The sequence below is a fragment of the Trichosurus vulpecula genome, chromosome 6 (assembly GCF_011100635.1).
Source record: "Trichosurus vulpecula isolate mTriVul1 chromosome 6, mTriVul1.pri, whole genome shotgun sequence".
Taxonomy (NCBI): domain Eukaryota; kingdom Metazoa; phylum Chordata; class Mammalia; order Diprotodontia; family Phalangeridae; genus Trichosurus; species Trichosurus vulpecula.
The window spans coordinates 195,596,429-195,668,517 of record NC_050578.1 but is presented as its reverse complement, the minus strand read 5'-3'; the positions used below and the strand labels follow the sequence as shown (position 1 = coordinate 195,668,517).

The 72,089-nt window shown below is 38.5% G+C and overlaps 1 non-coding gene across 1 annotated transcript; it reads left to right on the top strand.

Moving 5' to 3' along the window:
* The first annotated feature begins 54,285 nt into the window (after nt 1-54,285).
* LOC118855624 lies at nt 54,286-54,387 on the top strand. The gene has a single exon (XR_005010791.1). It is a non-coding gene; the product is annotated as a U6 spliceosomal RNA (small nuclear RNA).
* Nucleotides 54,388-72,089: the final 17,702 nt, after the last annotated feature.

Here is a 72,089-nt window from a genome sequence, read left to right as displayed (position 1 = left end):
TGGCCAGCCTATACTCTAGAGACCAAGTTTTGTCTTTAGTAGCTCCAGTTGTCAAACTTTTCCTCTGATTAAACTTCATTGTTGGGTCCATAATGAGGGAGGTAGGTGCTTCTTAAGTTATCTAGTTCCAAAATGGTGGTTCATGGTCACAGGGAGAAGGCCCCTGCAAAGATGACACAGGCAGCCTGGGCCAGCCCTTTCTCCTCCCTAACCTGCTTCTCACCCCCAACCCCCATTCACCTAATGAATTGCAATGTAAATCACAAATATGGAAACCATTTAACCCTTTCTAAGCTTTCTATGCTTACATAGGTGTTGTTTGTCTATAAACTTCTTTTATGAAAACTTCCCTCACCCTAGCTTTTAATTGGTGCCTATCATAATGGCAGAAGATCTCTTAACCCAATATCCAGATCTTTGGCACCACAGGTTATTCCAACATAAAATCAGATTGACATTGGTTGATTGTCACAGGAAACAAAACCATCAGCAAGCATATTTTCAATTATGGAGAACAATTATAGTGTATATATATGTGTGTGTGTGTGTGTGTGTATGTGTGTATATATATATATATACATATACATATATATGTGTGTGTATATATATATGTATATATATATGCTACAGCACTTATGTAGAAGCCTACCCATTCTCAGAAGACAGGGTTAAGGGTAGATTCTAAAAGCACAATAAACTCTGTCTACTTGTAATTTGGGTCCTGGGTGCAATTTAAGTCCAAAGCTTTTCCTGAACCTTTAGCTAATCTGTGGTAGGTTTGTGTTAACAGAACCACAGAATCTCAGAGTTGAGACTGCTCAGGCTAGTGAGTCCAATTGATGGTTGAATAAAAATCTCTTTGGCAATATCCCTGATAAGTGGTCATCCAACCCCTGCTTGAAGACCTCTAGGGATGAGACAATCACTACTTCCTAAGACTGACCATTCAGGTTTTTTTATTATTCTGATAGTCACAAAGTTTGGCCTTCTTATAATCCAACCCTTCCTATAGCTTTAAAACTTGCACAAAGATCTCAGAAGTCACTTCCATATCCCCACGCTCACATCCCACAGTCTTGATTTCCTCATCTGTAAGATGGTACTAATATAGTGTATTGTAAATTGTGCAATACTGTACAAATATGAATTATTGTTATTATTATTATAAGGAAGAGGAAGTGGTAGAGGAGGAAAACAAAAACAGCAACAACATGGTGTAGTAGATAGAAAACCCACTTCAGATTTAAATTACCTGAGTCCAAGCATCACTTTTGACACATACTAGCTGTGGACCCTGGGCATGTGACTTAATCTCTCAATGCTTCAAACAACCATCTAAGATTATAAGTTGCAGAAGGGGTGTTGTGAGGCTCCAATGAGGTAATATTCATGAAATATTTAGTACAGTATCTGGCATATAACAGGCACTATATAAATGCTATCTCTCATTATTATCTGCATTGGTAGAAGGTTTTTTTTTTAAAGGAGACAAGGTTTTCCTACACCAATGAAATCTCAGGTTTAGTCCAAAATACTTATTGTTATGTTAGTATACTTGATAAGCATTAAAATTAGATTATTTTAATAATAATTATACTAAATAATTAAAGAAGGGTCACTAAAACCCTTTCTAGCTCTAACATTCTGTGTTCTAAATTTCCCTCCATATCTAACCAATCAATCAACGAGAATCTCTATATGTCATGTGCTGTGTTTGTTGCTAAGGATTCAGAAAGGGAAAATCTGCCCTTAAGTAGAATATATTCTAACAGGAGAGACAGCATGAACATGTAGACATATATACAAAACTGACACAAAGAAACCTTGAAGAACATAGTTCTAGTAGCTAGAGATTCAGAAAAGCTTCATGTTGAAGGTTGAGTGAGCTGAAGGAAATCAGTGATTCCAACAGGTAGAAGAGAGGTGTATATTCTAGGCATGGGAGACAATGGAACAAAGGCATTGAAAAAGGAGGTGGAGGATCCTGAGAGAAATGGCAAGGAGGTCAGTTTGGATAGAACTGCAATGAAGGTAAAAATGTATAAGAATGAATAATAGAAAGGAGTCAGGTTGTGAAAGGCTCTAAACACTAATGAGGAGTTTATACTTGACCCTTGTGGTCACAAGGAGCCCTTAAGTTTATTCAGGAGAGGGGTAATATGGTCTGACCTGCACTGTAGGAAAAGTACTTTGGAGCATGTGTAAAGGATGAATTGGAGAGAGCCTTGAGTCTAGGAGACTAGTTAGAAAGCTGTTGTGATAGTCCAGACAAGAGATGGTAAGGGCAGAAAAATAAGATGATGACTGCACAGGTAGGGAAAAGAGGTCTGATGTAATGGATGTTGCAGAGGTAGAAATGACAAGATTTGGCAACTGATTGAATATCTGGGGTAAGACGGAGGCAGTCAGAATGATACTAGGGTTGAAGACTTAAGTGACTGAAGTGATGATTTCACCCTTGAAGAAAAAATAAATATTTGGAAGAAAAGAACAAATAATAAGTTGTTTCTGACATTTAGATTTCAGGATGTCTAAGGGACATTCAATTTAAAATGTTTAATAGAGAGAGGCTAGGGCTGGATTTATAAATGTAGGCATCTATGTTCTAAGGTCTTTTCAAAATTGCATGTCCCATGTTCTAAGGCTTCTTCCAGCTCTCACGTGTTCTATGTTCTAAGTTTCCTTCCACCTCTAACATTTTCTTTTGCAAGCTCCAAGGCTCCTTCCAGCTCTAATAATTTATGATTATAGAGAAAAACGGAAAAGGAAAAAAGAGTGGACTTCTTTTATTCATTTGGAATGTTCTGACAATGGGCTGGGAAAGCAATAAATTTCACCTTAGAAACCATGATCATATCAGTGTTGAGGAAAAGGACAAAAGTGAAGTCATTTGATAACTTTTAGAAAGTTTGCAGTTGAAGGTTAAATGCCAGGATTGATATTCCTTAACAACCTGTGTTGTGCCAGGAATTGAATAGCTTAGTACGCTTTCACTGAGTCTTAAATGACCGGCTGGAACCAAGAGGAGATTTATTTAAGGCTCTAATCATTTTAAAGCAAGAGAAGGCTTTCAACCAGAAATGTGGCTATTCTTCTCTATCACTGGAGAAAGATGGAGTAAGGAGAAATTCAGGGTCCTCTGGCACTTTGACATTGCTATTATGATTGACATTACAGTGATCAAAGCTGCCTCAGAATTTGCAGATTACTCAGAACTGAAATTCCTCTGCATTGGCCATACCCAATTATCCCCAGACCAGAGGAGGGCACAGCACAAAGGGAATGCGTAAGCAGGAAAGGTGGGATCAAAACAGCAGCCAACACAACCAGATAGCTTATAATTCTTCACAGGCTGGGACTACTCAAGAGGACACTAAGAAACAAGTCTTTCTAAAGACCATAGCCAGAAACTCTCTGTGATAATCATCAAACGAAACCTCATCACAGAAAACCAAATCAGTTGCATTTACTGATTGATTGAACGATTCATCTACTGACTCATTCATCAAAGTAATAGAAGGGTAAAAGCACTAGACTTATAATCCTAAAGTATTTTCAGCTGGCTGAGCCTTTGTTTCTTTAGCTTTAAACTGGGCAACTAGCCCTGTCTCACAGGGTTGTGAGCACCAAATGAAATGTGGAAGCCCTTTGTCACCAGAAAACTTTATAAGTTCTTGTGTGTTGTTGTTGTTGTTGTTGCTGCTACTATAATCATGGTTTTGGTTTTTCCTGCACATCTGACTTTCATGCTAGAAAACAACGGGGGTTTTGTTGTTGAGTCATGTCTGACTCTTTGTGACCCCATATGGGGTTTTGTTAGCAAAAATGATGGAGTAGTTTGCCCTTTCTTTCTCCAGCTCATTTTACAGATTGAGGAACTGAGGCAAAGACAGTTAAGTGACTTTCTTAGGATCACATAGCTAGTAGGTGTCTGAGGCCAGATTTGAATCCACAAAGAGGAGGCTTCCCGATTCCAGGCCCAGGATTCTCTCCACTGTGCCACCTGGATACCCTGTAAATGAGGGGAACATATTAGCAAATTTCCCAAATGTTACTTATCTACAATTGTATTGTTTATTGTATATACTCCTGCCTCCTAGGGGCAGGATAGAGTAAAGGGCAGATGATTACATTTGGGGATCAACCATAGAAGAAACAGGGAGTGTGCTTGCAGCACTCACTACACAGTCAATATTAGGCACATGTTTTGTTGCTGAAAATAAATTTCAGTCTTCATTAAAATCCACTGTCTGCTGATACATTATTGTTCATACTCATCTACTCTGTCCATTGTGGTTTATTTGGGTTTAAATTTACCTGTATCTCATTAGCAAATGAGGAAGGTAGGTATTTTTTAAATCCCTAACATCGTGAGTGCCCCTCCAACACATCTTCTGGGCTCCCATTTAGGGAAACACTGCCTGGAAACCACATTTAAGAAGGGAGAATGACAAATTGAAATATATTCAGAAGAAGGGCAACTGGGATATAATGAGGAGTCTAAATCGATCAATAAGTCTTTATTAAATGCCTATTATGTGCTGTTGTTTGTCCTTCTTTCTAGAAGAGGACCATGACATCAGGAAGGTAATGTCATGACTTGCAAGTGAGTTGGATTTAAGTGAGGGAGAGTTGTACAAAGTCACCAGCCTCACTTTCTCCTCTGGAGCCATCTGGGTCCAATGGAGACCACTGGATGACCATCAGGATGACTGGAGATGGCCCTAGATGCAGTGGGAGACCTTGGCACTTTTAAGTTAAAGCCTTTCCCGGGTCTCAGTTTGACTGAAGAAATGCCCATTCAGTGACTAAGGCTAGGTAAGAATGAGGCAAAGAATGGCCCCTTTTACCTAGGCAAAAAAAAAAAATCAATCTGGAAGGGAAGACTCTCAAGGTTTCTGGCCAAAACAGAAACAATTGCTACTTACATTCATTTTGAGCCATTAGGACACACAAAATGACCAAGTAAAGCTTGGGCTGGGACCTATTGTTTGTGAACAATGAATGAAAGCCAGAGTGAATTGAGTTTAAGGCATGGTCCTTAAAGAAATCTAGCCCATAATCCTCAAGATACCTTGTGAGGTTTCAGCAATCAAAATTTACATTCCTTTGGGTGGAGCACTGGTAAGGATATGATACCCTATGTGGACAGAGTGAGAGGAGGGAGGGAAAAGAGGGAGGGAGAGGAGGGAGGAAAGAAGGAAAAGAAGGAAGGAAGGAAGGCAGGAAAGAAGGAAGGAAGGAAAGAAGGAAGGGAGGGAGGAATGAAGGAAGGAAGGAAAGAAGGAAGGAAGGAAGGAAAGAAGGAAGGAAGGAAGGAAGGAAAGAAGGAAGGGAGGGAATGAGGGAAGGAGGGAGCTCCATTGCCCAACTGAAACTGGCCAGTTGGGTCCCCAGTGGAGCAGTTACAACTACTCACAGATTGTTCTTTGTCTTTTGTTCTTGAAGAGGACCATGACACCAAGAAGGTGATGTCATGACTTGCAAGTGAATTAGATTGAAGGGAGGGAGTGCTGTGCAAAGTCACCAGCCTCACTCTCTGCTCCAGAGCCATCTGATTCCAGTAACAAGATATAGATCAGGACAACTGGAGATGGTTCCCCTCTATTATGTGCTAGGCACTATGCAAAGCACTGGATATCAGGGCCATATAAGGATAAATCAAGGAACTGGGGATATTTAGGATAGAGAAGAAAAGATTTAGGAGAGACGTTATAGTTGTGCTCAAGTGTTTAGAAGGTATTCATACAGAAGTCATATCAGACTGGTTTGAATTCACATCAGAGGGTAAAATTAGGAATTGCAGAGAGGTAAATTTTAGCTCAATGTAAGGACAGTAAAATTGCTTTCTAAAAGTAAACTAGAAATCCTCAGGAGATAGTAAGTTTCCTGTTCCTGAGGGTCATCAAGAGGAGGCTGAATAAGCATTGCTCATGTATGTTGTTAGAGAGGATTCCTCTTCAGATATAGATTGGACAAAATGAACTCTAAGGTGCTTTTGCTCTCTGAGGTTCTGCAATACCCCACTCCAAGATATTGGTTTGCTCACCCGTAGGAAAACATGACCAGTGTAACTTTCTAGTCTTGCCACTTCATTTTCCAGCTGCATGTATTGACACCCAGAGAGGTTATGGGACTTGACAGGTGATGCACATAATCAGTGGAAAAGGCAAGATTCCAAGCATGGCCACCCTAGCTACCTCACTTGTCCACAATATATGAGCATTTGTCATATCATCAGATAGATCAACCAGAAAGTTCAGGTGACCCTTTGAAAACAGGAAAATTATAAGTAATAATACATTTAATGTTCAAAACACTTTTTCCTCCTAGCTCATGAGGTAACTTAAAGGTCTTTATTACCAAATGATAATCTTAAATCACTTGTACACTTGGATGAGCAGGTGGGAGGGGGGCATGCAAAAAAAACCTATAAATTCTTCTGAACTGAAATATTTATAGTCTAGGGAGCTATATTATTTCTGAGTTGTTTTTTTTTATTGAAAAGTCATGTAGTGAATGATAATAAGCATGTGTCACCTTTCTTAAGGACATATGCAGCAGATAGCTCATGATTGGGTCAGACATGTTAATAGGATGGAGGGATTATAATTGAGAAAGTAGGAGCAGGACAGTGTCAAGGGCCCACTATATAGAACCTTCTAGAAATGAGAGAGAGAGAGAGAGAGAGAGAGAGAGAGAGAGAGAGAGAGAGAGAGAGAGAGAGAAAGAGAGTTTGTAAGAGGAGATACACGCCATCATCACAATGGACTGAAGTTTTAGAGGAGGATTGTGTTACTAACATGAACTCAGTTTTCTATCACTCCTAGGAGTGAGCTTCCTACTCCAATGCAGAAGTCCCTGGATTAATATCACCACAGATCACCTGACATTCCTGCTTGAGGCGAAGCACCAGGATTTGAGTTTTTCTCTTCCTCCCCAAAACAGACAAACTGAACAAATCCATCCTCCGATGTATATTGTTGCTGTTCATCCTTCATCGAATAGCTTATGTTCACTTAGGTAATTATGATTTTTGTTGTTGTTTTAGACTAGACATGTGATTTCATCTGTATGGGGAACTCTCAGTGAGAAAATTGCCTCTACCAATGCCGATCAATACCTGATCTATAATATATGGTTTCAGAAAGTTACCTAGAGCAATGAGAAGTTAAATGACTTCTCCAGGGTAACACAACCAGTGCATTCTAGAGGTAAGGATGATAATAATAATTGATTATTATTATATAGTCGTCATATTATAGAATGGTATAGTATACATATTGTTAATTATATGATAAATATGTTATACAATAAGTATTGTTGTTATATATTTCTAGAATTTATATAGTGATTTAAGGTTTACAAAGAGCTTTCCTTATCTTATCTCATTTCACTCTGAGGTTAGCTATCTAGCCATGGTGTCATATTGAATCACATGAACCTTTACATAGTGAGAGCTTAAGGAGTATTGGTTCAATTGAAGAATATTGAAAACAATTATTTTTTTTCCAGTCAAATATAAAAGTCCCCTTCTCCTCACCCTCTCAGCACACACACACACACACACACACACACACACACCCCAGTGTTACAAAAAGGAAGATCAAATTTCTTGATAATAATTTATTTCCTGGCAAGGAGTTACCCATCTCGTTAAGAATGCCTCATTAATGGTTTAGAAATCCTCTCCTTTGAACTCTTCTTACAATTTCCTTAATTAATTGCAGTAATTAACATTATGGACTTAAATGTCTTCACAAATGTCATTGTTCCACATACGTATATTTCTCAGATCAGAGATGGGTGGAGCTCAGCCTGGGTTTGCAAGAAATCAGGAGAGCAGCAATATTCCCATGATTCTTCCAACTCCCCAGTCCTTACCACCATCCCAAACTGAATGGTTTTTTAATCTGGTCACCAATGTGACCATATAGATCAGTAAGTCTAGAACCACCATCATAATCATCATCATAGCACCTTGTTTTTCAATTACCTTACCAAGGGCTACCATGTTCATCTGGCATTTCAGGTCCACAATAACTAGGGCCTGCTCTCCCTCTCTCTCTATCTCAGGAATCAAGTTATCCACTATCCTTCCCTGTTCTGAGAACAAAGTGCTTTTATTCATACCTAACATAGTGCTTGCCACATAGTAGGGATATTAATAAATGCTTCTTTGAATTCAATACCTGTTCATGCTTGGAATGCCCTTTTTTCTTCAATCTGCATATCCCATTTCCCCCCATCATTCAAGGCCCAATCTCACAAAGGTTTCTGTGACCATGCTAAGTCATACTAAAATCATCTTTCTCTATTAACTGCACTTAGGATCATACAATCTAGTAGTCCATTGTGCATTTGGGACAATATTTTTCCAGCTGATCCTCATCTCCTTTTCCCTCTCCCTTCCCTCAGGTTTTCTAACCCTCCAACTCCAACAAAGAGCTGATAAGAAACAGCAAGAGACGTCTTGATTCTGGTGATCTGATTCGGCTTACTTGCCTCACTTTATGATGCTCATAGGATTTAGAAGCTTGGGAAGATTTTGTTCATCTTCTAGAGATTCGCTCCCCTCACCCATCAATTGATATGGCACCTTTAGAAAATGTCAACTTGAGGATGAGTCTGCAGAGTTGTTTTATGTCTAGGTTCCTGGTATAGTGAGGACTCTTGAATAGAAAGTATTTCAAGTGGTTTCTATATGTAACCTGGAGTAGCTACGTGCTCAGTGGATAGATTGTTCGGCCTGGAGTCAGGAAGACTCATCTTCCTGAGTTCAAATTTGGCCTCAGATGCTTACTAGCTGTGTGACCCTGGGCAAGTTACTTAAATAGATTTGCCTCAGTTTCCTCATCTATAAAATGAAGGGGAAAAGGAAATGGCAAACCATTCTAGTATCTTTCCCAAGAAAACACTAAATGGGGTCATGGAGAGTCAGGCATGACTAAAGATAACTGAACAACAACAAAAAATATGTAAGCTTTAAGAAAGAACTGTGGACCAGACTTGAGTTAATTGGATTGCTAGAATGTATTGGTAACTGCCAAAAATTGCCTGCCATAGAAGCAGGTTTTTGTCTAAAATATAGATAGCTCTGAGGTGATGGCTAGTTCAGCTTTTCAAGTATGGTACTTGGCAAAGAAGATAGTATCCTCACAGGATGAAGTCCAAAGGAGTTTGACAATTTAGTTGTTGTCTGAAAAAGGCAAGATGGGGGAGAGGGTCCTAGTAAAGGGGGATCATTGTGACAAATATCCTGATGGACAGTGATGATAGGTGATAAAACGGTGATGATGTGCCCCCAAAGACAAACTTTATAACTGTTATCTAAGCAGGAGCAACTCTTATGACTCTGGGAAAAGGGTCAAAGATTTCCTGCAACCCATTTCTAAAAATGAGGACTATTGGGACTACCTCCACATATCATGAGATGGTTGTATGAGTTGGGGATATGTCTGAGAAGCCATTTCTATGAACTAAGGAGACATCCTTGTTCACCAATTACATAGCTGTCTTATGATCGTCATGAGTTAAGGGGGATTGGGGAAGAAGACTGATAAAGGGAAATGAGGGGCTAAAATTTCCATAAGATGGAGACATTTCCACATTATCATTATCCTGCATAGGCTTCAAGTCAACATCGAATTCTATCACATTCATAAAGTCTTCCCTGATACTCTGAAGTGTTCATTTCACTCATACACTTTGGAGCACATCTACTCTTTTTATGCACCTACAGTCTAATGAATTTCACATCTATCTGTGTGTGTATCTTCTCACCACGATGAGGTAGTAAATTCTATGAGGTCTGCTTTAGAGATTCGCTAGCCCTCCTAATTGTCTGTTCATCTATGGCTAGTTCCAGACTAGGATGAATAATAAATCACTTGAAATGGTCACATTATTTAATTCATACTGCAGATTTCCATTGGATTGGAACCAATTGCTCTATTTTACATAATTATTATTTTAAATAGTGTGAACTCAGATCCATATGACCACATCAAGGAATTCATTATTTGTATTAATTGGGACCCATCTACATATTTAAAAAGCAAGACACCCAATATATGAAGTATTGAAAAACCACCTGGAATGAACCTGTTATTATCCCTACACTGTTATTCCTACATATACAAAATATTTTAGAGTCTATGACTGGTTCCAGAAAGTTAAGAATTAAACCACAAGTTCAAGGTATGAACAAACAATGCCACCATTTTTCTTCCCCGATTCCTTGCTTTTCTTAAGCCATAAAGCCTCTTATCTAAGCTTCTGGCAGAAAAGATGGAGAAATGTGGACTGGATAATAACAGAGTTAGGTAGATGTTGGTTTTGTTGAATGGCTGGATCTAAAGAGTAGTAATTAATTGTATGATATCAACTTGGAAGAATTTCTCTGGTGTTTTCCAAGGACCTGTCCTTGGCCTCATTCTGTTTAGCATTTTTATCAATGACTTAGGGAAGGGAATAATTGTGGTGCTTATCATATTTTCTGATCATGCAAAACTAGGATGGGTAGCGAATACATGGGATGATAGTCAGGTTCCAAAAAATGCCTTGATAGACTAGAATACTAGACTGAATCTAATAAAATTGAATTGAGTATACATGTAAATTCCTAGAAAGCTCTAGCTATCTTGGTGGAGGAGGAAGCTCATGGATATGGAGAAAATTTCCAAGATATAACTCAAAGCCTTGAGGAAATCAACTCCCACACCGCCCCCGCCCCCCTAAATAAACCAACTCAGCTATGGGATGAAATTCTCCTCCTAAACCTTCTTTTTTGACTTATGGCCTTGCAACTCATTACAATACCCAAATATCACAAAGGAGGATGTGGAAGCAGAAATAAAAGGTAACCTCACCAATCACTGCCTTAGAACTTCTGCTATGAAAGAAAAATTCATGAAATATTTTTGGCATATGCCAGAGGAGGGATCTTTCCTATAAAAAAGGGGAAAATTAGAGAGTTTTGTGCTGCCACCCCTAGGAGTTGATCTGAGATGGCCATTATATAGAAAACTGATACAAGACTCAACTTGAGATGCTTACTAGAAAAACTACACCCCACCCCCCAACTTGAACCTCAGTCCTGCTCTACTCTCTGTCTTCAGCCATCTGGATGCTTCAACCAGCTATAAAGAATATCCTTCACTAAACCTTGTTAGGATGCTTAAGTTTTGTGGAGCAATTATTTTTAAATTCTCTGGCCATTGTATTACAATAAACTCACCCATTTAGAAAGTATTCAATGCTAAATGGCAAGGAAACCAAAATAAAACTAATTCAAGGGCAAGGGTCATGCTTCATTTATATTTATAACCCTAGCACCTCTCATGGTAAATTCTACACAGTAAGCATCCATAAGTTTTTGTTGAATTAGAAAACAAATAATAATTGAAGATTGAAATTTACAACTGCCACACAGAATTTCTTTTAGTGCTCCTTTAAAAGAATAGGAAGTGATCATAGAGGAAATATCTGATGTAATTGCCCCCAGAGGAATGAGGAAGGTGGAAATGGAGATTATATGAGATAAAATGTTTATTAACGGAACAAGGAGTTCCTGGTCAACTTTTCCCCATTCAGTAACCCTTGGCTGCAACTCCACATTAATGAAGTTGAAAGCTCACCATAAACAGTCCTTAGAATTAGGGACACAAATCAGAATTAGTAAATGTCATTTCATATCATCAAACATAATTTCCGAAATAATCACACATTCTGACAATGTTCTAAAAAGGGCGCTAGTTTATATGAGTAAATTTTTTCAGCCTGACAACCCCACAGCTGCTTCAGAGGACAATAAGTCCTGAAGATTGCTCCAAATGCCACAAATGGAGAGAACACACCTTGAACATATGCAACTTCCAATATTTATCCCTTTGGCATGATCAATATTTTTTCTTAACTAGCAATGCCAAATATTTCAAGATTAAAACTAGTAGAATAAAACAAATGTAAATTTCACTAAAAGTGATTTATAGAGTGGCAGGAGATGATTCCAGAAAATAATCTCCACTAGATCCTTCAGAGAATTAAGAATTCTGAGCTACTCAGATGGTATTGTCAGTTTGCTTTGATGGTTGGCAACCTCCCAACAATTGTGTTGCTTTGAGATAACACGTTGGCTCTATCCTGAAATCTTATGGATGATAAATTAGAAATAGAAATGTTAAGGGAGCCCTGGATATAAAATGATGCCATTATCATTCTACTATTATTAATAACTCGGCTAAACATAAAATCTGAATCACCGATAACACCTCTGTCCATGTGCTTTGCAAATGACAACCTCATTGCCTGCTTCAGTTATTTCAGGGAAATGCTATATTTTAAGATAATGGTTTGGCAGTCATGTATGTGCTTTTCTTCCATGAGTACTCTTTTCAGGAGTATCAATAATAATGTCACCTTTCTCTCGGTATCTGGGTAGAAGTTTTCTTAGATTTGTTAACTGATATATATTCCCCAAGGAAAAAAATGTCTCTGCCTAGGTCCTGGATTGGGGGAAGGATTGCAAATGTTAGCATTAAGAAAACAGGATCATTGGATTGAGAGGTGGAATTAAAAAATACATAGAAAAAAAGGACAGATAAGTATACAAATAAATAGCAGAGTTTTGTAACTACCTTACTGAATTAAATATGCATGTGTTATGTAATATATATACATGTATTTCATATATTTGTGTGGATATCTATGTAAATATACACATGTACAGATAGATAGATAGATACATGGATGGATAGATGGATAGATAGATAAGTAGATAGATGGATAGATAGATAGATAGATAGATAGATAGATAGATAGATAGATAGATAGATAGAATTATAAATGATAGGTGAAAAGAAGGGGCCCTATTAGAGGTCACCTGATCTAACTTGCATAGTTTACAGATGAAGAAACTGCGGATCAGAAATATTAATTGAATCCCCCCATATCTTCAGCAGTCAAAAGCAACTACATGAAGAGGAGGCCCAGATTGTCTGAGTTATTCATAAAGTAAAGCAAATAGTAATCAAACAGACTGCTAAGATTTCAAATTGAAAAGCCAGGGAGGGAGTCACTATGGTAATTCTCTAATAATGGTCTGGAAGAGAGGAGGGAGAGGAGTAAGGATTGGGGGCAAATCATTCATGTAGGTTGGTAGTTCCTACAGATAGAGGAGTAAGTACCAAGTATTCACACAATGTAAAATATCAGTAACCAGGGAACACGAAACAATTTGAAGTGGCTCATTTTACTGCCTGACAGGTTTTACAGTGTCAAGTAGAATACTTCTTCTATGACAATCTATACATTTAGAACACAGTTCAGTCAAGTAAACTCTCCAGTCCATGGCAGATCCAGAACAAAAAGAAAATATAGAAGCTAATATAATAAAAATGACAATTTTACCTAAATTAATTTATCTGTTCAGTGCCATACCAATCAAACTACCAAAAATTATTTTACAGAGCCAGATAAAATAATAACAAAATTCATCTGGAAGAACAAGAGGTCTAGAATATCTAGGGAATTAATGAAAAGAAATGCTAGGGAAGGTGGCCTAGCCATACCAGATATTACACCATACTACAAAGCAGCAGTCATCAAAACTACCTGGTACTGGCTAAGAGACAGAGTGGTGGATCAGTGGAATAGGATAGGTACACAAGACGCAGTGGTCAACGACTATAGCAATCTACTCTTTGAGAAACCCAAAGAATCCAGCTTCTGGGCTAAGAATTCACTATTTCCCAAAAACTGCTGGGAAAATTGGAAAATGGTAGGGCAGAAACTGGGCATAGACCAATATCTTACACCATATACCAAAATAAAGTCCAAATGGGTTCACGATTTAGGAATAAAGATTGATAGTATAAGCTATTTGGGAGAGCAAGGAATACTTTACCTATCAGATGTATGGAAAAGCAAAGAATTCATGACACAACAAGGAAAGTGCATTTATTAAGCACCTATTATGTTCCATGCCCTGTGCCAAGTACTTTACAAATATTAACATATTTAATTCTTTCAATAATCCTGGGAGTTAAGAGCTATTATTATCCCCATTTTACAGTTGAAGAAACTGAGGCAAATAGGCCCAGGGTTATACAGCTATTATGCTTCTGAAACAGCTTTGAATTCAAGTCTTCCTGACTCCAGGCCCAATGCTCTATCCACTACACAAACTAGCTGTCTTACATGATTGGATATGTGAGGTGAGTTAGAATAAAGACTCAGAGCTTATAGAGGTTTTCAACTTTTGGTTTTGTTTCTTCTTTTCCATGACTCATTCCATTGGTCATAATTCTTCTTTACAACTTGACTATTGTGTAAATAAGTTCAATGTGAAGCTATATGTAGAAGATATATTGGATTACATGCCGTCTTGGGGAGGGGGGGAAGAAAATCTGGAATTCAAAGTTATGTGGAACTGAGTGTTGTGAACTAAAAATAAAAAATCGTAATTATTTAAAAAAAGAAAGTACACAGTCCAAAGTGAAAGGAAGATGCTTCAATTTCTGGATAATTTGAATTGAAGAGAATGCCAACCTAGGTGATGCTTCAGGTCAGAAAATAGATATCATAACTTGAAGGATTAAGACTATCAGCATTTCTCAAATGAAACAAAGAAATACTGACCCACATCTTTATTTGGTCTTCTAGACACAGGCCAAGTAGAACATCTAGTAACATTCCATTCATTTCTTGGTATCATTGAAATACCACTTCAGTGTTTCAAGGATCTAGATTTTGCTAGTTTTGGCACTCCTATCATTTTAGTAAATAGTCTTAGGGAGTTACTCTGTCTGAAGAATTCATCACCTTGTAGCCAACATATTGATGAGTTTTTTCTTAATTTGAACTAGGCTGGTCTTCTAATGACAAATATTCATTTGATTGCCAGACCTGTATTTGAAGGCTTTCCAACATGGTAATAACTGCTACTGGCATAAATTTCAAAAATCTAAGTCATCTCCCAACTACAAGGAGGCACTGGAGTGTGACATGAATGGAAGTCAGTAGGATAACCATCTAAGTATGTAGTGATCTTCCTAGGGCTAGGAAGCTAGATAAATGATGTACATTCAGGAAACCTAGGGAAACTCTTGTTTGCCTAAACCACCCTTTTGACTTGCTTCCTATCTCCAAATTCCTTTAACAGAGGTTATATAATCTTGGACAGACAACAGCAACCACAATAATAACTAGTATTTATAGTGAACCTATTATGGGTCAGATATTTTACTAAAAATGTTACAAATGTTAGCCCATTTGATCCTCATAACAAACCTTGCAGATGGATGCTATTATCCTCATTTTATAGAAGAAACTGAGCCAGAAAGAGGTAAAGACTTCCCATATAGCTAATAAGTTTCTGAGGTCAGATTTGAACTCAGGTCTTGCTAACTCCAGGCTCAGTTCTCTATCCATTAAACCACCTACCTGCTCCTATGGACAAATCACTTCAACTCTCTTGGATCATCATCTATAAAGTGAGAGACTTAGGATGGATGTTCTCTAAGTTTCTTTCCAGTAGTTTATGTTCTCTGAATCAAAGTCACAGCCTTTCATTCTATAATGAGAAGTCAAGCTTAAGGTGGAAACTTCTCTGGAAGAAGGAGTGGACTGACTGAACAGGCATTGAGGCATATGCCTTACACCAGGCCTCGAGGCCACATGTGGCCCTCTAGGTCCCCAAGTGTGGCCCTTTGACTGAATCCAAACTTCACAAAACAAATCCAAAACAAAGCAGAGAGAGAGAGACAGAGAGAGAGAGTGAATGAGTGAAAGAGAGAGAGAGACAGACAGACAGAGAGAGGGTACACCTGAGAGCACTGGGTAAAAGAGAAAGTGTTATGGTAGAGGGAAGAGAGAAGGCTATCAAAGCTGAGATACAGATATCCTTAACAATCTTTAATTATTCGTTTATTCCATAACGCTTTTATTTAGTGGCTACTATATGTTAAGGCACTGTGCTAGATATTGGTGAAACAATGAAGTGGGAAAAAATCCCTACTTTCAAGAATGATTTTCTAATAGGGAAATGTAATGGGAATGCAATCGTTGCCAAGGCAAGGTATTATTAATTTGTATTTAAAACTGTTGCAGAACTAGTGCTGACCCCACACACTTACTCTGAGGTGTTTTTAACCTCTTTTAGGAAGAGAAAATCAAGAATTCTTCCAATTCCCCTCTTTTACTGCAAGACTATATTTTTCTCATGGAAGTTTACTATCAAGACTGGGGGATACATCCTTCTCAGTTGCAGCTTGAGCTCTTTTGCTTTTTGGAACCCAGTGTTCTGTGATCTCTGCTGATTTCTTATGAGGGTGGAATAGTCTTGTGTTGTTCTAATTGCCTTTATTTCATATTCGAGGTTGCTTTTCTTTGTTTCTTGCAAAAATAAATTGTTTGTAAATGATATCATTCTATTTCCTTCTACACGTTTTAGAACTTGTGTTTTTGTTTTTCTGGTAGTGATCTGTGAATTCTCTCAATTATTCCTTTGTTTCCTATGTGCATAAATTCTGGAGATTTATTTTATACTATTGTTCCTATTACATTATTCAGGTTTTTTTTTTCATTTAGCAAGTTTTGGAAATTTTCTCATTCTTAAGTTGTCACTGCATAGTCTGAATTCAAGGTCAATTTATTTGGATTATATTCAGGTTTTCTTTAGACTTGTCTTATGATTCTCTAATGCAAATTTTCCTCCACTTCAAAATTTCAATGTTCCATATCTATTATTTTCTCACAGCTTCTACTTATTTGAAGAGAGTTTCTATTGTGTATTTATTTTTTCTAGTTTAGTATTTGTGGTTTTTAGTTATTCTTTGAGAACTCTAATTTCTGACAAATTAATTCATGATTTTTTTCTTTTATGAAATAATTTTCTCTTTTGAGTCACTCCGGACTTTTGTGATATTATTCCATGACCTGTGTAAAGTCTACAGGATTTCATCTTTCAAGAGGCAACATCAGCTCACTTTCCTTCATATTCTATATTTTCAATGTGTTTTGGTGTCTCTTACAGAATTTACTATGATTACCCTATGATAGTTTATCTGTGACCTAAGTTTTCATTTATCCTTTCTCTCTTGTTATCTTGGTTTCAGGCTTTTTCTTGGATTTCCTGCCATTTCCAGCCTGATTTCTCTATTCTCACTCTATTACTTTACTACATTGGGGCAGAATTGATGCCTGCTGTTTCTTGCAGCATTTGGACAGTGCGGGGCACTTCTATGACATTGTGGACTCCTTATAATTGGACACCCCCACACACACACACACATGCCTAATAATTTTCTTGTGCTCCCTTTACCTGGTGGACACATGAAGTAAGCTAGGAGTGGGGATTGTGAATCAAAGCTTTAAGTATTGAAGTTTTCTGAAATTAATGAATGATGTTTTTATTTTATGGGGCTTCCCTCTTCTTGACTTGTAGAATTAGCTGTAATTATTCTATATCTAGCATATAAATCCTTTCTTTTGAGATTTTGGATTTGAAAAGCTTTGCATAAAGACTGAGTATTTTAATTTCATGCAGATCATATGACTCTCGAGATGCTCCTTTTAATAAAGGGAATTGGATTTATGATGAGCCATCCACACATTCTTCTCCAATCTTCTCAGGCCCCGATAGTTCATGTTAGTGGAACAGCTGAAAATAATCTGTGACTGAAAAAGAGTTTCCCTAGGTGTAAATCAGACTCTCCTGCATTGGAACTAAACCTACAAACTTGATTTCATTAGTGTCATAAAAAAGGAAGTAAATAAATGGACTCATGTGGTTTTAGGAAATTAAAACTTAGTGCATTAACTGACACCAAAAAATAATCCTTGGTGGCCTCAATTAGCAGTGTCGTATAATAGAAAAAATGATAGATTGAGAGTGAGGAGAATTCATTGAGAGTTCTGGATCTACCTGTGACTAAGTGCCTTTTACCATCCTGGACATCTTATTTGGACTTGTTCCTGATAGCCAATTTTCTTCCCTAAAATGCAGTATTCAGAATTGAGCACAATACTTCAGAAGTCGTCTTGCCAGGGCAGAGAGCACAAAGGCACTCTAACCTCCCCAGTCCTCATCACTATGCTTTCTTAATGATGGTGACCTAGAATTTCACATTAAAAACCTTAAAATGGGGAAAACCTCATTATGAGTGTTCTGTAGATATTGCTAGGAAAATCATGTCTAATAGTCAAAGAAGTTGAATCACTTCCTAAGGAGATAAAGAAATAATTAAATATTTATATGCTTGGCACTAAGCACTAAAGCTATTCTGCATGTATACTAGACAGTGGGATACAGTGAACAGAGCTCAGGATTGCAGTGAGGGAGACACATTCAAATACTACTTTCAGGCATTAGAGGATCTGTGATGTTGGGGAAGTCATTTAATAGAAAGAATATAAGCTCTTTGAAGGCAAAGACTTTGTTGTTAATGTTTATTTTCCTGACATTTGGCATAGTATTGTGCTCAGTAAGTGTTTCTTCTAGTTTATGGAATATAAACTTTCTAACCCATCCACCCCCATCTCCTTAACTATAAAACAGGAATTTTAAAAATGTCCCTACTCACAAGGTTGTTGTAAGGAAAGTGCTTTGCAAACCTCAAAGTTGTATGTAAACTCTCCTAGGTAAGCACGAAATTTAGGTATTCTCTGGTTTCCAGTTGGGGGAAATAATCTTTGGCATTCGGGCCTTCTCAAAGCCCCTCTGAACATAACACATACGTGACTGCCTTCACCTACAATGAGGCCAGACCTTTATCAAGGTATTGATTGAGTAACATGCTTAATTAAAATTCTGAGAAGATGGCAATTCTGCTTAGCTACACAGGATACAGTGCCAATTTTCCTTACATTGATGTATCATAGCCCTTCCAGTAAGAAATAGACCTTTAGTCTCTCTATAACCCTATTCCTTTACCCTACTCCTTATCAATACTTAACTTCCCAAGTAACAAGTATAAATTTTGTAAGGCAAAATGCAGTATGATCTCTTTGCCCAAGTTCCCTGATATGGTGAAGTGAAGGAAAGAAAGAAAAAGCTTTAGATGAGGTAAATACAGAGGGATTCTTTTGATTTCACTCGGGAAAATCTAAGAGCTTTTGTCCAAATGTGGAATTAAGGTTAAGGTCTTTTACCCTCTACCTTGGTCATTCAGACAAGTCCAGGAAGAATCAGGAGACCTGATTTCAAATTTTAACCCAGAAATTTATGATCTGTGAGTAATTTGTGGCCCAAGACTTCTCACATCTCTGCCCAGTACTCGGGCTCCACATAGAATGGGTCTGATTTTGGAGGATCAACCTCAAAAAGTTAATTTCACATTCTTTCATTTATTGCTGTCATCTAGATAAACATAGTAAAGTTTCCCAATCAAAACTGTGAGATAATTTGTGTCTAGGGTATCTTAGATGCAGATTACAGCCAGTCAATGCACACTATTATTATTGGGTATATAGCTTTTATTTTATTCTGTAGAAAATATATCAAATATTAAAGACTCAGAGGAGTACATAAACAAATACAGAAGCATAAACACAGAAATATAAAGCACTCAAATAGTCTGCATTGAAATGAAACCCATTCTCAAAGTTGAACTGAAATTGGGGTTGGGACTGAGGCAAGCTTCTGTCATCCCAGTGGGTCTCTTCTCACAAAGACCTGGACAGTCACCCCAAGATGCATCATATTACCTTGGGACACAGCTCTCCAGGAAAATAACCACTCCTTGGAGTTTGCTTTATAAGTAAATATCTCCTCTATCTAAGCAATGCACAAGTTGCTGCCTAGAAATCATGGTTGTTTCTTGTCTTTTCTCTAAGGAACATGCTGCATTGGGAAATCTCAGTCTAGAAGGTCCAATGCCCAAAATCTTGAACTTGGGTTTGCTCATGAAGCAACTCTCAAAGCTCATACCATCCAAAAAATTTCCTCTGTCTTCTGTAAGACTAAATTTAGGGATCATGGTACCTAAGGAGTTCCCCTAGGGAGTTCTCTCTCAGGTCCCTTGAAGGCAGATGTCTCCCACTGCCATGTGCTTCTTCTATCAGCCACCACTGCAGCATTGTGTGTGGGTTGGGGTGTGTGAGAACTAATTCCTTCCTCTACTACAGCTGCACTATGAAAGAAGGCAGAAGGGATACTTAAGCAGTATCAAAGAGTACGGTATAAGCCAGGGAAAGAGTGGCTGATCTTCAAGTTAATCATAAGGAATGCACTATCAATTGGTTCCACACAATGGCCCATGTCCTATAATTTATTGAGAGAATTGTTTGATTCAATCCTCTGAACTACTGGTTACCTAGATCCAGACATTAACAAAGAATTTTATAAAATCTCTCAAGACATTTGTTGTGGGCAAGATGGAAAAATGATTGTACGGTTTGGTTGCTATGGGTTTGGTTAATGGCTGGATCTAAGAAGTAGTCATTCATTGTTAAATGTAAATTTGGAAGGCTATATGAAATGGCATGACTCAAGGGATTGACCTTGGGCTTGGGCTTGAGCTTTTTAATGTTTTTTTATCATCGATTTAGAAAAGGAAATTGATGTCATACTTACCAAATTTGCAGATGATACAAATTTGCATATGGAGAAGGGTTAGCCAAAACATTGAACAACAGAATTAGTATCCATAAAGGACTCAACAATTAGGCTTAATCTCATAAAATGAAATTAATTAGGAACAATGTGAAGTATCACATTTGGGTGGAAAGAATTGATTTCATAACTAATATGGGGCTAGATGAACGGCTAGATTACAGGCTGAAAAGTTCTGGGAGTTTTGTGGACTTCAACTTCAAAATGGTTCTTCTTCCCACCAAAAGAAAAACTGATGCACTTAATAGGTTGCATTAAGAGTCATAGTGTCCAGAATTAAGGAAGTAATAATTTTAAACTCTATCTAGTTCAGAATATATCTAGAGCCATGTTTTAAGCAGGAATATGATAAGTTTGGAGTATTGTCAAAGGAAACTAAAATGATGAATGTCTTTAACATCATGCCATCTGAGGACATATCAAAAGAAGCACAAATATTTAGCTAGGAGCAGAGCTGGTGGGAATATAACAGGAAGGCGGGAAGGGATAAATGTTTATATAGCACCTTGTATGTTCCAGGTACTACGCTAAGTGCTTTCTAAATATCTCATTTAATCACTTAATGACACTTTATGCATTTGAAGAAATATGAAGTAGAAAATGGAATCTGCTGGTATTACTTGAACTAAGAATCCAGAATATAGAGAAATGGAATGGAGTTGCAGAGAGGCACATTTCAGCTTGACATAAGGAAAAATAGCCTAACAATTAATGCTCTCTGCAATTGGAATGGGAGTCTTTGGCAGGCTGTGGATCCCCACCCTGCTTTGCCTTCCATTATGGGTATTCAAGCAAAGGCTGAATGACTACTTTTCTGGTATTCTAGAAGAGGGAATTTTTTCAGCTATAGGTTAAACTAGATGATCCATGAAGTTCTTTTTAACTAAGATTCTGTGATTCATTCAGTTCATCCTTACAAGGATCTGGTAGCAGTGGTGGTCAGTGACATATTCTATGTTTTGTGAAAAGTTGTCCTCAAAGTCCTGGAGTCAGACTTCAGTCTCATTTTACACAGGTCACTGAGCAGCTGTCATCTGGGAATGAGTCATTGCTAACCTCATCAGGAAGGATTTGAAACAATGACCTAGGGGTGATAGGTTCCCTAGCCCATTAGCTCTGAGCCACTTTATTTCTCTCCCCCAATCCTTAGATAGAAAAAGGAGCATTCATCTTACACCAACCACAGGAAATACAATGAACATATACTTGTTCCTTTTAGAGCAAAAGAAATGGATATACACACACATACACACATATGTACATGTTAGTTCTCTATTCCTAGTACATCAAATATTTTGAAGACAGGATCTGATGGGGATCAACCAGATTGCCATTTCCAAGAGTGCGTGGTCCATTTCTTTTTGGTTTATTTATTTGTATTTTTCTATTGTTATTGATTTTATTTTTAACCTTGCTCACATTTCTGGATATATGCCTCTGCTTTCCCATCCCACCCAGACAGCATTCCCCTATAACAAAAAAAAAACTTATTCAGCAAAACTAACAGATCCAGAGGCCTTATCTGACAGTGACTACAACATTCCTCAAACCTAGTACCCCGACTTATCCAATGAAAGGGAGTGGTACATTTCATTATATCCTCTCCGTGAGACTGGTTATTATAATTATATAGCCTTTGCCTTCACATTATTTAATCTACTTAAGATACATCCCTATTCTCATAGGGTTCTCTTCCCATCCCTCCATCTCTCTTTCCTTTTTGTCAACCTTTCCCTAATTTTGCAGTTTTACTTGATTTATTGATTTTTTTTAAATTTAGTTATCTGATTCTTTACCTCTTTTCGTCCACTTTCAGTTAAGTAGTTTGTTCAATATCAGGATCCATTTCTTTTCTAAATTTGATAGCTCGCTAAATGCCTAGCAGAATATTCTGCATAATAGTAGGTGTTTAGTAAAGACTTGAGTTGTTGTTGAAGCCTAAAGATTGTCCCTACAACACAGTGACACCAACAGAGGAGACCATGGATAATCATTAACTTGGGTTTAAATGAAAGCCCACAGTATAAACACGTTCATTTACAGAGTGGACGCTTTTCATGCCAAAGCTTTTTGGATGACATTCATTCACTGAACAAACAGTAATCAGTTATTATTTACACATTTATATAGTTTTTAAAATGGACTTGGGATTTCATTGGTATAGGTATCTGCTTTGACTCTTAGCTTGAGAAAGCTGCCAGGCACACTACTGAGAGGTTTACTCCTGCTTGTCTAGGATCACAAAGCCAGCATTTGTCCAAGGGGGGACTTGAACCTGGTCTTTGTGCCTCTGAGACCAGCTTTTAATGGATGATGCCACGCTATCCTGTAATACTTCAAAGATCTGTGACTTCGTCTATGTAGGTGTGGCCTCCAGGGCTTCAGACTGTGACCCTTCCATTTTAGTAGATGGTTTCCAAGAGCTGTTCTGCCTTAGAAGTTCATTACTTGGTAGCCAAGTGGTGTTGAACCTCTCTGAACTTAGCTCATCCAGATTACAAAAGACAAATTTTAAGTCCATCTCAATGCTTCAAAGTTTCAGCTCAGTAGAGCCTGACAAAAGTTTTGCTCTGATGGACTAGACTTTCAACAACCCAGGGTCATCTCCATTCTGTAATGAGGCATTAGATAACTTTATCTATAAATTTGCCTACAATAAATCTAAATTAGATCAAAAAATCCTCAAACTCTTAAGTAACTTTGGTAACTGAATCAATTCATTCATTCATTCATCCATCCATCCATCCATCCATCCATCCATCCATCCATCCATCCATTTATTATTCATCCAGGAACAGTATTCTGAAATTTAGTGAAATGCTGAACTCTCTACCTAACACTCCAGCTATACACTGGCTCCATGCTCTCAAGGGCATAGAATTTTTTGATCAGCTCAGATCCCTTCTGTAGCTTTTTGCATGATGACATTTTCCCCCACTTTTCTCTCTGTTTAAGTTTCTGACCATTTCAATTTATTTGAACCCATTTAAACAATAATAAAAATGGAAACTCCTCTATATAAATTGAATTCCAATTACTCTTGCTCCCTTGCCATCTTCTGGCTGTAATTTGAAGTACTTTCCAAACTGGCATGTTTATGAGGTGATAATTCACTTGACAGCAAGAGATACCGGGATCATTAAGAGGGAAAAAATAATTAACATTACTTTTAAAGCAGCTTGAATATATTTTGTGTTTTGAGATTATTAGGGGATGCAATAAACATTCACTCTTTGCAGCATATTGCATCCTTTGCTTATTGTGAGGACTAGGGTACATTTTTATTATCATTTTATATAGTTAGGATGATTTTATTGAACTGATGCTATGGCAGGGGAGGGGTAGTATTGACTGTGTGGCAAAATGGAATTTTGAGTTGAGAGGCCTGGGTTGGAATTCCATATTTTCCATTTACTGTAAGCTGACCTTATGCATATTTCTTCACAATTGGAACTTCCCAAAAAAGAGACAGGCTGCTTCATGAGGTAAGGATCTCTCTGTCACTGGAGTTCAGCACAGGCCATATGGACATCTACCTAGGACATTGTAGAGGAGACTCCTTTTCAACTCTAGGATATTATCATCCTCAGTACCTTGGGTAGGCATTATGGGAAGTTCTACTTTAGGTAAAAACTTGAAAGAAACAAAAAATAGAAAACAAACGAAGACAAAGTTTCCCACATGCCATCTGCACTTGACAAGGACTACTATATCCCTCCCCTCCAACTTCTAAATTTATTTTACCTTGATGTTTATATCTCTCATTTCTGTCCAAGATTGTTCTCAACATGTTACAAAGCTACTGTATATCATCTGTCCAAAATATTTTTTTTCTTATGAACCAATTTAATGGGCCATGCATCTAACTGCTTATTGAAATCTGGGAAATAGGTATTTTAAAAATCCATTTGATTCTCCATGTGATTATTGTTAGGCTAATGTCTATTGTGAGGAGTCATGAATGTCATTGAGGAGGCCCTGTTTAGTTCTGGAGTCAGACCCAATCAACATGATGTCATCTAAATAGAGGAGCATTTAAAGAAATCTTCCATCTTCCATTCAGCATGACATGCTCCAAGCCAAGCTACTATTTCTATGTTTTAGGCTTCACTTTGTGTTGGTGATCAGAGTCTCCCTGAAAAGTTCTTTCTCTTATTTGAGCTTCACAAGTACATAAGAGAACTCACTAGAGAGTCTTAAAGACTTCATTGGGCTCTTTCTAGCCAAGTGTTCTTTTTTTAAAATAATCAATATACACCAGAAACAGGTATCTTGTTTTTCAACAATTCCCAGTAAGTTATGTGATTTTGAAAATACATCTTATCAAGAGATGGATCAGCATCAGCCCAATAGAGGGCTGGAAATAGATCAAGACAACTTGGGTTTGACTCCTGATTGGTTTATTCACCAGCTATGTGAAGCTGGGTAAATGATTTGATGTCTCTGGGCCTCAAAGTCTTCATCTGTAAAATGGAATGATGATGGAACCCACTTCAGTTGTGAGGTTCCAGTACGATAACAAATAATAAAAATGTTTTGTGAACCATATGTAAATATATTCAATAATAGTTATTAAACAAATCTTGGCCTAGAATGTACATTATTAGTGTTATTGTTTTATATACACATGTATGTATATATATTGGTGTTATACTATACATAAGCAATGAGGTAGGCTTGGAATTGAATAATAGGAAGAAAGCAGACTGGATTGCATTTGGGAAATTGTACAATATTCTTCATAATACCAAATTTCTCCAAATACAAAAATTCATCTCATTAATTGCAGCATTCTTCCGGTAACACCATGTGACCACGAGTTACAGAAGACTACAGACTCTGAAGAATCAAAATTGTAGATAACCAAAAGGGCACTGGAGAGATGCATATTTGAGCTGCAATATGTCGTCCAAAGACTCACACTCAAGAACGGCAAGGAGGACATCAAGGAAATGTATGATCAAAAGACAGATTGCTTTCTATAATCTAGTCTTTTCATTTTACATATGGGGAAAATGAGTTCCAGAGCTATTGAGTAATTTGCCCAAGATAGCATAGGAGCAGTGATTTGAATCTGTGTTCATGGCTCTAAATTTAAGGTGCTTTCCAGGATATCGTGTTGCTTCTGAATAGATCTGTCATTTCATAGACATAGGTACTTCCTTTACTGGTACACATTTGCAACCCATCAATACTGCAAAATAGTTGTTTGGGACCTCCCATTAATCTTCCATAGATGATACATCTAATTAACAGAAAACCTTACTCTAGATCTTTTAACATGCCATAATATTGATGCACCACTTTGGTTGTCTACCTATTATTCCTCTTCATTACTATAAAATTGTTGATTTGAATCTATATCCCCAAAGTCACTAAACTGTACAAACCCTTTGATCCATTGCATTCATATACCACTATGTATTTAGCCATTCCCCATTAGATGGGTATGCCTTTTGTTGCTAGTTCTTTGCTACTATTACTATTAAAAAGAGCAGCTATAGCTAATTGTGTACACATGGGCCCTTTTCCTTTGTCTTGGATCTCTTTGGACTATAAGCCTAGTATTGTCAATAAAAAATTCCCCCAGTTATTAACACTCACTACTTCTTGAAAATTATTTGTATAAAATTGTATTAACACACATATGTACTGGTTCTTTCATCTTTGTAGAATGTAAACTTTCTCAAGGACAAGGACTGCTGTGTTTGTGTCTTTTAGTATTCAGTGCCTAAAACAACCCCTTGCATGTTGTAGGCACTTTACAAATGTTGGTTCAATTGAACTGAATTGAACCTGAGAGTTCATAGAGCCATCGTGTATACTCCCTCCTATTAATTCATTGTGTCTGTGCTGGAATAAGAAGAGCAGAAATGACTACAGACAATGAGAAACCAGGAGGGAGACTCCTGGACAAGTACATGGGTCATTCATTTGACTTTCCTGAAATTGGCAGCTGACCAATGGACCAACACACCCACAACAGAACACAAACACAACAGAATCAACACAACACAAATGGAAAGAAAATCTTCTTAGACAAGCCATATAAATGCCTTTACTCTCAGTTTCCTGATTTGTAAGATAGCAACTACTTGAGGGGTTTGCCATGGTGATGAAATGTGATTAAAATTGTACCAATATGTAATGTTGAAATGATGCACATATCCTTGTTCTAGATATCCAGATGTTATATGGGGCTCCAAAGAAAAATAGAATGCCTTACCTGAATGTGAGAAATTTATAATGTCCTTGAGGAGGCAAGGTATATCAATATATGAAATTTAGTTCTTAAATCAGTCATTTGAGTCTAGACCTCATCTTCCTATAGGCACAACATTATAGGTAGTGCTTGTAATGCTAAATAAACCCATTAATGCCATATAATGTAATATTGTACACTTTTAATGAAGCAAGGTAGCAAACACCATTGTTGTAATATGAGTAAGAATAATTAAACAAAACCAAACAATGAGGAAATAAACATTGGATTTTATTTTCTTTACCTCAAATTCCTTCCCTAGAAGAAAAGCAGATTTTATTATATTGCATTGAAGCAGTACTAAAAGATTTTTAAATATATTTTATTTTTCCCCAATTATAAGTTAAAACAATTTTTAACATTTATTTAAAGTTTTTAATTTCATATTTTATCCCCCACTGCCCTCCCCTTTCCTTGAGATGGCAAGCAATCAGCTATGGGTTATATATGTGTAATCATGTAAAACAGTTCCATATTAGTCATTTTGTACAAGAAAACTTGAACAAAAGAAAAAGAATGAAAGAAAGAAAGTGAAAGATAACTTGCTTCAGTCTGTATTCAAACAATATCAGTTCTTTGTCTGAAGGCAGATAGTATGCTTCATCATTAGTCTTTTGGGATGGTCTTGGATCATTGTATTGCTGAGAATAGCTAAGTCATTCACAGTTCTTCATCATACAATGTTGCTGTTACTGTGTACAATGTTCTCCTGGTTCTGTTAGCTTCACTTTCCCTCAGTTCATGTATTTCCAGATTTTTCTGAAACCATCCTGATTATTATTTCTTATAGCACTTATGGCATTTCTTATTCCATCACAATCATATACCACAGCTTGTTTAGCCATTCACTAGTTGATGGGCATCCCTTTGATTTCCAATTCTCAGCCACCACACAGCTGCTATAATTTTTTTTGTACAAATAGGTCCTTTTCATATTTCTTATATCTTCAGGATATAGACTTAACAGAAGTATTGCTGTATCAAAGGGTTGCCCTTTGGGCATAGTTCCAAATTGCTCTCCAGAATGGTTGTGTCAGCTCACAGCTCTACCAACAATGCATTAATGTCCGAGTTTTCCCACATCCCCTCCATCATATTCCTTTTTTTATCATATTTGTCAATCTGATAGGTGTGAAGTGGTATTTCAGAATTGTTTTAATTTGCATTTCTCTAATCAATAGTGATTTAGAGCACTTTTATATGTCTATAGATAGCTTTGATTTCTTTGTCTGAAAACTGCCTGTTGGGGCAGAGCCAAGATAGTGGCTTGGAAACAGGGACTCACTTAAGCTCTGCCCCACCAAATCCCTCTGAACACCTGTAAAAAATAACTCTCAACAAATTCTAGAGCTACAAAACCCATGAAATAACAGACAGAAACAAGTCTCTAGCCCAAGATGGCCTGGATGGTCTCTGGGAAGGGTATATAGCACCATGCTGTGAGTGGAGTACAGCCCAGAATGGGCCACTCTGAGACAGACCAGGCCACAGTGGACTGGGTGAAGCAGGCCTCAGGGCCCTGAATCACTAAGCTGTGGCAGTTACTAGACTTCTCAACCCACAAACACTAAAGACAACAGAGTAGGTCAGTGGGAAAACTGCTGGATCTAGGTGAGAGAAGTGCGTGGTCAGGCTGCAGCAGTAGCACAGCAGCAACAGCAGCAGTGGTGGCTGCTTCTGGAGCTCCAGGTTCATATGGTGGGGGGAATCAAGTGGCTGATCAGAGTGGGAGTGCAGGAATTATTTGGCTGGTGTTGAAGCAAGATTCTCTTGCTTTGCCCTGCTTGGATCTGGGTTGGTCCTGGTTGGCAGTTCTTGGGGGAGGAGGAGCACTAGTGCGGCAGAACTTTGTGGTGGCTGTGGAGAGGGAGTCCTCCTGATAGTTACATGGAAGAAAGGGGTGCCTACACTCACAGACCAGAGCACAGACCAGGAGAGGAGCATCATAAGACCTCAGAATAGAAGTAGCTCTGAAAACAGCAGTGCAAAACACCTGAAGCTTGGGACAAAGCACTCTCCACTCTGAAAGCAGTCATACCCTGAAAAAAGCTCAAAAGTCAAGTAATTGGCAGGGAAATGAGCAAGCAGTATAAAAGGATTGAGACTATAGAATCTTTCTTTGGTGACAAAGAAGATCAAAACATACAGCCAGAAGAAGTCAACAAAGTCAAAGATCCTACATTAAAAGCCTCCAAGAAAAATATGAATTGGTCTCAGGCCATGTAAGAGCTCAAAAAGGATTTGGAAAATCAAGTAAGGGAAGTAGAGGAAAAATTGGGAAGAAAAATGAGAGTGATGCAAGCAAATCATGAAAAACAAGCCAACAACTTGCTAAAAGAAGACCCAAAAATACTAAAGAAAATAACACGTTAAAATAGGCTAACCCAAAAGAGCTCCAAAAAGCCAATGAGGAGAAGAATGCCTTAAAAGGCAGAATTAGCCAAATGGAAAAGGAGGTCCAAAAGCCCACTGAAGAAAATACTGCCTTAAAAATTAGAATGGAGCAAATGGAAGCTAGTAACCTTATGAGAAATCAAGAAATTATAAAATAGAACCAAAAGAATGAAAACTGCCTGTTCATATCCTTTGACCATTTTATCAATTGAGGAATGACTTGTATTTTTATATGTTTGATTCAGTTCTCTACAAATTAGAGAAATGAGGCCTTTATCGGAGATGTTGGTTGAAAAAAAAACTCCCCCCAGTTTTTTGCTTTCCTTTTAATTTTGGTTGCATTTGTTTTGTTTGTGCAAAGCCTTTTAAATTTTGTATAATCAAAATTATCTATTTTACATTTTGTAATGTTCTGTATATTTCCTTTGGTCCTAAATTCTTCCCTTATCCGTAGATCTGACAGCAAAAACTATTCCATGCTCTTCTAATTTGCTTATGGTGTCATCCTTTATGTGGAAATCATGCACCCATTTCAACCTTATCTTGGTATATGATGTGAGATGTTGGCCTATACCTAATTTCTCCCATACTGTTTTCTGCTTTTCCCAGCAACTTTGGTTAAAAAATGAGTTTCTGTTCCATAAGCTTTGATCTTTGGATATATGGTCATTTACTACCATGTATTGTGTGCCTAATTTATTCTGCTCATCCACCACTCTATTTGTGCAATTTTTAAAGAAAGTTTTCTGGACTTTTTCCAGGGTCTCTAAGACATTTGTACCCAAATCCCTATAGTCAGCGTCCTTTGAAAAAAAAAATTAAACACAACACTGTCTGGCTAACCCTATGTCTAGATGAGTCAACATTCTGTTTAAGGAAGGAAGATTATACATGTACACATTCATATATGTGTGTTGTATATTACTTATTGTGTAAATTCCATCTGGAGGATTTGCTACATGTATGAATACATATGTATATGTGTATCATATTGTGCATATATATGTATACATATATATATAAGTATATATATGTATGTAGTGTGTATTATATACCCAGAATAATGTAATTAGAGAGGTATAAAATGAAAATTGAGGGTCATGTGACTGACTTTGATCTACCCTCCTCAATAAAGCCTACCCAATCCCCCCAAGATAGGAGTGATCCTTCAGGCCCTGAATATGGCATACTTCTCTTTTGAATCTATCCTATGCATTTACCACATTATAACATGTATTGGAATTACTTGTGTATGTGTCTTCTTCCTCTATTAGAAAACCTTTGTCACTTTTTTTGAGAAGGAACACTTTAGGCCTGGGGAGATGAAGTAGTTTATTTAGAGGCATTCAGGAGTCGCAAGGGATAGAGTGTTAGACCTGGATCCAGGAAGACCTGAGTTCAAATCTGGCACTGGGGCAAGTCATTTAACTTCCCTTTTGTCTTAGTTTCCTAATAATGCCAACCTAGTAATGCTATAGACATTGTGATGACAAATCTCTTAGAGAAAAATCTTAGTAATAGAGTAGTCCATTTTGAGTATTTGCCACAGGTATGAATTAGGAACAATGACAAATATATTTGTTAATAGAGTAACCACATGGTGAGATAACTATGGAACTATGGGCAAAGAATACTGAAGAGACACTGCCAATAATTAGTTGTGTAAATTTAGGCAAGGCAATCTAACTCTATCCAATCCAATCCAATGCCACATAATACAATCCAATAACTGTTTATTAAGTGCCTGTTATGTGCAAGGAATTGTTCTAGGGATGTAAATACAAAAGGATAAACAGTCCTTGTCCTCAAACAGCTTACATCCTACTTGATGAAAAGCAAATCATTTGTCATTATTTCCAAAGCCCAAGAACATCATTTCAGGTCCAATCAGGTCCACAAAGCAAAGTTAATTGATCATGTGTCCTTATTTGGGGTTTCCAAATTGTGGTTACTCTGGGCAGAGGGGTAAGTATATTGGGGATTAGGAGAACTGGGTCTGATCTAAACTCTGCCAACATGTATCTGTGTTACATCGGAAAATTCATTTGATATCTCTGTACTTCAATTTCCATAAGGATCAACAAAGTTCAGACAACATAATAATAGAAAAAATAATACTTGGCTTTTTATAATGTTTTTCAGAGTTTTAAAATTTCCTTTTGTATTGTTAATTTCATGATGATCAACTAATACAAATATTTTATTATACAAAAAAGGACAAAAAAGTATACTTGCACATATATTATTTGCAAAACTCCTTCCCAGCTCTATTTCTGGTTCAGACTTTGGGATAATAATAATAAAATATCCTGATTCAAAAAAAAGAAAAGAAAATCATTGAAGGCTTCTGCCCCTCAGCTGTCTAAAGCTCCATTGAAAGCCCTATGGAAGGACGTTTGCTAAAGTATCACAAGAGAAGAGAACGTGGGTAGATTATGCTGCATCACCGAAGGGAGTACCAATAGTAATAAGATTACAGAACCAATGGATTACCAAAGTATTAACTGCCCCCTCCAGTTTTCTCTTCTCTAAAATTGAGGTAACAATACCTGTATTCCTCCCCTCATAAGGTTTTTGTGAGGAAAATTCTTCCTTTTACTATTATCAGAGTAATCTCTGAAATCCCTTCCAACCTGTGATGTTCCAAAATGTCAGTATACATTATGTCTCATTTTATCCTTACAAATCCCCTAAAAGGTAGAATCACAGAGCCCTAAGTTCACTAGGGATGGAAGAAACTTGACAGATCTTGGTCATCTAAGTTAATTTCCAGATGAAGAGGCAAATTTCTTGTACGTAATTTCCAGGTTTTTTTTCCCTTTGGAGATGATAAACATCACCCAGAAAAGAACTCATATTTTAGAGAAAGCAGACTTTTTTTGGAGAAAGTAAACATTTTTGCTTGAGCTTAGAGGAAATTCTTTTGCTAAACACACCTGTTAATCTTTGTGTAACAGGAAAGCAAGAGGAGACAGGGGAAGCAAGGGATGTGTTGGTTAACTCAAAAATAATTTCTCTGGAAAGAGAAAAGGGGACCATTTTTCTGACCTCTTGCTTAGCTTAACAAAATCACCTGGTATTGTTTCTGATCTCACTAAGAAGTGAAGGCTAAGTGAGCAATTTCAGTCCTTTTCCACTTTTTTTGAGATGATCTGCTTGGAGAACTGTCTTCTGAGGTTGACAATGGATCTTCAGTGGTTCCCTAAAGGGTATGATGCATAAAAACACCTGCTAGCTCTTAGGATGATTCAATAAGAAAGACTGGGGCTGCTTTGCCAAATCCTGTGAAGCTAGAATCTAAACTGAGTGTAAACCAGCTTTCCCCCCAAATGCCAGGACCCTTTGGTGGTGCTGAGGGAGAACAGGTGCTCATAATCCTGCTCAGAAGAAACACTTACCCAGTGAAGGTTTGAGCAGTTAAAGATATAGGAACATAGAATGTCAGACTGGGAGAGGCCTTAGTGAGCCTTATACCCTCATATTCCAACTGAGGAAACTGAGGCCCAGATAGGCTAAGCACCTCACCCAAAGTCCCAGAAACACTGTGTCAGAGCGAGGACTAGGACCTGGGTTTCTTGCTTCCTGGAGCTCTGTTCTTTCTTCTATGCCAATGAAACAAGATAATAATGATTGTTTAGCTTTATATGACATCTTACTTACAACATAGTCTTTGATTCTCCAACAACAATGTCAGACAATATCATTATCTCTATTTTAGAGATGAAGAAACTATGGCTCTGAAAAATAAAATAACTTTCTCAAAGTCACATGGCTACTTGATGCCTGAGCTTGGACTACTGTAGAACCAATGTCTTATATCCCAGGACATTATTCTTTCTAATATAATGAAAATAATAATAATAATATGTATATAGTGCTTTAAGTTTGCAAAATGTTTTGCTTCTTTTATCTCATTTGATCCTCATAATAATAATCCTTTAAGGTAGTTGCTGTTATAATCTCCATTTTACAGAGAAACTGAAGCTGAGGGTTTAAGTGACTTGCACAGAGTCGCACAGCTAGGAGGGTGAAAGGCAGGATTCCAACACAACTTCCTGATGGCTTTATCTCCTATGTCATCTATCAGACTAAATGGGACCATAACACTGGGCATCCCTACCTCACATGGTTGTTAGAAAAGCAAATTGATTCTGGGCTATTTTTTTATTAAGTGCTTTATGTGTGTGTTTATCCCCATGCCCTATGTACCAGGGTTCCTGTCTTTTGTCCCTTCTTTTGACACAGAGTATGATGATGAGCGTAGATTGGGATTTGTTAGCCACCACTAGGAATGTTCTGGTATTCCTGAACATTTAACAGTGTCCTTTGACTCAGCTATAAATTAAGATACCTTTCAGATCTGAATCTCTGATTCTATAGGTCCATAACTATATTTCACTGGGTCCTACTAATTGTTCTGCTGCTAGCTAAACTTATGAGCTTGGGCAAGTCACCTAACCATCCTGGACCTTGGTTTCTTCATCTGGAAAATGTGGTGTTAGAAATATAGTGGTTCCAGCTCTGAAACTTATGACCCTGTGAACCTTAAATAGATTCTCATAATGACACTGTTAAGTAACTAGTGTAAATATCATTCTTCTCACTTTACAGGTAAGGGAACATGGACCCAGGATGATTAAGTGTCCAAGTTCATATAGCTACGACGTAGCAGAAATAGATAATTAATTCACATCTACTATCTCTAATTTTGATGGAGCTACTCCAGATTCTTTGTCAAGTTTCAGAGGATATTCTTCATCTAAAATTTATTTTTGAGACTCTCTCAGGGGCGGAGCCAAGAGGGTGGCTGGAAAGCAGGGACATGCCTAAAGCTCTCCCCAAGGAGCCTCCAAAAACCTATAAAAATGGCTCTGAACAAATGCTAGAACTGCAGAACCCACAAAACAGCAGAGGGAAGCAGGGCTCCAGCCCAGGACAGCCTGGATGGTCACTGGGTAAGGTCTATCACATGGAACGGCAAGCAGAGTGGAGCAGAGCTCAGCATGGGCGCCCGGACCAACCAGACCAGGAGCTGGGTGGAGCAGGTCCTGGAGCCCTGAATCAGTGAGCTGTGGCAGTTACCAGACTTATCAACCCCAAAACAGCAAAGACAACAGAGAAGGATAGTGGGAAAAAAACTGTAGAGACAGAGTGAAAGGAGTTCGCGGTTAGGCCACCATCCTGGAGGCAGCAGAGGTGGTTCAGCTACAGAAATACAGCTACAGTTGCTTCCAGCCCCAGGCCCACTTGATGGGAGGAATTAAGTGGTTGATCAGAGCTGGAGTGCAGAGCCTGCGTAGATCTGAGTCCAGTCTGGGTTGGCAGTCCTTGGGGGAGGGGGAGCGCTGGTGTGGCAGAGCTTGCTGTGTAGAAATAGCTCTGAAAAAAAATAGTGCAGCCCCTCAAGCTTGGGACAAAGTACTCTATACTGTACAAGCTGTCATACCCTGATGAAAAACTCAAGGGTCAAGTAGTTGGATGGGAACACGAATAGGCAGGGAAAATGGACTCAGATTCAGACTTAGACTTTGGAATCTTTTTTTGGTGACAAAGAGCACCAAAACATACAGTCAGAAGAAGTCAACAGTCAAAAAGCCTACATCAAGAGCCTCCAAGAAAAATGTGAACTGGTCTCAGGCCATGGAAGAGCTCAAAAAGAATTTGGAAAAGCAAGTTAGAGAAGTAGAGGAAAACTTGGGAACAGAAATGAGAGTGATGTGAGAAAACCATGAAAAACAAGTCAATGACTTCCTAAAGGAGATCCCAAAAAAATACTGAAGAAAATAAAACCTTAAAAAACAGACTAACTCAAATGGCAAAAGAGCTCCAAAAAGCCAATGAGGAGAAGAATGCCCTGAAAGGCAGAACTAGCCAAATGGAAAAGTAGGTCCAAAAGACCACTGAAGAAAATACTACCTTAAAAATTAGATTGGAGCAAGTACTAGTGACTTTATGAGAAATCAAGATATTATAAAACAGAACCAAAGGAATGAAAAAATGGAAGACAATGTGAAATATCTCATTGGAAAAACCACTGACCTGGAAAATAGACCCAGGAGAGATAATTTAAAAAATTATTGGACTATCTGAAAGCCATGATCAAAAAAAGAGCCTAGATATCATCTTTCAAGAAATTATCAAGGAGAACTGCCCTGATATTCTAGAGTCAGAGGGTAAAATAGAAATTAAAAGAATCCACTGATCACCTCCTGAAAAAGATCCCAAATGGAAAACTCCTAGGAATATTGTCACCAAATTCCAGAGCTCCCAGATCAAGGAGAAAATACTGTAAGCAGCCAGGAAGAAACAATTTGAGTATTACGGAAAGACAATCAGGATAACACAAAATCTAGCAGCTTCTACATCTAGGGATTGAAGGGCTAGGGATATGATATTCTGGAGGTCAGTGGAGCTAGGATTAAAACCAAGAATCACCTACCCACCAAAACCGAATATAATAGAGGACTTTCAAGCTTTCTCAGTGAAAAGACCAAAGCTGAATAGAAAATTTGACTTTCATACACAAGAATCAAGAGAAGTATGAAAAGGTAAACAAGAAAGAGAAATCATAAGGGACTTACTAAAGTTGTGCTGTTTTGTTTACATTCCTACATGGAAAGATGACATTTATAATTCATGATATCTCAATATTAGGGTAGCTGAAGGGAATATACATACATATATACGTAGATATACATGTCTATCTATCTATCTAGACAGAGGGCACAAGTGAGTTGAATATGAAGGGATAATATCTAAAAATATAAAATCAAATTAAGGGATGAGAGAGGAATATATTGAGAGAGGGAGAAAGGGAGAGATAGAATGGGGTAAAGATGCATAAAAGTGGCAACAAAAAGCAGTTCGTTGGAATGGTAGAGGGGGCAGGTGAGGAGGAATGAATGAATCTTGTTCTCATTGGATTTGACCTGAGGAAGGAATAACATACACACTCAATTGGGCCAGAAAAAGAGGAGGAAGGAGATGAAAAAGGGGGGACGACAGAAGGGAGGGCAGATAGGGGGAGAGGTAATCAAAAGCAAACACTTTTGAAAAGGGACAGGGTCAAGTGAGAAAATTGAATAAATGGGGATAGGATAGGAAGGAGTAAAATATAGTTAGTCTTTCACAACATGAGTATTGTGGAAGGGTTTTACATAATGATACACATGTGACCTACGTTGAATTGCTTGCCTTCTTAGGGAGCATGGGTGGGGAAGGAAGAGGGGAGGGAATTTGGAACTAAAAGTTTTAAAAACATGTTCAAAAATGTTTTTGCAAGCAACTAGGAAATAAGATACACAGTGAATGGGTCATAGAAATCTATCTTGCTCTACAAGAAATAAGGGAAAAGGGAATGGGGGGGAGTGGGGTGACAGAAGGGAGGGCTGAGTGAGGAACAGGGCAATCAGAATATATGCCATCTTGGAGTGGGGGGGAGGGTAGAAATGGGGAGAAAATTTGTAATTCAAACTCTTGTGAAAATCAATGCTGAAAACTAAAAATATTAAATAAATAAAAAAAAGTGGAAACAGTGAAGCCCATGATGATGTCTAGGCATACTTACTACATATAAATACATACACAGAACCAAAGTAATTAATCAACTTTTTTTTAATGTGCTCCTCAAATTTTAGTTCAATACACATATGTATTTCAATGGATAAATAAATGAAGGCATTTTAAATCACTGGTATATTAAAAAAAAATAAAATTTATTTTTGTCTCCCACAGTGCCAAACACAGTGCTTAATAATTACACCATTAAACCAATCAACCTGCCTTTCTAAAACGTCTACTGAAGGCCAGAATAGGACTAGGCCTCTGAAATCACAAGTGTCATAGTCTTGCCTTATTCTTGGGTGGTGGTGTTTAATCATTCAAACAGTCTGGCAATCGGCAGAGAAAGATGTTGTCTGATTTATAACCTCTCCAATTTGTGAGGGCAGAAACAACAATGTACTCCCAACATATCTTAACTAATGTTAAAAGGTCCTGACATTCCAATTCCCACTGGCATTTCCAAGGTTTTTGACCACGTATAGTGGTCTGATGAATGTCCTCTAAATTCTGAACCCGTACCTCTGGTCTATGGACCCAGGTGAAGGTTTGAGCTAGAAAAATTGCTAGTAGTGTTGAGCTAAAGGCTAACAAGTGTCAAATGCTAATTAAGGAGATTAATCACTCCGAACATCAAAGCGCTGGGCTACTGTGGCAACAGATGTACTAACTTAATGATCATTAGAACTAACACCACTCATAATTAAAAGTCGTGAGGATCATAAAATCAATATCTGTGGCCTGGACCAAAGCAGATTAATCTAGTCCTACATTTGGGGCTTCCTTGAGGATTCTGTGGCAAACTTACACTCACATATGTAGCTAGCTAGCTAGATTGATAGAGATGTAGGTGTGTAGAGATAGATAGAGAGGATGGATAAATAGAAAGAGAGAGAGAGAGAGAGATTGCTATGGATAAGTCCTCCATTAATGCAGATGGCAACCCTTCCCAACTTGTTCATGTCTGTCTGAAAATCCTCCGTGCTAGACCCACTCTGTGTGTTCTGTGTTGTCCTTTTGGTTACATTAATACTCCAACTGCCCTTGCTTTCATTATAGGATCAGATTCTTAGAGTCACAAGTGTCATTGATTTTACATATTTTACACCACTTCTCACAAATTATTGGTTATTTGCTGAAGTATTCTTCTGCCCACAATCTGTGTTTTGCCCCCATTTGGGTTATCTGCTGTTGGGATTAATCAGAGGCCATGAAATTCCAAGATAAGAAGCCATATAGCCACAAGGAGAACACTGGTATTAAAAAAAGTAGCAGAAGGCATTCTGAAGCAGGAAAATCTAGGTCTAAAGCCAGTCTTCAACAGGACTTGAGAGATCATAGGTAAGTCATTCAACATCTCTGAGCCTCAGTTTCCTCATCAGTAAAATAGAGGTAATAATCCCTCTAGTGCCTTTAGTACCTAACAGGGGTTTTATGAGCATCAAATGAAATAATGTTATCTAAAGGACTTTGGAAACCATCAAGCACTTTAAACTATTTATTATTAAAAAGAAGGATTTTTGTGGCAATAAATATCATGGGATCCTTGAAAAAAACACACAATTTCACAAAAGTGCTCCAGTCAGCTCTCTTTTTACTAATAAATTATGGTCCCTGATATTAAAGAGCCTGTCCAAGATATTTTTACTGATTATCTAACTCAATAGCCTGCCCATCCTCTTGAGTGCTGTAATCTTGGTATTATGTGTTGTTCATCCACTTTGTTTTTTCAATATAAATGACTAGGATGAATTGTTTTGATGAATGCAGATCTAATTAGGAAGGCCCTGAAATATTCCAGAGCTCAATGCAATAAAAAAACCTGCTATTTGCAGCATGAAGAACATACTGCCATATTTTCCCTAAAAAATAGCTACCAATGTACTTGATTTTACCCAAGGATAATAGGAAAGAGACTCCAGACCAGCATGATGATTATAATTTAGCATATGATTTAACCAGGTTTATAGTATCTGTGATTATTTTGGAGTTGGATTTTTTAAAAAATAATATTTGAAAGTATTCATGCTTAAAATTTTCATTGGGATCTGAGCTCACATAGCCTTCCCTTTTTTCTTCTACATTATAGCATGAGATGCCCTAGGTCACTTAGGATGGGAAGGCTAAACTTTTTTTACCTTTTCAATTCAAATCTCATCCATTTAAATTGCATCATAGTCTAGCAACAAATAATGGAGTATGCAATTTTGAGGAAAAAACACTCCTAAGCAGAAATCACACTTGCCAGGCAGATTTCTTTCAGGCAACTCCCTTTAATTTCTGACCTTTCTTGATCTCTTTTATAACTGCAGTTGAACTAGATCTTCCTGAATAATATTGAATTCATGCATAGGCAGAGCATGTGGTTGACTACAAAGACATTAGGAGGGAGCCTTTGACCCCTCCCCAAAAAGTATTACCTCAACTGATGCCTGAAATTCTATTATTGATTTATTCTTTTGATTTAAGCATTTTTCTATTACTGTGGATTGGCTTTAAAAGTTCAAAGAATCCAGAGAGAGATAACATTCTAAGAAAAAGCACGGGATCTGGAGTCAGAGCACTTAGAGTCATGTTAAATTCATGATGTTTTCTGTTCTTGTGACCTTGGGTGAGTCACTTAACCACCTTGGGCCTCAGTTTCCTTATCATCAAAATGAGAGAGTTAAACTGTAAGATCTCTTCCAGGTTTGGATCTATGATCCTCAAAATAGTTGGAATATGTTTATCAGAAAAAAATTTCTCTCTGAGAGGTGAAATCTGGGTAGTATGGAAGGCAGTATAATGTAGAATGCATTGGGCTGGGAGTTAGGACACCTAGGTCCTCTTCTTGGTTGCACTCCTTACTACTAACTGTGTAATCCTGGGGAGGGTACTTCACTGTTAGGGAGCTCAGATTCCTCATATTGAAAATAAGTGAGTGAACTCTCTAAAATCTCAGGTTGTTTCCCACTCTACTGTATAATTCCATAAGAGGTCAACACGATTTGGTCACAGGAATTCTTGACTCAGGCTTAAGGACCCCAGGAGAATAAATGGGTCTGAGGTTACATTAGTGAATCCCAGGACAGATAACTGACTCTTCTCCCTCAGGACTAACCCAATGCTACCCAATATACCCCACCTAGCCTAATATCATCATCTGAGCCAATAAGAGATCAAAAGAGTGAAGCCTTAGGACAGAGGCTATATGGCACGTTGGAAAAAGGCATCAACTCAGGGAGCTGATATGTATCTTAATATTCCCAGGAGAAAAGAGACACTTTAGAAAGGAAACCATTGTGCTGTTCTATCTATGGGCAGGAAGGGGAGAAGGTGAGTAGGTAGTGGGGTCATGTAAGACCTTATTGAAGCCAGTTGAAATATAAAGAGTGGTCACCACTGCTCAATCCTTGGTTCAGAATAGACTAATTGGTTTTTATTGGTGAATGTATCTCTGAATGTATCCCTTATACACCCCAGGGAGCAGTGAGTACTCTTCCAGGAGAGAAATAGGAGACAGTGAATTTGTAGATGAAAGAATGGAGGACTAGGTGTAAGAAGATCTCAGTGTCTTCAAATCTTTGAAAGGTTATTATGCAAAAAATTGATAAACTTTGTTCTTCCTGGTACAAAACCTAAAACCTGTTGGTGGAGGCTGCAGGGAGCAAATTATGTTTTGATAAAGGGGAGAGGGGAAGACCAGTTAGAGTTATAAATGAGTAGAATTGAATGCATTGCGAGGTTGTCATGGCACACCTAGAAGTCTACAATCAGAAGCTGCATAAATGGCACTGTGGATAGGGTGCTGTGCCAAGAGTCAAGCAGATTTGAGTACAAATCCAGCATCAAGCACTTACTGACTATGGGATCCCAGACAAGTTGCTCAACCTCTGTTTGACTCAGCTTCCTCATCTGTAATGTGGGAATAGTAATAGTACCTACCTCCCAGGGTTGTTGTGAGGATGAAATGAGATTATCACTGTAAAGCACTCAACCCAATGTCTGGCCTATAGTAAGTGCTATGTAATGTAATCTCTGTTATATTAAAGATAGTGACTTGTTAGTGATTTTTATTCAGGACATATTGGACTACATAGTTTCCAAGGTTCTGTTCAACCCAGATTGTGTGATTATAGAATTTTGTCATGATCCTATGAAAAAAATAATTTTATATTTAATTGATAATTATTATAGCCAGTTATTTAATTGTATTTAATTGTCCCACACCCTTCCCCCATGTAGTGTTTATTCCTGTCTTTTTAGAGTCTGTGCTACTTTCCCTTGGGTTTTGATTCTGTTGTCATTTTCTTCATTTCTTACTGAATTTGGTATTCCAGGTAAATTTTGGCTTAGTTAAATATAATGAAAATTCCTTGAGAACAATATCTGTTTCAGGTGTGTGTGTGTGTGTGTGTGTGTGTGTGTGTGTATGTGTGTGTGTGTGTGTGTGTGTGCGTGTACCCAGAGCTTAAAACAAAGTAAACACTTAATAAATGCTTGTTGATTTGATCTATCAAGTTATTTTTCCTTTGGATCCAATTTTGATCCAACAGTCATAAAGGCAGCTGAAACAGGTTCTTTGGAATGCTTAGAGCTTGGTCAGACATCTAAGATGCCAAGGCCATCCACTGCATCTCAGACCATCGACAGTCGTCCTGATTTTTGTCTTGCCAAGGGACTATGATGACTATGGAAAAGAGAGTGAGGCTGATGATTTTGTCCAACTCTGCCTCACTTAAATTCAATTCATGCCCAAGTCAGACATCACCCCCCCCATGATGTCATTGATCCTCTTCTAAGGGATGAACAAGCACAGTTGATAATAAAGTTCTTCCTAATAGCCTTGAGAAAGAGAAAACAGGGCAAATGTTATTATTCCTATTTTATAGACAAGAAAATCAAGGTCTTGAGACATTAAAAACCTGCTTTACAGCTAGTATTCTACTACACAGCAGAGCAGGCACTCAAACTCAGATCCTCTGCCTCAAAGTCCAGTCACCTTTCCTCTAGATGGACTTACAGAGCTGCTTATCCCAGTTATCCCAAAGAGTTCACCTGCATGTAGCTCTGCTCTGTCCCCAGAGGACCCTCACCTCTCTGGCAGTCCCCCTTAACCTGGTCCTTTATGTCCAAGTGACTCCAGGACTCAGGAAAATATCAAAGCCTTTGGACATGGGAATGTTACCTAGCACAAGTATTTTTGCTAGGGGGCTGAAGGAGCATTTGTGAACTCAGTAAAAAATGAAAAGGAAGAATATTGGTTCACTCATATAGCAGAGCCCAATTTCATCTGCAAATTCCACAAATGCTGAGAAAGAGACAAGAATCAGCTAAAGATTTTGCACATTTGCCTAAGATAATAGTAAAGTTGCCATAATAATGAAAGATTGGCTTCTTATGTAGATTTTGCTAGAGCCTAAAGTAATTTTCATAGATTTTACTTGTGTGTACTCCTTCTGGTATACATTTTCCTGTTTAATTCCAGACCCTTCCCAGGTCACCAGATTAATTAGGGGCAGAGCAGGACCCAGAACCAGGACTTTATTCAATAGCACTTTCATTGATCACAAAGGCACATGAATACAGACCTCATGAATTTTTTCGTTGGGAACCATGGTGATACATAGCCCTTGAGCTCTTGAAAAAACGTGGAACATGTTTGAAAAGACATGTTTAAATTCATCAGGTAATAATGAATCACAAATGGCAGCTTATCTGCTCATCTCCTAGAAGACAATGGAAAGAAGTTAGAGATAGCTCTCATCTCCCAAATGGGGACTCTCCCCATAACTCTTAACAAAGCTGGAGGAAGCCACCTTTCTCTCTGGAAGTTACTGTTTAGTGGAAACTAAAAGACACCAAATACAATGACTTTCTGAACAATGGACTCACTGCAACAATAGCAACAGATAAACAACTAAACTCTGTGATTATAATGACCAAGATTTTGTCTTAGGCAGAGTGGGGAAAGCACATGCTATTTCTTTTGCTGAAGAGGTAGAAAATGATAGTAATTAAATGCTGCATGTATTAACAGGCTCATCATTGTGTTCATTGGCTTTGCCAAACTACTCTTGGGGGTTGACTTTTTGTTACAAAATAAAATTTACTGGGGAGGGGGAGACAAAGGATGTCTCCGAAAATAAAGATGATGGGAAAACCAAAGGCTTCAATAAAATATTTTTTTTCAAAATGCTCACCTGTGATGATTATCAAGAACTTATCTATTCTCCAGCCCTGCTCTCTAGCAGAGTTATTAGAGAACCCCTACTCTGCGAAACAAAGTTTTAGGGGAATGCACATTTGGGTTTGTTCTGCTGTGAAAGTCTGCCCCTGCTGCATCTGCTGACTTTTCCTCTGCTATGTAAAATTGTGTTTCCTTCTAGTCAAGGCTTTGATTGAGACAAGATAGATCTTGGCTTTTGTGTCTTAAAGAAATAAAGTTCTTTTTCAGTTTTCTAACTGTTTGCATGCATCTGCATAGAGCCTGACTGATTCAGAGCTTGGTCTTCAGATGAAGAAGTTAGCAGAGAAATGTGGCTTATGAGGATTAACCAAGTCTCTAGATTCATATCTGAGAGATTATTGCACGAGACCAGACTTTTTTTTTCCTAGTAGAAATGGGAAGTTCAGTTCATAGAATCAAAGAACTATGGTTGAAGGGACCAACTGAACAAAGAGAAGAGGAAGGGAACAAGTGTTTTTAAGCACCTCCTATGTTCCAGGCACCATGCTTGGCTCTGGAGATGTAAAAACAGAAGCACAACAGGCTCTGTTTTTAAGGACCTCCCATTCTACTAGACCCTCGATGCCTCTGTGTGGGATATAGACAGACACTCCTAAATTTCATGGCTACTTCCAGATTATTGGTGTAGCTTGGTGAAGACTAACAACAAATATGAGAAGTCACACAGCTACACCATTGCTTGTCCTTACTGATGCTTAGGGAGAGAAACAAAAATAGGCTTGAATAAGCAACAGGGCTCTAATATCCTCAATAGTTAGTTTCTTTGGGAACCTCATGATCAAAAAGAATCATAAACTTAGGTGAGATGTAGTGGGACTATTGCGAAAGAAGCCAATGAACTAGTCAAGAGACCGGGTCTCCAATCATGACCCTGGGCTACCACTTTCCCTTTCCAAGGGTATTTCCTCATCTGTAAAATGGAGGGGTAGAGTAGATTGTTCCTAAGGTCCTTTGAAACTTTGATAGTCTATGGTTCTGTGATGTAGTACATGGAGTGATGATGATCGCTGTGATGACGCAGTGCATTGGGTGCCAGGCCTGGAGTCAAAGTTTAAATCAGGCCTGAGTTCAAATCCATCCTCGGACACTTAACTAGCTATGTGACCCTGAACAAGTCACTTAACCTCTGCCTCACTTTCCTCATCTATAAAATGGACATGATAATAGCATCTGCCTTCCAGAGTTGCTGTGAAGATCAAACGAGATAACATTTATAAAGCCCTTAGTAAATGATATATAGACATTAGCTGCCATTATTGTTAGCTCAAGTCGGATTTAATTTTTAACTTTTTCATGGATTATCTGTTATTATTATTATATGTTCAAGTTGAACTTAATATTTTAACTATGTCATGGATTGTTCAGTAGAGCAAGTCACAAAATGTCAGAGGTAGCAGGTTATAGTGGAAAGAATTTAAATTTCATGTAAGGGGATTTCAATTCAAGTCTTGGCTTTACTTCTTACTAATCACGTAACCTTGGGCAACTCATTTGTCCATAATGAGCCTGTTTCCTTTTTTGAAAAATTGGAACAAAAAATAGCATCTACATCATGGGTCTTTGTGAGGAGCAAATGAGGAAATACACGTAAGGTAATAAATAAATAGGAGCTATTACTATTATTGTTATGCACGGGTCATGTTTTCTTGGGTGAGTCACGTGACCACTTTGGGCCTCCCATTCTTCATCTGGGAAATGACAGGGCTAAACTAGCTCATCTCTACATTTCTCTCCATCTTTAAATCTATGGTCTCATTTCTCTAGCCAACATTTGTCCATTATTTCTAGGTGGTTATTCAAATCCTCCTGATGGGTTTCTATTTCACGTACTATGCTATGGAGCTGTAATCATTCTCTTGTGTCTGTGCTTTTCTGGATGACTTACATGTATAAATCTGGGCAAAATTCTCAAACATTTCTTTGGACCATATCTAATTTCTGAGTGTTTTCCAAGAGGTTTCTTCTAGCATTTCGACACTTGTGAAGCTAGGAAGGGATTCTAGAAAGAAACACCCTTATTAGCTCACTAGATCAACATACATAGTTTGTTTTGCTTCTCTTTATTAAGTGGCCAGGTCATGATTCATCAGCCTTGATTCCCCCAGGTTGTCCAGCCAGGATGTCTCCCTTAATGATATTGCTGGGTTCATGCTCTGAGTACTGACAGCTATGAAAAATGCTCACTCCCAGAAAGGTCAAAGAATAGCTTAATTTGACCAGGCACAGCTATTCTGGGTAAGCCCAATCTGAGGAAACATACATTTTAACCTTTTGAGTTTTCAACATCTTACACTTCTTTTCATGTATCATGCTCTAGGCTGACATGGCTTCAAACCTGCTTCATAGACTGGTCCCCTGTGTTTTCTATACCCTCTGCCTGCTCAATTTTAAGCATCTATAAATGTTGCAGTGGGTGGCATAGGAAAACATAGTGTATTTTTCTGTGGATACCTTAATTGTCAGACAGAGGCTTATGATGAATAACCAGTAAGAAATGGAAATTCAATGAAACTTATTTATGTCAGACTCAGCTCCTCTCTGTTATATTTGCCTTCAAAGTATCCATAAACAATCATTTATTAAGTGTCTAATAAGACAAACAATATGAAGTCCTTGCCTTCAAGGAGCTTATACTCTATTATAGAAAACAATACAGACACATTGTAGTAAGTATAAAACATGTGCAAGGATGTGTGTGCATTGTTATTTTATTAATATAATTATATATGATATTATCTTATATGAGTTGACATTATATCGAATTGACGTTATATATGAATTGATATATATAATTATATCTATAAAATAAACATCTATTTAGTCTCACAATAATAGTCTGGTGATCAGGATGAGAAAATGTTATCCCAGCCACATTCTCCCTTCATCTTACAAATAAGGAGGCTGAGGCTTGTTAACTTGCTCAGGATTGTGTATCTTAGAAGTGGTAAAGCCAAGACTCAAACCCAGAGATCTTTTGTAAGTCCAAATGTCTTCATATTATATCATATCTACTATTTTTGATTCTGGGATTTCATCCAGGCAGACAGTCCCACCATGAAGAGAAATCACAAGATTTTATATCTGATGGAATATTTTCCCATGATTTATCAGCAATCCTCCATAAAAGTTTTTTGCAGCATGCTAGAAGCCTTTCTGTGATGATTTTTGTACTTTGAGGCTTACCAGTGTGCTCTTCCATGTTGTTCAACTGTTGTCTTTCCTTCCCTCTCTCTCCCTCCCCATCCATACATAGGAAACCCCTAGATGATGCCTTTCATTTCATTAAGCTATGACAAGCTTTCAATAAAGAAAAACCTACCCACATAGGGTGACCCCAGAAACATGCTCACCTTTCTCCATTAACTTTAGGTATTTCTATGACACTAGTAGGCTAATTCTTCTGAGTCTTCAGGAAGACAGAGATCTACCCAATTTTACCTCAGGGTATGAGTCTGAGCTGGGTGGCTAGGGAAGAGAATGCTAGATTCATTGTCAAGAAGTTTGTTGTTGTTTCTGTCATATCCAACTCTTCATGACCTCCTATGGGGCTTTCTTGGCAACAATACTGGAGTGGTTTGCCATTTCTTTCTCCAGCTCATTTTATAGCTGAGAAAACAGAGGCACACAGAGTTAAGTGACTTGCCCAGGGTCACAGAATTACTAAGTGTCTGAGGCCACATTTGAACTTAAGAGGATGAGTCTTCCTGACTCCAGACCTGATGCTCTATCCACTGTACCACCAAGCTTCCCCATTATCAAGAAGACTTGAGTTCAAATCTTACAAATGTTACCTGAGGTCAGTCACACTAGCTATGTGAGTAGGGGGATAGGGGGACATCAATAAACATTTATTAGGTGCCTACCATGTTCCAGGCACTGTAATAAGTGCCAGGAATATAAGGAAAGCTGGAAGATGGTCTCTGCCCTCAAGGAGCTCACAATCTAATGGGGGAGAAAAGAAGCAAACAAATGTGTACAAGCAAGTTATTTATAAGTAATAACTAAGAAAGGAAAGACATTAGAATTCAGAGGAACTGAGATAGGTTTCCTGTAGAAGGCAAATTTTAGCTGGGGCTTGAAGGAAGCCAGGCGGTGGACATGAGGAGAGAGTATAGTCCAGGCATGGGGAACAGCCCAAGAAAGTGCCTGGAGCCAGTGGCACTGAGTCAAGTATGTAAGCACGGGTGTAAGGTATAAAAATAAAGGAGGAAAGGTGGGGAGGGGGCACTCATCTATGAAGGGCTCTGAATGCCCAACAGGGGATTTTATGTTTGATCCTAGAAGTGACATGTAGCCACTGGAGTTTATTGAGTAAGGGAATGACGTGGGCGAACCAGCACTTTAAGAAAATCATTTTGGCAGATGAACAAAGGATGGATTGGAATGGGGAAAGATTTAAAGCAGGTAGACTCACCAATAGGCTATTGCAATAGTCCAAGCATGAGGTGGTAAGGGCCTGCATTGTGGTGGTGACATTATCAGAGGAGAGAAAGGGACATATTAGAGAGATGCTTTAAAAATTAAATCAATAGCCCTTGGCAACAGGTTGGACATTGGAGGTGAGAAAGAGTGAGAAGTGAAGGATGACACTAATGTTGTGAACCTGGAGGAGTAGGAGGGTGGTGGCGCCCTCAAAAGTAATAGGGAAGTTCAGAAGTGGGGGGGATTTAGGGGAAAAGGTAATGAGTTTGGATTTGAAAGATAATCAGTTCACTTTGTCCTGAACATAGGACATCCAATTTCAGATATCTTAAAGGCAGTTGGAGATGCAAGAGTAGAGTTCAAGAAAGAGGTTAGGGCTGGATAAATATATTTGAGAATCATCAGCATAGAAATGCTAACCAAATCCATGGGAGTTAATGAGATCACCAAGTGAAATAGTATACAAGAAGAAGAGAAGAGGGCCCAGGACAGAATCCAGTGGAGCACCCTGTGCTCTGAAACCCTAGAGAGAAAAGAATATCAAAGAGAAGAGGGTGATTGACAATGTCCAAGGCTGCAGAGACATCAAGAAGATGACATTTGAGAAAAGGTTATTGAGTTTAGAATTAGGATGACACTGGTAACTTTGAAAGGGTAGTTATGAAGAAATGATAAGATTGAAAGTTGAACTATATGGAGTTGAAGAAAGTGAGAGAAGAGGAAGTTATACATAAAGAAGATAATTGAGCCCAAAGGAACTGATGACATCAGAGAACATGAAAACAAAAAAGACAGGGGTTCTTATCACAGGGTCCTCGGATAGATTTCAGGGGATCCAGTTATTTTCACTAATCTCTAATTGAAATTTAACACTTCCTTCAATTATTAATTTAAAAATTATTGTGAGAAATTATCATAGATGTACCACCACAAGGGTCCATGGCACAGAAAAAGGTTAAGAGCCCTTGGTGTAAAGAGAGAAATTGAAAAGTGTCCAGGGCAGAGCCCTAAGTGCAACCATGCTAAGGTGGTGGGAAATAGGCACAGTTGGGAGGGCTTGGCAACTGGACAGTGCAGTTGAAAGAATGTTGGATCTGGAGTCAGAAAGACCTAACTTCAAAGCCGCTTCATAAACTTACTGTGTGTCCCTGAACAAGTCACCTAGCCTCTCTCAGACTTAGTGTCCTCATCTGTAAAATACCTCATAGAGTTGTTATGAAGATCAAATAAAATAGTATATGTAAAACACTTTGAAAACCTTAAAAGGCTATGCAAATCCCTCCTGTTATAGTTCTAGATTTGGCCCAGAGCAGGAGAAGCTATTTTTTTCTAATAGTGGGCCATGTAATTTGAAATCTATATGCATTCAGCCCACATGAATGTTTTCCAATTACAATGACTAATTGATTCAAGCCATCTAGCCTGACACCTAGAAGCAGTCAATTGTACAACAGTAGCTCTGGGCGGATGATTAGGCCTGACTGTCCTACAAGTTTATGTCTCCTAACTAATTACTTTTTACTCCTAAAATCTCAGCCAAGCTGCCTTTGTACCGCAGAGAACATCATGGATGCAAGGAATACGGGGCTTTAAAGAAAATTTGGTAAAATAAATTTTGGAGCAAGTTTCTAAAAAAAAAAGAGGTATCAGCAGTCTAGACTGCAGTATGCCTCTCGTCCCCATCTCCCCCAAACACACTTAGAACAAACCTCAGGGAGTCATTGAAATCTGCTCTCAATGAGTATTTCCAGCCTTATATCCTACTTGGCATTTGGGGAGTAGGGGAAGGGGAAGATATCAGTTAGAGAGGGATCATTCTCAAGTAACATCTCTTTTTAAATTTTGTTTTAAATGTAATTTATTTTAATCATTCTTTTTTAAAAAAACTGAGTTCCAAATTCTCTCCCTCCCTCCAGCTCCTCTTCTACCTATTAGGAAGGCTAGCAATATGATATCAATTACCATGAACTTCCATCTAGAGTCAAAACTCCATTTCTCACCATTTGCTGAACACCCCTTGTCCTTTTCTATCACTATTCTTTTGTTTATACTGTTCACTCCTTAGAAAACTCATCCTGCCAGCTTACTTTTTTATGGCAATGTTATACCCTACCCCAAGGCCTAGCACTAACTCTCCCTTTTCCGCAAAGCATTTCCTCATCCTCCCTATCTCACCCCAACCTGGAACCAATCACAGCCTCCACTGAAATTCTAGGCCATGTTGTTTGCTCCCTTTTTATGGGATTTAAAGCCCACAGCCTTCTCATTCACAGAAGTGTTTTATTGCTTCTAATAGATTATAAGCCCCTGAAGAATAAGAATGTTCTTGTAGTATCTGGTGCTTAAGTTTTAAATTGCTCAGTAAAGCAATTTTTTAAAAAAGACACTCAACAAATATTTTTGTCTGAATGAGTGATAATAAAGTTTTCAGCCAGGCATGTGTTTATGTTAGACCTGTGTTAGACACTTTTGTAGCACATAATGTCAAGATGATGAAAACAATAATTGCTTTGTGGCCCAGATAATTGTAATAATTCTACCAAAATCCATGAGATAGGTAGAATATGTATTAGCATATTCATATTAAGCTGACAAAACTGAGCCTCAGAAGTTAAATGGTTGAGACAGATTTTAAATTCAGGCTTATTCTCAATGCAGTGCTATGCCCACCCTACCATCCTTAGAAATAAGGGCAATCAGACTCAATAATTCTTTCTCTGGATGTGCATAGCTTTTTCCACCATGAGTCTTTTGGAGCTGTCTCTGAACCTTGCACTGATGAGAAGAGCCAAGTCTATCAAAGTTAGTCCTTATAGATACCGTGTGTCTGTAATCATGTATAATGATCTCCTGGTTCGGCTCCCCTCACTCAGCATCAGTTCATATACGTCTTTCCAGGTTGTAATGAAGTCTGTCTGCTCCTCATTTCTTATAGCACAATAGTATTCCATTACATTCATATACCACAACTTGTTTAGCCATTCCCCAATTGATGGGCATCCCCTTGATTTCCAATTCTTTGCTACCACAAAAAGAGCTGCTATAAATATTTTTGTACATTCATGTCCAGATTGAGGCAAACTATTTGCTCCTTTTTTCCCTTCTTTTTTTGGTTTCATTTCTTCTTTCTCATGATTCATTCCATTCAATTATAAACTCTTCTTTACAACTGGACGATTATGTAAATGAGTTCAATGTGAAGGTATATGTAGAACCTACATCTTGGGTGGAGGGAGAGGGAGGGAGAGAAAATTTGGAACCCAAAAACTTGTGGAACTGAAAATAAAAAAGAAATTTATTAATAAAAAAGAAATAATGGCAAAAAGTGTTTTCCCTGTCTTCTGCTACTAGCAAACTCCTTGGTATCACTTTGCAGTGCCAAAAAGAGAGTTCCCAGACTTTCCCAGCTGGAAGCCTGGCTAGCCTAACTCAGCCCTGAACAAGACTCCCTTCCTGCACATACTCAACAAGTGGCCATCTAGTTTTCACTTAGAGGTGAAAGAGATATCAGTGGGATCCAAGTATGCTCATTACACTTTATGATAGATCTTAGCATGAGGAAAGCTTTCCTTAAATCAATTCTACATATTTTTCTTTGCAATGTCTGTCCATTATTGCTCATTTCCCCTCCAAAGCTAGAACTGAGCTGATCTTAGTACTTGTGACGTTGGCAGAGTTCTAAAGAGGAGTGACCCTCTTTAGGAGTGTCCCTTACAGGTGTACCATAGTGGAAAGAAGCTGAGGTCTCCAGTGTTTGAAATTGACCTCCATGAGCGTGTGACTATGGGTAAGTACACTTTACCTCTGTAAGCCTCAGTTTTCTCATCTATAAAATGGGGGAAAGCAGTAAATAAAATCATTAGTATTTAGTGTGAGATCTTATGCATAACATGCCTTGTAAACCTCAAAGTACTATACAAGGGCCAGCCCTTACTATGTATTCTTTTGTCTAGCAAATTCTAGGTTCTCAATGAATATTAAAACAAGCAGTTTCATCCTCATGCCTCCAATAATAATATTCACAATTCATTCTCATGATCAAAATTGGAGCCAAAGTGAGCAATACGTAATTCATTTCAAAGTCCTCTCTGAGCCATAATTTTAATAGGACTCTATGTGATCTGTGTCTGTAACAAATACATTAGTAATGCCATTTCCCCGAATTAATGCCTAAAGTACCGCATGAGTTGTAGAGGTGGGGTTCAATTACATTTGCATGAATGGGAGAACCAGGGATATTAGAGGCACCACAATATTTTGTGAAATGCAAAATTCTCAAGTCACCTAGGATATGATTCAGGACAGCCAGCCCTCTACAAGGGTCAATAGGTAGTCAGTAGAAATCAAAATACAAAGCGAATCATTTTCCTGGGATTTAGAGTGAAATTTAACCCATGAATTACACCATTGTCACAAATCTTTTCAGATCATCTTTCATTGGTCTTTCCACACATAATAATGAATTAGATTCTGAAATCCTAGAAAGGCAATGTAATATTCCAAGTCTGTTTCTTAGAGTAAAAATTCCATCCATTTTATAGGGATAATTATGTGATGGTCCCACAACTTCTGGCTTCCAAGTTTAGCTATGACAATAGAGAAGGACTTAGAATACATTGTTAAAGACATGAGTTAAGCCTTACTGGATGGCTTAGAATACTAGACCACAGTACCTTAGGGAAATATTTAATTCAGGATAACAGAGACAGACATATAGAGAAAATCACTTATGTAATTAGATTCCCAAAAGCTCCATTTCTCTGTCATGAAGAAGTTCCCAATGGCTTTCTTGTTGTTCCTCCTGTCAACACATTCAGCTCTTTACCTACATTATAAGAACTAGTTTGAACAACGTCATCCCAGCCGCTTAGCTCCCCCTACTTCTATGTACTTCTCTCAGGCAGTGTCAGACTTGGGCAGAGATTGATACCATCATTAGGGCTATTAGCAATATTTTCTACCTTCCTGTTCTCACAGAAGAACTGCAATGCCTTGGAATTACATTCATAGAATGTTAATCAGTATGTTAAGAAGGTACTAAAGCAAACTCCAAAGAGGAAGCTAGGTGGCTCAATGGATAGGGAACTGGGCCTGGAGTCAGAAAGACCTGAGTTTAAATTTGACCTCAGACACTTACTATCTGTGTGACCCTGAGAAAGTCACTTAATCTGTATTTACCTTGATGGACTGGAGAAGGAAACAGTAAACCCTCTCAGTATCTTTTCCAAGAAAACCCCATGGGCAATATTGACATGTTATAGTCTATAGGGTCAAGAAGAATCTTACATGACTGAAGAACAACAAAAAAGATAACTCTAGGGCTGTTCCTGGGAAGAATAAATTAGAGCCCTATATTAATGAATGAAATGATTAAGTCATAGAATCTCATAGTCAGAAGGAAGCCCAGAGCTCATCTGCTCTAACTCAAATGTACCCGGAAAAGGGTCCCCTCTGCAGTGTACCCCACAAATGGTCATCCAAACTGCTCAGAGGTGAGGAACTCTCCTAAGTCAACCCATTATACTTTTGGATTGATCCCTCCAGGGGGAAAGATCTATGAGGTTGGGATGAAGAGAATGTTCTTTAAAAAGTTTCCAAACTCTTATTTTGGATTTATATAAAACCTATAGTTGTATCTTCCTTTGTTTTTTTATAGATGATCTTAAAATGGAAGATATCTTAGAACACAGAACTCCCAATATTCTCTAACCCTTGCCCTGCTCAGATCTATTACCTCCTCAGGTCCTAATCCTCCTTTGGAATACAGCAGTCCTTACTGTGGAGAGGAGTTTTACTCTCTGTCTCTCCTGCTCTTTCCATAAGCCCAGAAATGTAGTGTATTTGGAGTTGGGGGACCTGGGTTGGAATTGTGGTTCTGTCATTTATTAACTCTGTGTCCTCATCTGTAAAATAGGATTATTGTGAGGAAAGCGTCTCGTAAACCTTAAAGAACTTTGTTAATATGAGTGTGAATAAAAATATCATTAGGAATAATAATGTTATCTGCAATTTTGTTAGGTTTCACATTTATATAAAATACAGAACTGTACTAGGAGGAATATAATCAAGTGATAAAATGAGATTTTACTAACATATTTATTCAGAGCTTTAAATTTTAGGAAGTATTTTCTCCATAAGAATATGAGTATCATTATCCCCATTCAACAGATTAGATATGTTTGCTGAAGGGGTGCACCATTATGGAAGAGATCTAGGACAGAGTCCAAGTTGAAGAAGTGTGCCCTAACATGGTGAGGTCTTCAACACTATCTCACTTTCAGGTGGCACAGTCACGATTGCATAAAACCTGGAACACTGCAGATCCTCCTAAATGAGATCCATGATCATTTAGAAAAGCTTGGCCCAACCATCTATACAGAAAAAAAAAGTAGATGAATTTCTATTGTCTAGACTACGATGAGTAGTTGGATGGACAGCACTGTATAGATAATTCACTAGTGTTTACGTGTGTGTGTGTGCGCGCGCGCGCGCGTGGGCATGTATGTGTGTGTATGTATCTTGGCCAGACATTACAAATGGACAATGAGTGGGACCCAGAATTTAACAGGAAGATGGACAGCTAGATTGTCTTTGGGAAATTACTAAATTATTTTGAACACTCCAATCTTCTTCCTGAAACAGAAACAATACCAATATTCTGTCAGGGATACCATATGGCTATGAGTCATGGAACACAAAAGCCTCCAAAGAATGAGCTTGAGGATCACCCAAGGGTAAATGAAAGGTAGATGGTAGGTTTAAGCACACGTTAAAGAAAAGAAATTATGAAGAAGCACTCTAAAGGTTCTCGCTTCAGGAGCACATGTACTAAAATTGGAAAGATACAGAGTAGATTAACATGACCTCTTTGTAATGATGCAAACTCATGAAATGTTCTATATTTCTGGACTCAGCATGAAGATTGAGACATGTATATTTTTTATATGCAGCATGGGAATTTGTTTTGTTTGATGAGGCATACTTATTACAAGCTATAGTTTTTTTTCTTTTTTCAGCAGGGGATCAGGTTGGAGGGAGTGAAGGAAGGAAGGGAAAATAAACATTTTTATAGTGCCTAGGTGCCAAGTGCTATTAAACCATAGGAGAGAGAGAGATCACTTCTAGCTGAGAGATAAAGGAAGACTTCATGGAGAAGGTGATATCTGAGTTGGGATTCTTCCTTGATAATTTCAAGACCATGATGTACCAGTTACCCTGGTGGGCTGAGAAAATTGAGTTCTACTTCTTCACACATGTCAGAATGAGGAGGGTATGGATGGATGGTGGCCCATCAAGAAATAGTTGTCTGGGTGCCCAAGTGTGAATCGTGTTTCTGTTTTACTCCATGAATTTTATGTTTTGCACTTAGCCAAGATCTAAGGAAGGCCATATTTCAGAATTACTTATCATCAGGCTGGCTAGCTAGCTATTAGGAACATGACCCTCCCCCCAAAGGAGTTTGTATCTGTCACATTTTATGCTTCCTGAGTGTCTCAATGAAAATTAATTCCCACTCCATTCCCGACACTGAAGTATCTTCCATTTCTGGATGATTCAGTAAAAAGTGATCAGCCAATTCAATTTAACAAGCACTTATTAAACACCTGCTATATGTAAAGCATTATTCTCATACAAAATTAGAAAGACAAAATTAAAAAACCACCTCTGCTCTCGAGCTTAAATCCTCCTACGGAATGTGAAAAACCACCACTCCTATCTCACATTTCCATGATGTTTTAAGATTCACAAAGGGCTTCCCCAAAAACAAACTCATGTAGGAATTTTGTTTCCATTTTTAAGTTGAGGAAAATGAGGTTCAGAAGGGTGAGGAGGAACCAAACCATTATTTTTTTTCATTTTCGTACTCTGAGTCCTGAGCCGTGTGACCTCCACATAATAGGCTCCTAACAAATGATTATGGGATTTTAATTTCCTTTGCAGTTAAAAGCCATATGAACTGGTTGCATGAACTTGAGCCTTAGTCAAAACTCAAGAAACCTTCTGAGCCCTGGTTTTCTTAGCTATAAAAATTAATGGAGTCAGACTAGATGTTCTCTAAGGCCTTTTTTCACTGTAATGTTCTGTGAAATGTCTGTGGTTTGATCACAGGTTCAGCAGGAGAGTTTGGGGTAGGGTGGTTTCTAGAGTCAGAGAAGGTAACCTTATTATCCCTGTTTTATGAATGAGGAAACTCAGGTTTAGAGGTGCTGTAATTGATCAAACAGCTCTGGAAGGGGGCAATTTATCTGTACTCAGTCTACCATCCTAGATTTTTCCCCCTTGCTGCAAGTGGTAGAAGACACTCCAAGACCCTGGGAGAGCTGCTTTAGTTGAATGCCCAGAAGCATTTAGCTGTCAGGAGGATTAGAAACCGGGAGATACCAGCCTTCGATTTCTAGCCAAGGTGGATGTGTAGCCAAGTTGCTTTTCTGAGAAATAGTTCAGTGACTCATTTTGTTCTAGTGTTCTGTGATTATTACCTTCTATATGTAAATCTCTGGAGTCACAGAGTAAGGTTATAAGGCATTTGATTAGGGTGGTGGAAGCAACAACCATCACAACAACAATATGCACATTTACAAAGCGTGTTTTGTATGGCAGACTCTTTCTTCATAGCCATTCTGGAAGTTTGATGGGGCAAGTATTATCATCTTCATTTTACAGATGGGAAATTGAGGCTTAGGGTGGGTAAAGGATTTACTCATGGTCACACAGTTAGCGATATGATGAACAAAGATTTAAACAGATTGCTGATGTCATGTATTTCCACTTTTGCTGCTGCTGTTGTTGAGTTGTTGGGTCATGTTTGACTCTACATGGTGCCATGGACTTTTTGTCCATGGGATTTTTTTTTGGCAAAGATAGTGGAGTGGTTGGCCGTTTCCTTCTCCAGCATGCCCCCGTTTTACAGATGATGAACTAGGGCAAGTAGGGGTTAAGTCACTTGCCCATAGTTGCACGGCTAGTAAGTTGTCTAAGGCCAGATTTGAACTCAGATCTTCTTGACTCTAAGCCTGGTGTTCTATTGACTGTGCTCCATTCTTTCCACTATACCCTGCTACTGTTAAGAAGATAGGCTCAACCCTCCCAAAAAATGCTGAGCTTGGTGAAAGGTAAGAGGGAGGCTAGGAAAAAGGAAAAATCAAAGGCGATCCTAAAGTTTCTACCTTAGAATAATGGTGGTGCCAGTGATAGGATAATAATAATAGCTATTATTTACTTGGGTTTTTTGGAAGGTAATTGAGGTTAAGTGACTTGCCCAGAGTCACACAGCTAGTGTTTGAAGCTGGATTCAAACACAGGTCCTCCTGACTCCAGCCCCTACAGCCATTATTTATGAAGCACTTTAAAATTTATATATAACATTTGAAATATATCATATCTTTTCAGCCTCCTAAAATCTTTGTGAAGTAAGTAGTACAAATATCATTGTCTCCATTTTATGTGTGAGGAGACTGAGGCACAAAGATTGAGGTTTAGGTACTTATTCAAGGTTGAATTAGTTAAGTTACAAAATTAGGATTTGAACCCATGTCTCCTGACCTGAAATTTAATGCCCATTCTACTACATCCCATCAGCCTTAGAAGAAGGGAATTAGGCAAAAAAAAGTTACTTCATACAAGAGCATTTATACCACACCATTGAATTCAAATTCTTCTCAGCCTCTCAGTAGATCAGGCTCATTCCAAAATTCACATTTGTTTTTATGTGTACAGCTGTGTTGCTATGCTTGCCTGCTTACTTGTAAGCTTACTGTGGTCTCAATAGGCAAAGGGCAGAGGGGATTAAGAATGTAGTGAGCTGGGCATCACGGCACATACCTATAGTCCCTGCTGTGGGAAGGCTGAGGCTGGCAGACCTCTTGACTTGAGGAGTACTGAGCTGCATTAGGGGTAATCCAATCAAGTGTCTGCACTAGCTTCAACATTAATATGTTGAAGAGCTGGGAGCTCTTCAAGTTGGGAGCTGGAAGCCTGGGGCTCCCCAGGTTGCCTAAGAAGGGATAAACCAGTCCAGGTTGGAAACAGAGCAGTCAAAGCTCCTGGGGTGATCACTAATGGAATCAGGATCATTACTTCCAGTCTGGGTGAGCTAGGGAGACCTGGTCTTTTAAAAAACTAAAGAAAGAAAGTAATGAATTCTTCAGACATCAAAGTTCAGTTGATCCCTGAGCAATTAAGGTAAAATAACTTTACAGAAAATGCCATCACAGAAAAGTCTATTTAGCAACATTTTTCCTATGTCCTTGCCTTCTGGTTGGTTAGTTTGATTCGTTAGAGTCCTATGTTAATGAGGCCAAGGTCATAGATTCATATTCATATGGTCAAATTGACTTTATTCTGTTTTGCAGTCATGTGAAACATCCATAACTCTGACCAGTTGTCTTACAAATGTTTATCATTCACTAGGGAAATTGGGCATGAAAGTGTGGATGCATCCACGCACTCCATTCCCATTATTGGAAAACAAAACTCCAAAGTATATATTTTGTTGATGGTAAGTCAGTGTCATCATTTTGTAAGTACAAAGTTTGGAATCCATTAATACCTTTGTGTGATTCTCATATGAATTACTCATCACCCAAAACCCCAAAATGGGGTCATGGAGAGTTAGCTAGAAAGCAAGGAGTGTGGTGTAGGGAGGGGAGAAAGTGCTCGCAAGGGCGTAATAGAAAAAGTGCAGAAAGAGAGGAACAGGGTCCACAGAAGAATGAAGGAGTAAATGTGGCTACTTTGGGAGTGTTTCCTTAAAATATACATTCTAGGAGGAGTTGCCCAATCAGAGGAAGGGTTACAGGGGCCCAAAGATGTTCAAGTATGAAAAGGCTGCAAGAGGCTGAGAAATCTGCTAGGATGAGGAGGCTACTGGAGTATGAGAGCAAAAGTGTTTTCCTGGGTGAGAAGGGAGTGACAGAGAAAGAAATCTGTGGAGCCAAAAGTGTGGTCTGAGTTGGAATGAAGGAGTGAGCAAGGCTGTATTGGGGACTTTTCTTAATATGGATGTCTTGTGAGGAATAAGAACCTGGACTTTACATTTACCCTTACCGATTTTCATCTTGTTGGTTACATCTCATCATCTCAGTCAGTTGAAAAGTCTTTGAATCCCAATTTCATCATGCAACATATTAGCTCTCCCTCCCAATTCATATTTTCTAGGGCACTATCTAAGTCATTAATGAAAATGTTGAACAAGACAACAAAGCTGAAAACCGAGTCCTAAAGCCTAGACACTAGAGACTTCCCTCTTGGTTCAGATCAGTCCTTGGGTAGAGTTGTTCAGCCTATTTTGAATCCACTCATATATAGTCTATTTTTTCTCCATCTTCTCCATGAGGATGCCATGAAAATTTTGTCAAATGACTTGCTGAAATGCAAGTATGTTATGACTATAACATCCCTCAGATCTGCCAGCATTTAGCAAAGTACCTGGCACACAGTCAGTGCTTACTAAATGCTTACCAAATGACTGGCTGACTAACAATCTACTAATATATTGTGAGGCTAGTTTGGAATGAATTGTTGCTGGTTCCTACTGATCACATCTTTCCTTTCTAAGTACTCACAAAACTCTCTGCTTAATAATCTGTTCTAGAATCTATGGATTCCGGAAATCAGTCAAGTTAACAGGTATATAGGTTACAAAATCCACCTTCTTCTCCCTCTCAGAGATTAAGACACTTGTCTATCTTCGTTCTCCAGGAACCTCTCACATCCTCCACAATTTCTCCAAGATCATCAAAAGCTAAGCATGTCAGCAAGTTCCATCAGCTCCCTGAGGATGGCATTGATCTGGGCCTTGAGATCTGAGCTAATTTACAGCAGTTTGCTGCTTTCCCACTATCTCCTCACCTGCCTCAGACTTCAATTCACTTTTAACTATGTTTATTTGACCCTTTCTAGTCTGAAATAGTAGTCAAGAAGAGAAGCTTTTTTGCCTCTGTAAACTGTCAACATTACACCATGAAGTCTCCTTAATAGCTTTATCCCCTACTTGTTTGTGTTGTTCCCTCTACTGTGTAGTGTTGGTGATGAGTGACGAGTAGAAGAACTGACTGCCTCAAAGCTCATTTGCTCGGTCATTAAGCTTCTCTCACCCTTCACCTCTCCTCACCCCCACAATGAAAATTAAAGAGATTATTCACTTTCTTTAATAATTTTTTTAATTAAAGAGGCTGTCCCTTGAATCACTTCTTAAAGAGGTTAATCATTGAATGGGCATTACTTCACTCAAAATGTGAACCTGAAAAGGCTTTAGTCTAAAAGGTCCAGGATCTCCCAATGCATCCTGGGTCATCTCTAGTCATCCTGATGAATATCTAGTCACTGGACCCATATGACTCTGGAGGGAAAAGTGCAGATGGTGACCTTGCACAGCCCTCCCTCACTCAAAACAGTCAACTGCAAGTCATGTCATCATTTCCTTGATGTCATGATCCTCTTCAAAAACAAAGGACAAACACAACTTTCTTTAAGAGTGCTATGTATATATACACACATATGTATATGTACATATTCCTACAAATATGTATACATGCACATACTTATGTGTGTACACACTATATACACACTTTGTTGTTGTTTAGTCATTTCAGTTGTGTTCAGCTCTTTATGACTTTGTTTCTTGACAAAGATACTGGAGTGGTTTGGCATTTCCTTGTCCAGCTCATTTTATAGTTCAGAAAACTGAGGCAAACAGGGCTAAGTGACTTGCCCAGGGTCCCACAGATAGTAAGTGTCTAAGGCCAGATTTGAACTTAGGAAAATGAGTCAGAGTCTAGGCCCAGCACTCTATCCACTATACCACCTATAAGTTGCCCACATACATACCTACTGTGAGGGCAAGCAATGTGGGACTTTTTACTGTTTTTTTCTTTCGGGGTGCTTCTCAGCACTGAGGAAATCAAGTGACTTTGATTGAGTCTTGCAGTTGTTTGTAGGAAGGCCCACACTCTTTTGCTAATTAGATCACCTCAAGAGGTATCAAGCCCTTGGGCCTTGAAAAAGGGTATATGGACCCAGAGGATAGCCATTGAACTCAGAATTGAGAATTGAGAATCAAGAATTGAGAACTCTCAGGACTGTGGGAGGAGAGGCTTTGCTTTAGGGACTCACTCATTGGAAGAGTGTTGGTATGGAGACTCTGGGTAGCTGTTAAGGAGCTCCCTGGCTTGGAGATACCCCTGTGTTGGTACTTTTCTCTCTGGTAACTATATATGTATAGCTTTGGTCAGACAGTTAGAAGCCTGTCTGTTGATTTGTGTTATTTGCTCTGTTTACATTTTCTCTGTTTGTAATTTCTGTTTGCATTTGCTCTGAAGTTTGGAGTGCTGGCTTTTTCCCCTGAATTAAGTGAATGATATGTGTATGTTTAATTAAAATGAGATTGTATACCCTTAAAGTTGCTTTCCTTAGAGAAGCAGATCAAGGAACCTGTACTAGCAACCCTCCTGTGTGCTGATGTTATTGGCTTTACACCCCCAAAGCAGCTGCTAATAACATTGTTGTTATACCTACACAGACACACACACCTATGCATGTGATTATACGTATACACACTATATATATATATATATACACACACACACACACACACACACACACACACATATATATATATACATATGCACATATATACATACATATAAAAATACACACATGCATACATAGACACATACCCATATACAAAACCAGATAAGGTGGTCAATCAGTTAGTCAATAAGCATTTAAGTGCCTCTTAGGTGCCAGGAACTGCATCACTGAGCCAAGTGCCAAGGATACAAAGAAAGGCAAAAGACAATCCCTATTCAAGGACCTAACACTGTAGTGGAGGAGACAACATGCAAACAAATATGTATAAGCAAGCTGCATACGGAATAAATAGGAAATAATCATCAGAGGGAAGACACTGAAAGAAGGCTCTTTCCCATGTGGAAAACCTTCTTGTAGAAGGTGGGATTTTTGCTGGGACTTAAAGAAAGTCAAGGAAACCAGGAGGCAGAGAGGAGGAGAGAAAGTATTCCTGAAATAGGGAACACGCTGAGAAAATGGCCAGAGCTGAAAGATGGAGAAATTTGGGAACAGCAAAAAGATGAGAGTCTTTGAATTGAGGAGTGTATGTGGACATGGGGTATAAGAAAGGCATAGAGGTGCTAGGTTAGGAATTTTAGTTTCATGACCTTAATCTATGCAGGCAGACCTGCCACAGGATCTATGTCTTCATGTTTGGGAACAAAAGCTCCCCTCCTCATCCCCATGTTATTGCCAGAGTGCTTTCTGAGCTGTTATTAGCATCATGATGGGGGATAAATGTGGCGCCATAGAGTATAGTAAACCCAGGAGTGGAATGTGTCAGTGAAGCTCAGAAAGCTGATTATTCCTTTCTCTGGCAGAAGCTCATCCCCATGACATATGCCATACATCACAATCTAGTCTTTCCCACTTGAGCCCACAACAGAAGGGCCCATTGATTAAATGTTAACCTCATGGTTCCATATGTAGAAATATCCCTATCGGAATGCTATTGCAGCGAAGGATATCGAAGGGTAGCCAGTGTGCCAAAGTCCTATCGTGAGGAAAATCAGTGACTGAGGATTAGAAATGATGGAAAATAAAAATAAAATCAGAGACCAAGGTGTTTCAAAGCCAGTTTGCAATGGCTAAAGCCAGACTTCCCACCCCACCTGCGCCTAGTCGCCTACTTAAGTCCCTTTCTGACAGGACTGAATTGCCAACTGGCCATTTGCCTGGTGACCCATGTGGTATCTTGCCCTTTTTTGTCTTTTTAAAGTGAAGGGGAAGAGGTGGCAGCACAGAAGCCAGCTGGCCATCGACTCCATGTCTTTGTTGCCAACTTGGAATGGTAAGGCAGGGATTTTCTGTCTGTGAGATACAGTCTTGGGGAAAAAAATCACTCCCCTAATCTTCTTTACCCCTGCTCACAATTAATCATTGTGTTAATAGTACAACCCTCATGATTAGATGATCTGGGGTTGATTCTGGACATATTGTTTGTTATCTTTGTGTCCTGCAAGTCACTGCTTCTCTTGGGGCCTCAATCTTCTCACTGATGAAATGAAGGGAGGGGATTACATTATCCCTACGTTCCTTATTGGCTTTAAACATATGAACATTCTGAGTACTACCTACTAAAACAATACAAAATGAAACAAAACCTCAACAACCCAAGGAAGGTTTATAGGCTTATCATTCATGGTAGGTTTATGGAAAGACACAGACAAAAATAATATAGCCTGAAAGTTTGAGGAAAGGGAAGAAAGGTAAGAATATCTCAACAGCACCAGTGTGGAGAGCATCCACTCTGATTACATGATTCCAAGTGTGAAAGAAGATAAACTGAAGGAGAATCAAAGGGCAAAGGAGCAATTAGGAAACAAAAATTTGGGGAAAATCATAGGTCCCAGCATAAAAAACACTGGACCAGGAGAGAGGACCTGAATTTGAGTCCTAGCTCCTTCGTTTACTCTCTGTGTGACCTCAGATATATTAGGATATTATATATACTAATATAGAGTATATATATATATATATATACATATACATATATTTCATATATTAGTATATATTATATACATTATAAATAATATTATATATATATTAGTATATTGATTGTCTCTAGACTTTCCAGATGGCTTATAGATTTTTTTTAAATGCAATTTATTTATTTAACATATTTGGTTTGGCTTATAGATTTTAATGAGAAGTATGATCATTCTGATATAAGTTGAGTAAGGAATGAGATTTATAAAATGAAAAGGTCTTTGTTTTTCTTCTTCAATTAACAATACTCTGTGATCCAGAATTATCTGGAATAGAATCTCCTTTTTCATCTTGGTTTTAGAGCTGGAAAGGACACCAATCCCCATTTAACAGCTTGTAACAATAATGTTGCTTGCTGCTACAGTGGCTGTGTAAGACCAATAACACCAGCACACAGTTGGGCTGCCAACACAGGTTCTTTGATCTGCTTTTCTAAGGAAAACAATTTTAAAGGGTTAACAATCTCACTTTAATCAAACATACATATATTATTCACTTAGTTCAGGGGGAAAAGCCAGCACTCTGAACTTCAGAGCAAATACAAACAGAAATTACAAACAGAAAATATCAACACATCAGATAACACAAAGCAGTGGACAGGCTTTTAGCTTTCTGTCCAACATCTGAGTACGTAGTCACCAGGGAGGCACCAACATCTGGGTTTTCAATCTGGGTGGGGCTCTTAACAACGGCTGCCCAGAGTCTTGTCTGGTCAAATCACACGGCACTCTTCCAGTGAGTGAGAGCCCCAAGCAAAATGCTAACCTCTGAGTTTATGTACCCTGTTCAGGGTCAAAGGGCATCACAGCCATGCAATTCAAACCTATGTGAACTAGGCTTTCTCTTGACATAAGCAGGTCATCAAAGACTCCTGATTTAATCAAAGAAACAATGGCCAGACTTAGCAAAGGCATTTGATTACCTAAGTGCTCCAAAAGAGAAAACAGTAAAAAAGTTCCCACCTTAATTACCAATACACAGCTGAAGAAGCTGAGGCCCAGAGAAGTTAAACAACTCGTCCGAGATCGCATGGGTCATAAGTGGTAGAACTGAGATTTAAACTCAAGTCCTCTGGCTCTCAATCTGGTACTTTCACACTGAACCAGGTTGTCGGTACTCTGCCTTAAATGAGCCTGGATTACATATTTTCAAAGAATGAGAATACAATGGAATCCATCCAGTAGTATCCCAAAGGAGCCAGGGATGCGAATATTAACTAGGGTCACATGATACCATCCAGTGAAGGCTGAAGTAACTGGTTTCAATCAAGGCCTCACAGAGCTGTGGGCAAGGGTCATCTTCTTCAAGGTAAAATCTGACTTTGTGTTGCCACCCCTAGGAATGGCAGATTATAGATACCACATAAAGCACGCAGACTTAGTGGGTCATTTCTCAAGAACAGTGAAAATAAAAGCATCAGAAATGGGAAAAGGAATGTAAGAAAACAACCTCAAGAAGGAAGGGGGATAGAACTCACAGCCAGGAATTAAAGAGGCCACCTCCCCTGCAGATCTGGGTGGTGAAGAGCTCTGTTAGAGAGAACTGAAGGAGACTGAGCCAAGGTTAAGGGTTTACTTGGGAGTGCTCCCTCCTTTCTTGTCTAAGGTGGTTTCATTCCAAAAGAGGAGGACTGCAGAATGGTCAGGCTGGAAGAGATTTGTAAAATCACCTACCCCATTCATATCCTGATAGCTGAGAAAAATGTGGAGGCAGCCTAAAAAAGAACAAAAAGAACTGACAAAAAGAACACTGGATTTAGGATCCGAAAACTCAGAGAACCTGGGTTCAAATATCACCTCTCACTACCTGCATTACCTTGGGCAAGTAATATAATTATAACATAATTATAAATATATAATTATAAAAATTAAGAAGGAGGAGAAGGAAGAGGAGGAGGAGAAAGAGGAGAAGGAAGAGGAGAAGAAGAAGAAATAAACAATAATAAAACCACTAACATTTATATAGCACTTACTATGTGTCAGGCACAGTGCTAAGCACTTTACAATTATTATTTCATTTGATCGTCAAAACAACACTAGAGATAGGTGCTATTATTGTCTCCAATTTACAGATTAGTAAACTGAGGCAAATAGAGGTTAAGTGACTTACACAGGATCACACAGATAATAAGTACCTGAGGCCAGATTTGAACTCAGGTCTTCCTGACTGCAGGCCTGGGGCTTTATATACTCTACCAACTAGCTGTCTTAACCATCTAACCATTCTGGGCTTTAGGGTACTCATCTGTTAAGTGAGGGAGATTTTATGTGTGTGTGTTATATACACATATATGCATATATACATACATGCATATCTCCAAAATGAATACGAGCTAGTTTGAAGGAGGAGGAACTTGCAGTTGGGAGAAAGGGGAAGGGCTGCATATAGAAGCTAGTGCCTGAACTTAGTTTTTAAGGAAGTTGGGGATCTCAAAAAAGCAGAGGTAGGGAGGTAGTACATTCCCGACAAGGGACACAGCCCCATGCTCAGAAGGCATGATTCTTCACATGTAAAGAACAAGAAGTATGCTTAGAGGGGAATAATGCATTAGAAAACTAGAAAGATAGGACAGGATCATTTTGTAAAGAACTTTGCCCTTCCTTTCGAAGTGGACCATGGCATCAGGGAAATGATGACATGACTTGCAGTTGACTTTGATTTGAGTGAGGGAGGGCTGGGCAAGGTCACCAGCCTCACTTTCTCCTCCAGAGCCATCTGGATCCATCAGTATTCATCAAGATGACTGGAGATGGCCCAGGATGCAGTGGGAGACCCTGGCCCTGTTAGGCTAAGGCCTTTTCATGAGGTCACTTAGAGTGAGGTAATGCCCATTCAGTGAATAGGCCTCTTTAAGAAGTGAATCAAGGAGTGACCTCTTTAATTAGAAAAACTGAAAAAAAATCAAGCTGAGAGTAGAATGTCAAGCAGAGGTATTTATGTTTGAACCGGGAAGTAATAAGGACCCACTGGAATTGATATGAAAGGGAGCAAAATGGTCAGATATCCATCTTAGGAAAATAAACACCTTTGGCTGCCTATGCAAAGGATGGCTTAGACTAAGGAGACACTTAAGGCAGAAGTACTGTTGAAGGCTATTGCAAAAGTCTAGAATGATGGCTTTGTGAATGTTGAGTTGATGTCAGTGATAGATATTGCAGAAGTAAACGTGGCAAGTCTCTTAACCTTGCAGCCCAGTGAGCATTATTACCTCAAGGACTCTAATTTCCCCAAAGTTTTTACAACCATTTTCCTTTAAATCTTCTTTGAATCAACTTTCTTGGTCACTTTAATGGACCCATTAATCATCTTGCCAAGGTGGATACTCCTTTTAAGCTGGAGAGTTTCACTCTACATATAGTGTTCTTTTCACTGCATTGCACTACAGAGGGCAGCTAGGTGGCTCAGTAGATAGAGTGCTGGACTCTATCTTCCTGGGCAGAAGACTCATCTTCCTGAGTTCATATCTGGCCTCAGACACTTTCAAGCTTTGTGACTCTGGGCAGGTCACTTAAGCTTATTTGCCTCAGTTTCCTCATCTGTAAAATGAGTTGGAGAAGGAAATGGCAAACTGCTCCACTATCTTTTCCAAGAAAACCCCAAATGGGGTCTTGGAGAATTGGCCATGACTGAAATGACAGAACAATAACAACAACAGAGTCAAGGTCACTGAACCAAGGAATACGACTAAGCAGTGGTAAGTATCAGAATCAGATTAAGCATGATCCTAAAATACAAAAGAATGGAGATGAGACACAGGCAGAGAAATATTGAGATTGATTCACCTTGGCTGCTGTAGCTGCCTTTTGACCAACCCTGCCCTCAAGAAGCTTATATTGTAATAGAGACACCCATATATGGTGATTGGAGAGTCACAAGAATGGTAAAACAGAAGTCAGTCAAATGGCAAAGTTTTATCCAAAAACAGTGGTAATATACTATTGATTTGATTACTGAGCCCAAGTATAAAACTGAAGGACTGAGGGGATAGGTGCATTTGTGCATGTAGTAGCAAAGCAAAAGGCCTCTAAGGTAGACAGCTATTTGTGAAGCCTAGTCTCGGACTAGCTTGATGTAGAGGGCCAGATGACTGGGCTCACCAATTAAGACAAATGGGCCCACAGTGGGAATTCCAGAGATGTCTATTTCACTCCCTCTAGGAAATGAGGGCATTTTTTCTGAGGGTTTTGGTCCAGAGGTGCTGTCCAGATGGAGAGAAGAACCTTGACAGTAGGGGAGATGACAAGGTGGGCAGAGTGGGTGGCTGTATATCATACGATGTTGAGCAGGACCTCAGAAGTCACTGATGTTCAAAACCCTCACGTTAGAGATAGAAAAAACTGAACGAGAAAAGATAAGTTGCTTACCCAGGATCACTAATTAGTAGCATAGCCAAAACTAAAACTCAGTCCAGAGCTTTTCTATGCGATTATGGTAATCCAATTATTCAAGCTCATACAGGAAACCAGGTTCGATGCCCTTCCTTTTTGTCTTTGCCTCCCCAGTGCCTTGCACATAGTACAAAATGCCTGTTGAATTGAAGTAAGTTGGACTATAATCAGCAGACCTATTAACCCATGACGTATATTTTTTTAAATTTTTACATTAAGCCTTCATTTATCTGTTACTTGAAAAATACTGTTGTCTTCCAGTTTCCTCTCTCAAATATAATGGGTGCCACACTTTACGTGAGGAGACAATTCTATTGGCATACTCATGGTTTCTTCTTTAGTTAAAAACATATCATGGAGGTTAGATTTTGCATCAATTTTTTTCTGAAATAAAACAAAGGAAAAGCAAACACGAAACTATTGCTCTTCGTGGATTTTAACCATCTGATATGTAACATAAGCTTGTATATTTTCATTTCCTGATGAAATATTTATGAGACGAAGAATTTCCCTTATCTACTGAATTATATAATCTAATCCCACAAATGTTTTATCTTCTGTAACACAAGTGTAATTGGCAAATTTGGACCCAGGCTATCCCCATAAGATTACTTCAGATTAAGATCTCTGAGGTTTTGCTGAATAGCCAACCCCTGTAGTGAAAGATTCTGGAATAGCTTCCCCTAAAGTGTTTTGACTTTTGGCAAGCTTTTCCCCTGTGCTGTACAACAATGGTTTTATTCAAATCAATGCAAATTAGAAAAGCCCTTGACATTTTTCCTTATCTAGCCATAAAAAATTCCAAGTAGCAGGTGTCGGCTTTATTGCAACCAGCCAGAAAATGACTTTCCTTTTCTTTCTCAAGTTTGTAGCAAATTCTGTCCAAACTTTTACAGTCAAGAGAAATAGGACATTGATCTGGCACATAAAACTGACCGGGTTTTTGCCCTGAAGTAATGTGTTTGGCATCTGTTTTGTAGAGATTTGAAGAGCATCTTAAAACAGATCCTCAAGGACACCAAACACCATCTCCATAGAAGGGTGCCCATAAATCAAATTACTCCTTCCCACCATCTTCCCCCCACTGTTTTCAACTTTATCTGTTGACCTGAGTGCTAGACACTGGTAACTCTCTGAGAGCTGTTCATTGATACATGCTGTGACATTTCCTATTTATTGAAGCCAGTAAAATTCCAGCTGTGTGTTAAATAAGGGGGAAGAGGACGTGGAGGAAAGTCCAACCAAGTTAGCAGTTTATGAAATGTGCTACTGGAGAGCTCGAAGAGAGGGAAGTTTCTGCATTCTGTGATTTTCTGTAATTTTATGCAAAGAGAATGAAAAAGAATATATGTCTTGGGCTATTAAGTTAGAATCACATAATCTCAGAGATACAAGGGACAGTAAGAAGTCATTTAGTCCAAGATGTTAATTTGCTTTCTGGTTCATCTGTGATTTACTGCAGGGCAGTACCAGCAAGCTGTCCTTCTTTGCAATCATTATCCAGGACATGTCTCTTCTAATGCTCTATTTGAATGGGTGCCATGTATTTGGATTCCACAAAATTCAAGACCAGCAAACTGGTTTTTTTCTTCTATGTTAAACCACTTTCTCAATGACTCAAAAGCAACTTTGTCATTAGAGAACCAAACCCAAGTAATCCAATCCAATCCAAGATTGAATAAATGGTCCTTGAGGTTAGGTTCCTGTATTTATAGAACAGAGGAAATAATACTTAATTATCCAGCTCTCAATGTTCAGAGTGAAATGTTTGTCCAAGAATACATGCATTATATAAATGTGAGGTATTGTTAGTTTGAGTCTAAACCCTAAAATAAAATGCAGTAGATGATTGAGAAGACCATATAGACAGACCCTTGGAGTGGACCTCAAATTTCATTGTAGTAGTAATGGACTGGTTTACTGGGGAGGGAGTCAGTTTTCAAAGTATGTGCGGATATTCTCTGCTTGATCTTAGACCACCTTGTTGATCTGCCCAGCTTTCTCTGTGTCTCTGTCTCTCTCTGTCTCTGTCTCTCTCTGTCTCTGTCTCTCTCTGTTTCTCTCTCTCTCTCTCTCTCTCTCTCTCTCTCTCTCTCTCTTTCTCTCTCTCTCTCTCCATATCTACAAGGTATTCCTGAAGTCTGGACACATAGGCAAAAATGCATATTTTCAAGAAATGAAATGGATGAAATTTTCAACATTTTATTTAATTGGAATATTAACAAATAGCATCTTCAATATGATTCCCATCATTTGTGATTCAAAGGTTGATGTGCTTTTCAAGATTCATGTGAACTCGATGCAATAACTCCACATTGCCATCAGTTTTAGCACATTCACTCTTTATGCATTCAATCAAGTGTGTTTCATCTGTGATTTTCACTGAGTACACCTTCTCCTTTAGAATACCCCACAAAAAGAAGTCAAGGGGGCTAAAGTCTGTTAATATTACAAATATTTCAAAATACGCATTTTTGCCTATGTGTCCAGACTTTAGGGACATCCCATATTTGTCTATTTCTCTGTTTCTGTTGGTCTCTGTTTCTATCTGTCTTTTTGTCTCTGTCTTTCTGTCTCTCTCTTTCCCTCCCACTTCCTCCCTCTCTCCCTTTTGGCTTAAAAGTTGCTTGGTACTGCCCTCTAAAAGCAAAATGGACCCTATTCTACCTACTCTTGATGTTCGCAATCACATAGCCACCTTCGTGCTATGGGGATGCTAATACCCGGGAAAGTGATCCAAAAATCCATAAACCAAAGCAAGGTGTATTGGGTTTGCCAGTGAGGGAGGCTTTCTGGCTCCACTGTTGTAGGGAGCACTGCTTTTTATAAGGCTGGAGAGGAGTGGGGATAGGGTAAAAGTTGATTGGTCAAGGTCCCTATTACTGGGCCTCAAGGCTGATCTGGTTCAAAAAACTTTTACCCAGTTTCAGGATTAGGGCTTTCTATATAATAGGATGGGTGTGGGCTGTTTGTCAGAATAGGTTGCACAACAGGTTACCTATTTGGGGTTATTTACACTGCAAGTACTAATGAGAGAGCACAGACACATATGCGTGAACAAAATAGAGTAATTCTCAAAACGGAGTAGCTCTGGATCCACCGTATCATGTACTTTTTTGCATTCCTTATTTTAGGTGAATGAATATTCTGAAATAGAAATGTCTAGGAGACCTAGTGATGTCAAGAAATCTGGAGATCCTATTAGAGGTCCTATCAGCTGTCAGAGAAAAATGACTATTGAAATTATAGTGGTTGATGGAAAGAAGAGAATCTGCATCAGATGCAGAAACACAGTCAGCCAAGGACAGCAAAAGCTTTAGGGATCATGATCCCTCATGACAAAGAGAAGTACCAGCTATGTACTTTAGAAAGGCACCAATACTTGAAACCGAGCAGGAAACTACACCTATAAGGGCCTTCGTGAGGACATTTTAAAGGGAGAAAAGGATTTTCAGGTCTAGGAGTTGAGAGAGATCTCTTCGCTTCTCGTATTCTTTACAATATACCTCACCACTTTTGTGATTCCAGTTTGAGCCTTCTCTTCCCGGGGACTTTGTGTGTAACAGGAGATTATATCCTATTTATGGTGGAATGTTTTCTACCAACCAAATGTCAAGAAGATATTTTTTGCTAGACATTCCCAGTATACCCTTTCTGAAACCTAATGGAGACAATTGTTGGATGGTTAATAGGGAGCATGATGGTAAGGGTCACAGTAATTGAACTATAGCCCCTAGGGGTAACTACTACAATACTGCAGGTAGAAGTCATCAGCTGCCTTCTGTGGACGCCAACCTGTGAGTATGGCACAGTTAGGAAAGTGACCCCATTAGGAATTCTACATCATTTAGACTAGTGGTTCCCAATCTACAAACCACAGATATCTCCCCAAGCCAAAAATGTATGTAAGGGGATGGTGGTGGAGGGAGGCAGAAAGAATGTAACTATTGTAAAGGTTCTGCAAGTGGATATGAAGAAAATGTATCTCTGTTTTAACCGAAACTCTAAGAACTATAAAACATAATGTTATTATATCCAAGTATTTAGTGTTATGAATAACAAAACATATGTTTTATAAAATGAACAGCTTAAATAACTATTTCTCAGACATATTTTACAATTATTTTGTAATTCCTTAGCTTCCTGAAGAATAATTTTACTTTTGAAAACACTAATTATTAAGAAGTATTTTTCTTACATTAAACCTAACTTTGCTTCATAGAAGCTTCCACCAATGCTTATGGTTCTGCCCTCTTGAGACAAATAAAATAAGTCAAACATCCCTTTACATGTGACAACCCTATATATCCTCAAAGATAGCTAACATGTAGACCCTGAGCCTTCTCTTCCCTAAGTAAAATATCTCAAATTCCCTCAACTGATATCCTTAGGATATGGTATCAAAGTCCTTTACCTTTTTAGTTGTTCCACCAATTGAATGGAATAGAAGATAGAGATCTTACATAACCCAGTTTTGTAAATAGAAATTTAACTAGCTGTTAAGAGAATGTGGAGGGAAAAAAGTTGACCCAGATGAATTTGCAAGAAAATTCTATGATTTTAGAAGAATAATTAATAACTATGCTGTACAAATTATTCCCAAGAATGACTAGAAATCAGAATTGTTTTATGAATGTAGTCTCAAAACCTTAGGCATGGAAG